Source organism: Tachysurus vachellii, chromosome 17 (genome assembly GCF_030014155.1).
Source record: "Tachysurus vachellii isolate PV-2020 chromosome 17, HZAU_Pvac_v1, whole genome shotgun sequence".
In the NCBI taxonomy this organism is placed as follows: Eukaryota; Metazoa; Chordata; class Actinopteri; order Siluriformes; family Bagridae; genus Tachysurus; species Tachysurus vachellii.
Window position 1 is genome coordinate 6,425,370 of NC_083476.1, and position 72,089 is coordinate 6,497,458.

Sequence of the window (72,089 nt, forward strand, 5' to 3'; positions counted from 1 at the left end):
TGAACAAATGACCAAGGAGGATAATAGTAGCTTTTGTATGATTTATCCTTTTAGTTCCCTTTATATTGAGTCACTCAGTTAACAGCTAAATATAAACACACCTTTAACATAAAATTACAATTATTGTGCACAGATTTCTTGAATAGTTAAATGCTTGTTGTTTTTTTTTTGCATGAGTGACTCAAAGCTTATGATCTGCTGCAAATCTCTTCAAAATCCATTAAATAAAAATCAACTCTGATTCTAAATATTAACAGGGTTATAATATATCTAAACCGACTTGACCAATCAGGGCACTGTGCAAAAATCTCTATTTAATGCACTAAGATCAAGTGATGATTTTAAAAGAAAATATTTTTAAACCTCTTTAGTTTGTTAAGATGCACAGCATGGTCCAAGGGTCCAATACTAATACAATGAATACAATCCTAGAGCACTCATATATATGAATCCATGAGCTCTCTCTCTCTCTCTCTCTCTCTCTCTCTCTCTCTCTCTCTCTCTATATATATATATATATATATATATATATATATATATATATATATATATATGTATATATACACATCTTATGTCTTATATACAGTATATATCTAGTATGTGCTATATTAAACACTATTTATTCTGTTTAAGCTTTGTATAACCTCCACCTTTACTGTCTTTACTCTTCCTGCAATGCAGACTTTTGTTCATTAGGTGTCACTGTAGGCTTTGTTTAATAATTTCAAGAAAAACAGAACAAAGAAGCGCAGAAGCCAGGCATTGAGTGTTCAAGCCTATTCTTGGTCAAGGTTAATGTTAATGTTGTTGTTGATTATGTTGATGTTGTTGTTGGTCGCAACTACGGATCCTCTGGTCCACATATTACAGTAGATTTGACGCAGGTTTTACTCCGGATGCCCTTCTTGTTGTAACCCTCCCATTTTATCTTGAGAGTTGTTCTTCATCAAGGCTAATATGATGCCTTAATGTGTAAAGTGAAACACTGCAACACTAGAATAAGAGATGTAGAATAAGAAGGAAGAAGGAGAAGCATAGCTATTTTTTATTTATTTTTTATTTTAGGTTAGGGTTAAAGGGAGATGTAGACAGAATATCGGTGAAAGAAACACACAAAGATTTCCATCTGTAATAATCTTCGGTTTTGAGGCTTTGCGATGCGATGTATTGATGAAAGCAGTGTTAGTATTAATTTGTCATTAATGGCATCCTGTTAACTCAGGACATATCTGGATCTTTGGTGTTTTCTTGTTTCAAGATATTTTAGATTTTATTTTTAATATAGAGATTTGAATATTCTGAGTACAACAAGAAACACACACACACACAGAGTGTAGAAACTCGAGTGAAAGCTACTTTAAGCTCTCGAATTTCTGGTATTTTGTTCTGTAAAAGTGGGCGGGAACTATGATTGACATTAGGTGTATTTGGTGATGCACACTGCTAAAAGGCCATGTCAGTGAGGATTTCTAAAATGTCAGGTTTCTCTTTTCCCTTGTGAAGTTCCGTCACATTTCAGTTGGCTTTTGAATAGAAGAGGCGGGTTGGCAATTTTAGGGAACAATACTATTGGGGGATGGAGATGGGAGGGAGGGTGAATTAATGAGTAAAATGGTTGAAAATGACTACTTTCTCTAATTACAAGGACAAAAATGTGTTACTACATGGAGTTAGATAAAAAAAAATGATATATTCATTCATTCATTCATCTTCTACCTCTTATCCGAAAAAATGATATATATTATATAAAATTTTATATAATTTTATATTTTCAACTATGAGGTACCCTTACCTGCTACCATTAGTACCCCAGTTCTGGAATGGCTTCGGAAGGCACGCAACTTTACCAAGCTCTTGAGTACTTGAAAACTCATCAGAGTCAAGCAGGGGGAAGAGTTGAAAACTGCCTTCCACACCTCCAGGGGGCACTATTAATATTTGATAATGCAGTATGGCCTGACTAACGTGCTGACGGTATTCCACACTTTTGTATATGAAATCTTGAACTGGTGTTATAGTGTACACAGAAGATATTGCGATATATTCTACGACATCTAAGGAGAACTCGATCCAAGAACGCACTGTGCTGACCCGCTTGCTACAACATCAACTTGTGGTTAAGGGGAAAAAGTGTGAATTTCACAGAAAAACTTTCACCTTTCCTGACTATGTCTTCGGTGGCTAAGGGGTCGAAATGGAGGCGAGAAAGATACGGGCAGTCACTGAGAAGGTCCACTCCTTCCACTATTAAGAACTTACAGTGGTTTCTGGGTTTAATTAACTTTTAACAAAGCTTCATCAGGAACTACAGCTCTCTGGCTGCCCCCTTGACTTCACTATTATGTGGGAAACCAAAAAAAATCGACATGGACTGAATCGGCTCAAGAGGCCTTTGTGAACCTGAAAAAAATGTACCAGCGCACCCATTTTAAGACACCAAGACCCTACATTACCCTTCGTGTTGGAGGCAGATGAATCCAGTTGTGGGATTTTAGGAGGCTTTAAAATACTATAGTTACATATAATAAATATGAAAGGCTCTGTTAACAAGCAGCATGTTTCTGACAATCTCTTCTAACAACTTTATGAAATATATTTGAAATATTATAATTCTAATTAGAAATGAAAGGACACGATTGAAATGACAATGATGTACTATTTCATCTAAGCATAAGCTCCTAGAGACTCGAATTCACAACTGAGGTTTGCAAAAAAAAAAAAAAAAACTCTGCCTGGGATGTTTGTGTTCAGTTTGATTAATTAAAAGCAGTTGTAAATTAAATAAGCTCATTAAAAACACATGCAAGTTCTTTATTCAGGTCTATAATCACAGCCCAGCTGTTGTTTCTCACGCCATGCTTTCACACTCAAAACTTGACATTTTTTCCTTTTTAACATATCATATATGCTCTAGATAACAGCCTCTGAACATTTAACAGAGACTCAATGCCACAATCCTGGCTATTTGAATTGCTTTTTTTCTTCCAACAAATAATAAAACCCCAGATAGTTTATTCACCGAAGGCTGTTTCCTTATTAAAAATAACATTTTGGCACCTTTAATAGGCCCTTGTTGACTTACCCCTTGTCATTACCACTCCCTCTGCAGGTCAGAGAATGTAACAAGTGCTGCAAGATCGTCACGAATTCGAGCATCACACAAATTAACTGTGAATTGGCTGCAAACCAGGATCTAATAAACTTCTTTAACACTGAGATGGTTTGAACACAAAGATTACTGTCCAACATAATCATCTCCAGTGATAATAATGACCACGTAGTGACTGAGTTTAGGGGGTGGTACCTCTGTACCAGCACATCAAGCTCCTAGCACTGTCGGGGGTTAGACATCCACGGCTTATAGACAGCGAATAGCACAGACCACGTGTATCCATTTAACTCTGTCACAACCAGGAGGAGGAAGACAGACCCAGATACAGGATAGCTTCAAATAAATATGGTTTAATAAATAATAAACAGAAAACAGGAACACAGACAAAAACTAAACAGGACAAAGGACGAGGGTACACTGACGATACACTGATGTTACACTGACACCAAAAGTCACTTAAATACATCTTTACTCCTTGTCGTCCACAAACGTCTTCACATTTCACAACATTTCTTCTTCTTAGCACCTCGTATATTCATTTTTGCCCTCAAATAATAATCTTTTTGCAGAGGAGAAAGTTTGTGAAAGCAAAATTCGTGTAAATGAACAAATGGTTGCATCCAAATTAAAACAAGTTTGTGTAGTCAGGGTGCAATAACACTGTGTATGTTATCATGTAACATGTGTATCTGTATTTAGAATTAAAGCCACAATGGGTGTGGCCTATATATATTTTTTAATTTAGGAACCACATTGAACACTGAAATTATCTGCTTAAATGTCACAAGATTCTGGATTCATCATGCTCGCAGGTTGTTCATGCGCCCGTCCGAGATTTTCTTTAGCGTCGATATCTCAAGAACGTGTGACTGAAAGTTTGTAGGATTTATAGAAATTTGGTCTATTACCTCTAGCGTTGACAGTCCCTCAACCTGAGCTCCATCATTCGACTTTTTCTTTCTTATTCTGTTCTTTTTCTCACAATATACTAATCAGGAGGCAAATTTAGACCACAGTGATGCTGACTCATTACTAACGACACTGTAAATGCGTCGCATGACACCTAATAAACCGAGAAAAAAGCTCTAAAATCCAAGGTTTCTTCACGTCATGCTGTTACCTCGGAACAGAATTTAACACAAGCAACGTGAAGCCATTAAATTAATTCTTTTGGTTGTGGCAATGTGACGATGTGAGGAAAGTTTTTCTGAAACACATTATAGCCCTGATACTTACTGAAAAAGATTTGGTCAGCACACTATATCCGAACATCACAGCTGACCGACTTCAATTTGCAGCAACTGAACAATGCACTCATTCCTGAAAGGTACAACGTTCAGGTACGTCACATCCAGCATCTCATCCTTCTACACGTCAATTCCTGCTGCTCTGAATGCTACAGAAGGAAAGAAACTAACACCACAATGTATTTTAACAACTCTAAGGAAATGTTTGTTTTATAGGTATAATTAGATCATTATTCCAATGCGTACTGTTTTGTTATTTATTTTAACTGCATGTTTTTTTATTGCTGAAATATCCATGTAAAGTAATAACCTTAGACTGCAAAAAGAGGTATTTAGAAACTAAGATAAACATAATGAAGTAAAAGTCTTTTAATATTTAAAATTCAGAATAACATTAAAAAAGATGTCAGCGTCAATAACTAAGTAATTAATATTTCAATTAAATAATCGATTTTTGAATTTAATAAAAAGCTCTGAACACATAATTAGCATTAAATTTAGCATTGAGGGTCCAAAAATCTAAATGAAACCAAAACAAACCAAACCAGAAACAACATAACTGCATTTACGATGACATTACAATGTCAATGTGTTTGCTCTCTCTCTCTCTCTCTCTCTCTCTCTCTCTCTCTCTCTCTCTCTCTCTCTCTCTCGCGCGCTCTCTCTCTCAAATTCAAATTCAAATTATTATTTTTTTTATATAGCACTTTTAACAATTCCCATTGTCTCAAAGCAGCTTTATAGAAGTATGGAAACAGAAGAGCGAGAGAAAAAAGAAATAAATATATATTAATGATAAGAAGTAAAAATAATGATACAAATAAATAAATGAATATATACAATTAAAGTTTCAAATTAATTTAAAAAAGATTAACTTAAAATTTATGATACTAGATATCTATCCCTATCCCTAATGAGCAAGCCGGAGGCGACGGCGGCGAGGAAAAACTCCCTGAGACTATACGAAGAAGAAACCTTGAGAGGCTCAGAAGGGAACCCATCCTCATTTGGGCGACACTCTACAGTAAATAATGTAAATGTAAATAATGTCCTTGGAGAACACCAGCGGAGAACACTGTCTAACATAGCGCTGCAAAAAAGAGCTTCAACTAGGTTGAGATCCTGTGACTGTGAATGCAATAGCATATGATTTACACCAATTTCAATCTCATTAAACCATGTAGCTTGTCCTTGTGCCCTGTTGCTCTGAGCAGATCATTCTGGATAAGACCACTCTCATCAATGTTTCCTAAAAGGATTAAGATGAGCTGTCAGAATAACTTTATACTGATTTACAATGCCCCTTTGCTCTAAGGGCACAAGTGCACAAAAAAATCATTATCACAGCGCAAGAATAAAATGTTTCCCATAGTACAACATCAATATTAAGCCAAAAGAGATCTGTTTAAAGCTGAGATGTGAAATCCATTAAAGGGCAAAACTTTAGTGCGCATGTAATAGTGTTCACCTAAGCAGGTTTTATTTATTGCATCATTGTTGGAAATGGCCTTCGACTTGTCCACTTTATGCTTGATGAAGCTGAAAAAGAGTCAAACAGCGCGTTTTATGAGCGCCTCAAGGCTCAAAGGGAATTTTTTGGCAGAGATGAGAGGAAACTTAATGCCGGCCTTGGTGTATTGGGCCACATCGGGCGTTTTTCATGTTTTATTTACTGGGAAATTCTCTAAATGTATGAACATACTCGTTTGATATAAGGAATGCTTCAAATCCTCTTTTACACATTGCAAATATTAGCAAAAAAACGTGTTTATAGAATTTTTATTTCCTTTGATGATACATATATATATATATATATATATATATATATATGTAATGAAAAAAAAAAGCATCTCAATTAGCACAGAAATAAAGTCATGATACTGGAATACATGAATTGATAACATTAATACAATAAAAGGAAAACGTTTGTAATTAATAAAACACATGGAAATGAGGATGGAATTCTTCATGCTAGGAAGATAACGATGATATATTAAAAACAAAGATGAATAAAAGTCACACCGATGCAGTGTGACATCGGTGACAAGATTATTCAACATATTTCAACACTGATGAAATAACAAGTAACCATCAACTCAGAATTTAGACTTCAGGTTATCTAGCCATCCATTTTCTGTAGCGCTTTTCCCACACAGGTTCATGGTTTCTTGGCGTCTCTACCTGGGGACTCAGGGCACAGGGCACGAAGCACCCTGGAGGAGATGCCACCCAATCGCAGAGCACAATCACACACACACACACACTCACTCAGACAATTTAGAAACGCCAATCAGCCTACAGCACATCGTTTGACTGGGAGAGAAATCTGGAGTAGCCAGATGAAACCCCAGAAGCATGGGGAGAACATCCAAACATCTCCATTGCAAGTGAAGATGGAGGTTGCCTTTAGTCATATGCTTTAGTCAATGGGACATTCTATGCATATACTACGTATACTCTGCTTCTCTAATACTTATAAAAGCCTTGTGCAATATGGTATAAAGTCATTATCTTCTTCTGAACATAGCTTGAAATCTTGATTATATCAACACAGAAATACGTATATGAATAACTATAATGTACATAAAAAACGAACGCAAATGAATTTTGATATGCATTTAGTGCTGTTCAGGAACAGCTGTGTCTTGATTAATATGTCAGAAGTTTGGATCTTGTGGTTTGTGGGTTTAGTGCAGGATTTAGTCATGTCTAGACCTGTCTGGTTATACATTAAAAGCAGCAAGTAAGAGAGGACAAACATTCTGGGATTTAGGACTTAATGGCAATCAGACGGCGGTACAAAGGCAGTCAAATATTATGTGCCAAAGAAAACATCGGACTTATACTGTCTGAGATTTAGAATGGAGAGTAAAGATAATATCAGCTCTTAATGTCATAAGGAACATGAAAAAGTACTGTCTTGGATTTGGAATGGAGAGTAGAGGTAATATCAGCTCTTAATGTCATAAGGAACATGAAAAAGTCTGGGATTTGGACTGTAAGAAATGACTTAAACAACAATAGAAACTGTAAGGGATATTTTACACAATGGCATTTTACCCAGACACTTTGCATGACTTCAGCCTTACTTTCTCTTTGTGGGCTTCTGCTTCTTCCCTCTCTTGGGCTTCTCCCTCCAAATGGTATCCCACCATCAGCTGATACACCAAAACGCCCACTAGGGCACCGATAAATGGTGCGAAGATTGGAACAAAGAACCAGTAATCATTCACTCTGCAACAGAAGAAAGAAAGTAGAAAGTAGATCCAATTAGTCTAGTTCTAGTTGGATAAACCTAGCGCAACAAACTACAGGGAGAGAAATGTATTGTTTGATTCAGCATCATTGTGTTTCTAATCAATGAATGACTGCTGTGTGTGGTGAATGAGTCAGAAAAATGTGAACAGAAATTATGGAGTGGTATGAATGTGTAAAAGTCAGACAATGATATAAAAGCATAATGCATCTATATATTTTTATATACCACATAAAACCTTACATACACTTAAATCATTTAATGCTTCATTTAATCCCCCAAAAAACTGTAGCTTAGCCCTAATTAGGAATCCATATCATCAGGATAATTCATTCAAGTATTCATTCATTCATTCATTCATTCATTCATTCATTCATTCATTTTCTACCGCTTATCCGAACTACCTCGGGTCACAGGGGGCCTGTGCTTATCTCAGGTGTCATCGGGAATCAAGGCAGGATACACCCTGGACGGAGTGCCAACCCATCGCAGGGCACACACACACACACTCTCATTCACTCACGCAATCACACACTACGGACAATTTTCCAGAGATGCCAATCAACCTACCATTTGGACCGGGGGAGGAAACCGGAGTACCCGGAGGAAACCTCCAAGGCACGGGGAGAACATGCAAACTTCACACACACAAGGAGGAGGCAGGAATCGAACCCCCAACCCTGGAGGTGTGAGGCGAACGTGCTAACCACTAAGCCACCGTGCCCCCCGGAAAAAGTATTAACATGTAAATTTTAAAATGTCACCATGTCTTCTTGCCTTCACCCGCTATCTGATTATAATATGCAAATACAAAAGGTGTCTCCATAGTAAGAAAATCTGATCCTATACAGAACGTCTGAATTGAAATTTAGACACCAGTGAGGTCCAATGAGGAAAACTTGTTGACAGAACAGAGTGATATAATGTCAATTATTTAGATTCCTTTGCTGACATTTACTGCATAGGTAGACACCCTTATCCAGAACAACTTATATTAATCTCATTTCTTAATCAGTCTAGGTTTAATGGCCTTATTCAAGCCCCAAGCAGCAGAGGCATCACTGGGATTTGAACTTGTGACCAAGCGAAAGACAACCAACTTAAGCACCACTGCCCCTAACTATACAACATCAGTACTCAGCTCTAAGATTTCATCTCATACTCTCAGTGTGAATCATCATACTATTACTGATTTACTTAACAGTAGGCCAACCTGTCATGTCCTGAGCACATGAAATGTATAGATGGACAATGTATGAATTGTTTATCATGAATCCCTTAACAATTACATTTTTGAGTGCAGTGGTATTTTGTTATATTTTATAAGGCACTATATATAAAGATGTAAAATATCTTCTCTACTTAATAAAATAGTATGTATTAATATAGTTAAGTACTGACGTGAAGACTTCACTGCCCCAGCCTGCAATTGATGTAAAGATTCGAGGTCCGAGGTCTCTGGCTGGGTTTACGGCATAACCCGAGTTAAATCCCATAGAAAGGCCAATAACCAAAACCACGAAGCCTACAGTGAAGGCTTCTAGCCCGCGTGGGATTGGGTTGTTATACGGGTCCACGATTGCAAGTATACACACGATCAGTGCTGCTGTGCCAATCACCTGCACAAAAAGAATCAAATAGAAATTCATGGCAAATTAAGTCTTTTAAGACCACTATTATCCACTCTATATTTTCTCAGCTCATGCCTTATATTCTCATAATACTATACTGTATCAAATTTATTAAGTTGGTGTCATCATTAAGTCATTATTTCTGTGAAATATTTAAATTTAAGCTGAGATTTCTGGAAAATTTAATGTAGGAAATGTTCTTGTCTTACTTGATCAAAGAAGCCGTTGACCAGGCTAAGATGATTGGATGGATACGTGGCAAATATTCCAGCTGTAGCATTTTCACCCAACACAATCAGACTGCCTTTCCGATACTCCCAAAGTGCATCTGCCATCACACAAAGTGAACAGAGTAAGAAATTGTAGTAAGTGTATAGTCTCTAGCCTAAAGAAGAGCTACTAACTGATAACAACTGGATATATACTGAAAGGTGAAAAAGGACAACTTGTATAGTCCATAGAGAAGGTATAGGTACATAGATACAAGCTATTGTAATTAACTATACAAATTCTGTTCTCTTCACCAAATGTTTTCCCACTAAAACTCATACTTACCAAAATACATGCCAAATATGATTGCAGCTCCAAGAAAGGCACCTATAGTCTGAAATATGAAGAATACAGGGAACTTCCTCCATGGTTCCCTACCAAGGATGCAAAGGGCAAAGGTCACAGCTGGGTTCAGGTGTCCACCTGTAGAACATCAATAATAAATAAATAAAATATTTCATAAAATGTAAAAATATAAAAATTACAGTTAATCTTGCTAGCTAATTAGCAAAGTTATTGCCACCCTTCGTGAAAACAAGCAACAGCTATCAAGCAACAAATTTATATATATATATGCTGTATACACATACACACATGCAATCAAACATTCGTTCAAACCCTGCAATCTAGATGTATTTAGAGTAGAGTATCTCACCTGAAACCTGGCCACACACCAAAATCCCAAGCGTTGCAGCGAAACCAAATGCGAAATTCACCGTCAGGAACATTCCATGCGATCCTTCACTCAGGACTAGCTGAGCAACAGCACCACAGCCAAACATCTGGATCAAGGGGGAAAATAATGTTATTTCAATATATCTCAGTATCTTTAAACATACGTATCTTGTTCTAGTCTCTCCATGGACAGATTTTTTAAAGAACTTCTTGTTCTACTTCAGAACATCCAGCATACCAGAAACTGATTTTTACTTTGAAGTCTTTTATCTTTTATTGGTGATCCATTTTAAGAAAATGTATTTCAAAAGTTATCAAGAAAATCTAACTTATTATTCTATGTTGGAGGAAATGAATGAAACTGTTCAAATAATATGAGGTTTAAGTAGTTTTTTCAAGACAGAACAAATTCAGATCAAAACTATTTTTCTTGATCTGAATCTGAATCTGATTTTTTTTTGAAGCTGTACTCACATTTTTTAAAACTCTTCACACATTAGCAAGACAGCTGTCGGTGTGGATTCAACTGTGGATCAGTTTTCAGAGCTTTGACAAAAAAAAATTATTAAATAAAAGGCATGGAAAGGCATTGAATAAAAGGCATGGATGCTTCACACCTCTAGAGTTCGATCCTGAGCTTGGGTTACAGTTTGCACGGAGGTCTGTGTTCACACGGGTTTTAACTTGGTTTCCTCCCATCTCTCAATGTGTGTGAATGTGTTCAAGGTATATTCACCCAAATGCTTTGTATGTACATAGTAATAACTATTCTAGTAAAGATAAATGAGAAGCATTTGCACTGAAAAGACATGGATTGACACAATTTTATGTATCAAAAATATACTATATATTATATTAATTATATTAATATAATATATATTATTTTATATATATTAATCAAAAATATACTATATATTATATTAATTATGAAATTTTTTAATAAATTTGAATTTATTTAATTATATATATATATATATATATATATATATATATATATATATATATATATATATATATATATATGTATATCATTATTTTTACATTTTCAGTAAAGAATAGCTCAGTAGATCTTTTTACTTCATTGATCTTTTTTATTTTTGATTCACTTACTGAAAAAAGCAACTGAAAAAAATCCACATCTTTTATGCTACATCATTTGTGTTACTTTTTTTTTTTTTTCATTGCTTTGTGAATTGCTATTAAGGTGATTTTCTACCGCAACAGCATCATGTGGATACGGTGTAATTATTTCCGATTTGCTCATCATGATATAAAGTTGAATTGATAAATTGTTAAATCAACACAAAATCTGCTTTGAAATCAGTTCATAATGTTGTTTACTCGCATTCACTATTTTGAATTACAGACATTCCTCAGGTAGAAACACCAAAGAAAAATATAGCAAAAATTCCTGCAAGGCTTAGTGGACATTTTTTATTTTTTTTTTTTACAGTCGAAGAATGTGAAGTGAAGCTATAAATACCGTGTCTAGATAAGGGATAGTGTGTCTGTGTGTGTGTGCAGGTGCGTGTGTGTGTGTGCATACCTGCTCTATCCCCTAAAAGGCTGCAAACCCCAGCTAAGTTGTGCAATACAGAGTCCACCCTTAACAGACCGAAAACAACTTGGGCTGCGAAAGGATTTAGGAATATATCACTGTCTCAGTTACCACCTGAACTAGATTAAGATCTTTCATCCCAGGAATTAATAAAATATATAAGCATATAGCCAGGAAACAGACAAAACATGTTTAGTTTGACGTACTACTAAAACAATTTCATTCTGCATACTTTCCTTCAAGCTGTAACATTCCTGTAGATATTTTATACTAGTCTCTTTTCAAAACACGGGCTGTCAGTGCTTCATTACATAGTAATAAATTTTCTTGTATGTGTGTCATGGCGAGAAGAAGAAAGAGATGCAATCAACTGCAAGTACTTTTCCCCAACTGACATACACATCACCGAACCTTGCATTTTTTATTATGCATTTTTGTATTATTAATGTTTGAGTTACAGCCAAAAACCTGTCATTAGGTACATGAGCATGAACTGTCTTTACATCACATGTTACTCGATCCTTTTTTACTAAACTAATATGTTCATTTTGTCTTAAACATTCGGCGGTGAAAAACACAACAGGAGATTCAATAAAAAATAAAAAAAAAAGGTTCAGATTTTAGTTGATTTAAATCTACAGTTGTTAAAACTGCTTGTTATAATAGAAAGAAATGTCTCAACTGAGAAATATAATGATTTAAATAAATAGGTCTATCAGCTATATCCCTGTGGGAGCTGTCTTATTATATTTCAGTCATTCTCTAATTCAATTTAATTGCAACGGTTTTCTGTTTCCTCAGGGCATTTTGAAATCTTTTTTACTTGATCTCTAAAGGACTCTTAAAGGAAGTTATAAGGAAATACTCGATGGTCCTTTTTTTTTCTTCAGTGGGTGTCACACCCAGGATTTTATCTAGGCCGAGTTCAAATTTAGAACTAGCATCCAATCAAGACTTTTTTTTAGCTTTAGCAGAAGGCAAAAAACAAACAAACAAATAAACAAAACAAGGGAATTAGTGTAATTAAGTAAATAATGCAGACCTCATATAGTCAAAGTCTTGTCTTTGATGGATGAAACCCAAATTATCATCAATGATAAAAACGTAAAATAAAAACATGTCTATTTCTCACCACCAGGATGAGGGTGCCCAGGCATTCCGCAAGAGCCTGGCGTATCAGTAGGTTTCGGATGTGGAACGTTTGCATCATTTTGTCCGTGAAAACCTTTTGCCATCCCATGATGCCTCGGACACTGTGGGATTCAGAACGTCAGATAAAGAAGAAGATGATAAACAGAGCACAGTAGCTTTGTCAGTTTGTATGGGAGGCATATGCATCCACCTCTTTTAAACAGAGAACACACACACACACACACACACACACACACACACACACACATATGCACATACCTCTGAGCACTCCCTTTCTACCATATCTGCCTCCACCCATATCTCTTGCACACCATTTGTTTTCTTCCCATTGTGTGGATATGTTTGTGTGTGTGTGTGTGTGAGAGAGAGAGAGAGAGAGAGAGAGAGAAAGACATCAAGCTCTGCATAAGTACTACTATATTACTTTTATTTGATGTATTAATTTTGTCGTTTGTTCACCATTATATATATATATATATATATATATATATATATATATATATATATATATATATATATACACATATGATGTTGTTTTAATTTTTCACTCTTTTATTTTCTTTTCCTCATCTTGGGAAGAGTCCTAAGGGTTATGGTTAGTTGTTCTCATTTTAAGAAATACAGAGCGCATACACGCCCCAAGGTTGCTCTGTCTATATTGGTGCTGGAATGATATGCAGTGCAGGTATGGTACATATGGACATAAAATATTTTTAGCGCAGTTGGGCCGCCTTAAATACTTTTTCCAACAAATAATAGCCAATAAATTCTTTACCCATGGGATGTCATGGGTAACCATTCAAATTATTTTATCTTACACTAACAAGTGTTTCTTAAGAAGATCTGTTTTCCTCATCATACAATGTCCCGGAAATAGTGACATAGTGATCTGTTGTCTTTACAGACAAGACTGTCTTTTAGTCTTTAAAATCTTTACAGATATATAAAGACCTCCCTGTTTACCACATAGGACAAATGAATAACATCATCAGAAGTCATTCTGTGCTTCATTTATACATGAATACACTCCATAACACACACATTTTATTAGGAACACTTGAACCCCAGGCAATCATATGGACGTGGCACGATGCTTCAGTTATGTTTACATCAGAAATTAGGATCTCATTGGCCTTTTTGTTGATGGTCAGAAGACAATGGCTAGACTGGTTCACGCTAACAGGAAGGCTGTGGTAATTTAAATAACCACTCTAACGCTTTACAAGTTTGGTGAGAAGAGAAGCTTAAAGCTTGGGACATACTGGGTTTCACTCCTGTCAGGAAGAATATGACACAAGACATTGTATATGCTTCATACTATTTATAATTTGGCTCTAATTGTAACAGGCACCGTTCAGAAGGGCAAGATAACTAGTCCTGTTAAAACAGGAGAATGAAAGACTCCTGCGCTTCACAGAGTTCCCCAGCAATGTATAAAAGGAGCAGGAGCAGTTTTGCTCATATACCCAGAATCTCCCAAAATCCATTGAGAAGCGATAGTCAATTGCCCATGCAGTTGCAATACAAAATCTTATTTTTGTTTAAATAATCACAACAAAATTAGATCAAATTAAATAAATATTTAAATCACTGCCAGATAATTACGAAAAACAAATGCAGAATATACAAATGTGCAACAACTTTTGGGTGCCACATAACCTTTTATCAACATTACTCACTGTGACTATTTAAATACCTGGCTTTGCATTTCTTGGCAACCTTCCAGAGATATATCAAGGCACCAAGTATTTATCACAGCTAAGAGTGACATCTGATCATCTGGACTGTGATCATAAACCTTCCACCTTCATAAAGAAAGGAAAAGGAAAGGAAATTTCTCTATGGGGTTGAGGAAAGAAAGGCGATAGAAATAGAGACGATTTGGATGTGGGTCTACTCAGAACGGGATTGGTGAAATGAAAAATTGCCCCATCCAATTACAAAGGTTATGAGATTTTGCCTCTTGTCCTTTTCCACTCACCTGCACAAGTCTTTTTAAACAAATCATGAAGGAACATGATAAGGCACTCTGTATGCACCAAGGGATTTATGCAGCAATATCCTTTCAGCAGATGGCAGCTCAAAGGTTATTATTGGAACCCCCACTGTTTCTTTGGTACAATTAGGTTTCTTCAATATCTGTATGTTTTTGCCAGACTGACTCTTGCCTCTTCCACATGTGGGGTCATTCAGAGGCTGAGAGCTCCTAGACTCTCTCTAAAATAAACCCCAAACACTAGTACGCTATTTTATATCAAAAGCAGTATTCTTCAAATCTGTACCATGAAAGATTCTTATATGAAGACGACTGACTAGTTTGGTGTGCTTGCTATCTATCTATCTATCTATCTATCTATCTATCTATCTATCTATCTATCTATCTATCTATCTATCTATCTATCTATCTATCTATCTATCGACCTACCTATCGATCTATTAATTACAATTCACCAGAGAAATTTACAAGTGCTTTATAGTCTTTGTTAAAATTTCACACCATGGTCTCATTTTTTAATTTAATTTAATTTAATTTATGTTATTTATTTATGTTATTTATTTGTTATTTATTATTTTCTAGTTAAATTTCATTTCATGATCAAATTTATAAAAACAGACCAAAATCAGAACCCCAGTAACCAAAGAAACTGGTGTAATTAATGTAGGCAGACTATTTTATGTTTTAGGAAATTTTCCTTAGTTTGAATTTTAACTATTGTTTTTTTCATTGTTTAGTAGTGTAAACAGTTTGTTGTAAGTTCATATAAAATAAGAAAAAGTACCATATAAAACTACATACAAATTCTAACCATAAGAAATAATGACTTTTTATATATTCTTTAAAAACTTTATTTAACCAAAAAATAAGAGAGCCAAATAATTTCTCTAGATGAAACTGACCTCTACAACAACAATAGAATAAAGATTTGTAGGTATGTTTGTAACTCATGAAAGCATTTGAAATGTATAATTTTAATAACCAGAGAATTCATTTAAATTTCCCCTAAATCTTTGTGTCTCATTGCCCCCATTTCTAATGCACACCTATAGCTTGGGGAAATAACCTGAGATATTTGTGTATATTGATCATCACTGACAGGACAAGGACAACGTATATGTTTCGGTTTAAAGTTTAAAGTTCAAAGTTAATGTTTTAGAGGCATATTGCTTTTATATCTACAAGTATGCCTTTGGGGGAAGAGGATAGCTCCCTGCCCCACTTTTATTTTCCTCTGGTCTTTCCACCTCTACTCAATAGCTCCAGTCACACAGGGGATATTCGGAGCAGATTAAAGTTCTCAAAACCCTAGAGAAACGGGATGACCAAGAAATTTTAGCATTGACAATAAAAGCCCAGAGAAAACAGCATCTTGTTCCTGCTAGTAATATGATCATAGTTTAATATGTGGGCTTAAAAGGTGGTGCTGAATCAAATACACACACATCATACTGTATACCTGGTAATCCTATAACTGGAGAATGTAGAGAAATCAAGGCAATAATGTTGACAAAATAATAAACACAGATAACAAAAGTGAAGTAAAGAAGATGAACAGATTAATCAATATAATAACAGATAGGCTGATGGAAAGAAATAAGTTATTATAGAATTGAAGAATACAGTGAAATTTAGGTATGGAATTCTGGAGTTTGGGGATCGAGTCAAGCCTCGACTCTGTGGGTTTCAAGGATTTCCAAGGATCAGTCCAGAGGCATGCATTGTAGGCCCAATGGCATCTCTAAATTCTCTGTAGTGTGTATATGTGTGTGTGTGTGTGTGTGTGTGTGATTGCAGAAAAAAGTATTGAAAACTGGCTGAGACCCATTACTGTGATATATAAATTAAAAAAGAGATCAGTGCATAGAAATAATAAACTTGATTGCCCTTAATCCAAGCTAGCTTCTAAGAGCATAACAAAAAAAAAGACAAGTGAAACAAAATGACAGTTATTGCTTAATACCTAATCCTAAACACTTCTTATAATATTTAAGATAAAAATACCTATATATATATATATATATATATATATATATATATATATATATATATATATATATACTGTATATATATCAAGTTTTTAAATTTCAATATTCACATTCCTCTGAATTTTTAGTCATGCTATTTTAACAAGTTTTCAACTGTTCATGCTTTTTTACATTACTGTTTTACATTAATTAAACATTCAACATAAATTAGTTCATGATTCCTTAATCTTTTAGCAGCCCAGTTCCCTTTTTAAGATCAAATCTTAATATAATATTCTTATACATGAAAAAATTGTTATGAAACCCTTTACAGAGCAGAAAATGTCATAAGGAAAGCTTTTTTACTTACATTTCATTGACAACTCTGAGAACATATCATAATCCATAAAGTGATGATATATAGTACATGATGATTGATAAATAGTTCCTACATTGTTTGCACACTTCCCAAAATTCCAATTTAACCACAAAGGATGATTGATAGGTTCATTAAAATGAGTACTCTGTGACTAGGGTTAGGAAAAAGGTGGTATTTTAAAAGGATATCTCAAATAACAGAGCAGTACATGGATTAAAATATTTATTTAACCCATTGACCACAACGACGGGTCTTAAATATCGTATTGATCATTTATTGTATATCGTATTCTTCTGACGTGCAGAAGTGTTGTGTTATTTGAGATGGTATTAGACTTGATATGTTGGTTGTCAGAGATAATAAAAGCCTCTGTGACACTTTAATAACTCTGGATAAATGCAGTTCATTTAGATATTTGCTCACGACTACACAACTGAGTCAGAGTTTCCTTTTGGACTGATATACAGTAATAGATGATTCAAATGATCTCAAAAAACTCTCTCACTGTTTCGCTCTCTCTCACTGTCTCTCTCAAACACACACACACACACACACACAGACACACACACACACACACACACACACACACTGCAGTAACATAATTGATTCATTTATTGATTTAAACCTTGGAAACACATTGAGGCTAGGCGCTTGCTAAGCAGTTAAAAAAAGTGTAGTTCCTCGAGTTTTCAATCTCATTCCATTCCAAAATGCACCTCAAAGCCACAACCACAGGTGATCAAATTGTGACTGGTCTCATGTTTCAAACACATCTGACAGGACTTTAGATAATGTGATGACCTTAACACCTTGAAGTTATTGTTTAAAAACTATAATTGTTTTGCTATAAAAGCACGTCAGAAAATGTCTTAAACCATGTTGTGCCCCCTCAGGAAGGGGGCAAACACTTTTTCACACCACTGTATGTTCTTATAGTCATTATTTCATTGAATATTTTATAACTACTAACTAACTAACTAACCAACTAACTAACTAACTAACTACTATTTTGTAGAAAGGGAACAGTTTCAGTAACTGCATCAGGTTGTTACCAACCATTGTCCTGAAAACTATATAAAATTGTTCATAGAATTCTCAGGCAGACGCGTACCTTTTTCCTCGGTTATTTTATAAAAAGACTTTTCAATGTTCTTACCCGGTAGCCTCAGATATATCTCTGTATTCTTCTGGTTCACGTCTGGGAGCAGAGCAGGAGATCATATTGCTGTCTACAGTGATTTATTCAAAGGCCCTTTTTATTGAACAGACTCTTTTGAAATATTTCAAGACTTCTGTATATCTGCCTATGACTGGATTTCAAGAAGAGCAAAAACGGGAAGAGTTTTTTTTTTCTTTTGCTCCTGCTCCATAAACAGATGTACTGCAATAGAATTCACAGCAAAAGAAAAACTATTCTTATCTGTCGTCTACTGAGGCAACAGGAGCTTTTTGTCTGTTTATTATAGGACTTGAGGCATCACTTATGCTGTTTAAGAAGTTAAGGAAAAGTTTGACAGACTGACACTGGCGATGATTGAAATGACTGGCAATGAAAGCAAAAAGTGAAAAATGTAAAATAAGGTAATAGATGATTCCTATTGTGTATATAGTAAATATATAAGAATATGTAACTGTCTTGATCTAATTAAAAAATTCAGGAAAGCCTCTAGGCAAAGGCTAACAGAATATATATAGCTAGTGAAGACTTTCAACTGGCATTATTATTTATTTAGTTAATTAATGCTATTGCTGAACCTACTACATCAAATGTCCCTTCATTTGTTTAAAACATATAACTAACTACTTAATATCTCCATATTTAACATATTCATCTATAAAGGGAATGCTTTCTTTATTGTACTACCTGGTGTTAGTGCACTTAACATTAACACGCCTTGTTTTATTATGCAAAAAGGATTTTAGTCAGGTAAAGCCAAGATAACTGAATATCCAAACACATACGATTAGTTTGACATATTTAGCAAAACTAATATAAGAAGTGACATTCAGGACCAAATCCACAATGTTTGTTAGGTTTTGTTATTATCCTTTTTTATTTTATTTTTTATTTCACCTTTTACTCTCTTTAGTAAATACTGTACCTGGCAATAATGATCCCATCTGTCAGCATTAGCAGTATAACAAATCTATCCTCCTTCTCTTGCCGTGAAGTAATATTCCACAATTTCATAAATAAAACATGAGCATTTTTTAATATCATTGCCAGTTTTCAGATGACTCAAGATTCATGATGTAGAAAATTCACAATGTAGCTGAGTCATTGTCTAACGTGGTGGGAAAAACAGTCAGTGAAAATAGAGTGTGAAAATAAACACTAACTAAAACAGTCAGTGAAAATAAACACTAACACACAAACCAACAGAATCAGGAATGCATCTCTTTGCTTCGTACATGCACAAAGAGAGATGTTACTTAGACCTTTACTGGTCATTCTTGAGACCAGGCTAGGAAACGGTTTGCATCAATATTAACTAGTTTAGCCATACTATTTGGCACACGTGTTATATTTTAGTCAGATACTGTAGCTAGCTCCGTAAAATTTCTTTTCTAGATGGCTACTTGCTTCTTCCTAGGCCAAATAAAACCATTCTAAAAATATATCTTAGAGTGCCTCCACATGTTTAGGTCACAAGGTTACGAAGGAAGCACCTGCCTACTCTTGTGTGAATGTTGTACTTAATATGTGACCTTCAGTAAATTCTTTTCTGGAACAACTTTAAGAATTCACTTAAGGTGACATGTGCTGATGGTGTATTTTCTTATACTATTTGCAGAAAATTTGCAACTAGCTAGAAACAAATGCTTAAAAATGAGAAAAAAGACAAACAAGAACAGTACAATTTCAAGATTGAAATGAGAATTAATGTCTTGAAATATCTTTATGATTATTATATTTTTCTTTTTTGTCTTGTTATAGGAAATGTTGGCTATTCAATATTAGATATTATTTTAACTTGCTATAATTTTTTCCAGTGCATTCCAAGTATTTTCGACATGTTTTTTTGTGAAAGTGTTGGGAAGCTGAGTGCCACACAAGCATACGTCATGTATTAATCCTTCTAGGGTTACATGAAATCAAAAGCAGGATAATTATTATTATATCTTTTTACCTTAATAGCTATCATCTATTTTAATAGTGATTTTATCAACTGTTACATCTTTTTTTTTTAGGGGCGAACACATTAGAATTCTCTGTGGTTTATTTTATTAAATGTCTCTACACATTCTAAACATACAAGCATTAAACTATTTTTTAAATGATTTATGGATTTTTTTTTTATTGATTATGTTTTGTTTTCTCTCTCACCACAAAAAAATTCAAAACCGTTCTTGTTTACTATTAAACAAATAATGTATAACTAGACTTTCAGTCTGATCTCTAGGTGGCAGCAGAGTGTTGTGTCAATACCCTAAAAATTGTACTGTAGGGGCAAATTGTATATTATACTCTAAACTGTTATAGATCATAGTATCCAAATGATCATAGAGTATTACAGTGTGTTTACCACTATGTCAAATGTTATGAATAAATATATACTTTGCATACTACATGAAGCAAACCAAACCAAACCAAACCAAGCCAAGCGAAGCCAAGCCAAGCCAAGCCAAGCCAAACAAAACTAAACAACCAAACAAAGCCAATACTGGCCAAAACAAAACAAAACAAAACAAAACAACCAAATAAAGCCAATCCAAGCCACAAAACACACAAACAAACAAAACAACCAAACAAAGCTAAGCCACAACAAAAAAAAAAACAAACAAAATAACGAAACGAAGCCAAGCCAAACTGGTCACAGCAAAACACAACTAAATAAAGCCAAGCCAAACCAAACCAAACCAAACCAAACCAAACCAAACCAAACCAAACCAAACCAAAACAAAACAAAACAAAACAAAACAAAACAAAACAAAACAAAACAAAACAAAACAAAACAAACGCACCCTAACCAAGCCAAACCAAGCTGCACTAACCACACCAACCAAGCCAAACCAAAGAATTTACTTTAAATGGTGGAGGACTAATTCTAATTTAAAGATGAATGCACTTTTATTTGTTTTGATCAGAATGAATTAAGGGCTAACTACTACCAAAGTTGAAACTGCAGTGTGTTTACAGGCAAAATAAGTGTTCAAGCCTAAAGAGGACATGCTATCTCTTTGGATAAACTTCAGAAGCAAGAATCCATTGATGACTCATCCCTAGAGCAAAGTGCAATTTTAATCTCCATAAAGTCATCATCTATAATTCCATTTATTTAAATTTCTCTGTACCAATTACTAACATTATCTTCTGAGTTACCAGTGATTAAAACCAATGTTGCTATCTTGTTCCCACAAGATGCTGTGGCAAAAATCATCTCCTTTGTAAAACCAAGACTTTTACGTACATACTCATACTGATAAAATGCTCTTTTACTTATTTTTATTATGTGATATTATATAAGACAAATCTAAAGCATGATATCAAACTAATGAAAACAACAACAACACGGAATAGAAAAATATTACAATGTCAAAATTTCAAGAAGAAGCATTACAGTATCTTAAGTATGTAAATAAGTAAAGACCTGTAAGATACTAATAATCTGATAAATCATCTTATAAAGTTTAAATTGATTGTATTTTTATTAAAGTGTATAATGACTAAATGAGCGTACAGAGCAATATCATAGATGTAAAGAATGTGCTGTGAATAGTGCAAAACACCCCACAATCATTTACTGTATTCATTCATTCATTCATTCATTCATTCATTTTCTACCGCTTATCCGAACCCCAAAAACAACTAGATGAAATGTTCCTTGATAGTCCTGACTGATTAATTATTATAAAGGTTACTCAATTTGGTATTGTTAATACAAAAACAAATCTTGTAATTGTATTTAGTTGGAGAAAAAATGACATCCATTTAGCCCTAGCAATATCCTTTTACCAGTACTGCTATTAAGTAGCTTCTCAATCCAATTATCCTCAACAAGCATGGCTGCAGCTCATGCACTTGCCAAGGCTGACTACAACTGAATATGCAAAATGTTAAATAGAAATGAAGCTAGAAAAAAGAAGCACAGATTGACATAAAGTCATAGAAGTGTCTGTACAGAATGTACTCTAAATACCCTCAAAAGAAAAGTGTAATGCTGAAACTACATCACTAGAACTGAAATATCTATAGACTCAGGAAATAGTGAACGTGCTTGTTGTCGTCACCATCTTCCAAAACCTATTTAGCGTCTCAGCAAAATCACACTCCAATTAAACACAACACTGTAGTGTCAGAGACTGCTAACCAGTTACAGCTCATCTACACACCAGTTCGACGTGCTAGTAACAATTTACTAATGGCTAATGTTCTCCACCACACTTCCCATAACAGCAAAATCCAGATAAATTGATTGATTAAATCTCTAACAGTAATGAGAAGAAAATATTCGGTCACAGTAGTATACTGTAATTATGCACTAGAAGCATAACAACCTCCTATGAACTAACCTGTCTACTTATCATCCACTTCACGATGATGATGACAATCAACCAACAATAATTTGCATTAAGTCCTGCTTTCTCAATGCAATAGAAGAGCTAAACCTTAACAACCTGATCAGTTTGATCTTCCCATTAAGAATTGAAACACCACAACAGAAAAGATTTGAGCAGTCCATAGCAACAGGCTCTTACCTTGAAATGGTTGGATAGGTCTTATGGCTGTTTAGAGATTATAGAAGATTCTCTTGCAAATGAGCCAATAGTTTCCTGCAGTATAAACAGTGTTTTGGCTTCAACGACCTGGAAAAGTGCACCTTGGAATCTGTCGGATTCCTCCGTAAAATTGAAGCAGCATCATGAGACGTTTCATTGACAAAGACAGAAGGTCACTGTCCATGGTGTAAACTTAAGTAAAGCAAGGAAAGTCAAGTTTATTTACACAGAAAAATGCTTAAAATGACTAAAATAGTATTAAATTATAGAACATAATTATTGTAATGATCCTCTTTGGAAATGGATTGCCGTTGTGTACCATGTTATACATTCTTTTATTCTGAGGAAACCATTTGTTTCAGCTACTGTGTTTCCACTATACATCACTATACAACGTAACATAATCATTGAATGTTCAGAGTTCAGCAAAAACAAAGTCACTCGGGTGGTGAAGTATCCAGACCCGACACAACATATAACAGAGCTACTGGTTTTGCCCCAGACATCTAAATGTCTATCAAGAAGATCATCCACAAAAACCAGTAAAGGTATATGTGATGCTAGATGAATAAAGCAATGAGATGTAAAATTGGCTAGATCCACGTACCTTGATATTTTTGGCATACATAGTGATCCCTTCACAATCCCGACATACATTAGGGTTACACCAACAACGGAAATGAGAGACCATTTTGTAGCTTTCATGGAATGATCTTTGTCAACATGCATCCATAACCAGTTCTGCCATTTAAGGACAACCAATAGTGCTGATGTTTGAATTAACTTTAGGTTTCACTATTCATGCAAACCCTTGGAGTCCCAACTACGTTCTTGTACAGCAGTGATTCAGCAGATGTTTCACATCTCTAGCTCTTCAGCTAGAGAATCGCATGACTAGCTCCATTTCCTGCGGTTTAACGACCACCAGATTGTTGATTACCACATACAGATCCAGGATGTTGGCAATCATCTCTCATTAGCTTTGGCAATTTATGGCCGGAAGTGGACAGCTGTGAAGGGAGAAAGTGTTTTTTTGCTGCTCAAGCAAGACCATTTGTTGAATGACATTTCTGTGGTGATGGTTGCCTTAAGTATATTTCCACTGTAACAGAAGACACTGAAGTGGCAATTTATAGCTGGAAGTGGACAGCTTTGGAGGGAGAGAGTGTTTTCACTGCTCAAACAAGACAGTTGATGATATGATGACGGTAACCTTAAGCATTTTTCTATTGTAAAAAAAGCCATAAGACTACCATACTCAGTCTAATCTTATACTAACAAAAGTTGTATCAAAACAACTGGGGCTGCAAGATCTTCATTTTGGACAGTACAAAAAATTCAGAATTTTACTTGTTGCTCCATTTTTTCAAAAACTCAGTAGGCATGTTCAATTCCATTAATGTGCTCAGATGTTCCTTTACTATCAGACGAACAGCAAAACAGAGGATCCAACTGTGAAACAGACTCTGTGGGAGCCATCAAAGACCTTTAAATCACAGCCAAGGGCTGCATGAAACTTGAGAGCTAGCTCACAGATCAAGGGAGCATTTGAATGTTCAACCACCCACATTGCTCTCATCTAGGTGGCATCTAGGAATGAATGTTTGTGTTTGCATGCCAAACATTTTCTTCTTCTGTTACCACTTTATCCTGAACCGGGTCATTGGCGACAGGAACCTATGACAGGAACCTTGGGCATGAAGTGAGAACACACCCTTCATGGGATCTCAATCTATTGCAGGGCACCTGGCACACACATGTTCACACAACCACACACACATGTGGGCACATATTATCCAGTCCTCCTTCATGCATGCTTGTTGAGAGGTTAGAAAAAAACAGAGAACCTGGACGAAACCCATAAGGACACAGGGACAACAGAACACACATCCAGAAACTTGAGCTCACTATTCAACTGGATATCCTGGAGCTGTAACACCACAATGGCAAACTATTCCTGAGTACATTCCTACCCAGTGGAATATTTAATTCCAGACCACGCACCCCATATCTCATTCCATTCCACTCCTAGAAACTTCTATATTTCTGACTAAATAAAGCTTGTTTATGTGCCTATTGTAACACCAGTCAGCAATGCATTACAATAATGTTGGAGAAACCTTTGTAGATGCTGTAAACAACATTATTTTTCTTGAATTAGCAAAGTTTTAGATATGAAGTGCCTCACTAAGGTCTTTCGCTGCTGCATACTGCAAAAAAAACTGAGATTGAGAGTTACTACATAATCATTAAACTTCCTTCAATATTCTTTGTAAGAACTCCATTATCTCTGTTCTTTATGCATCCCTTAACATTAAGTTGGAGTCCTTCAGCTGGTATTTTATAGTGTTTATATCTGGAAACCAAGGCAAGTTGAAAAATATGCATTGCATCTGTGTGACAGATGCTTGGGTGGTGTAGACTGCAAGATAATTATAACTTAGCAATTGAAAATGTCTCGATCATGGGCACATTATGTCATAATATAAAAAAAACTGTATAAAACAAATATAAGAATATCTACTGTGCTTTCACACAAGTTTACTTATTTTCAGCTTAACTAATTCTATTGGCAAATAATTGTTCTTATTTATTGAAATAAATGCTTGAAATCAGAAACATAACTCAGCAATATAATAAAAGTAAAATTGGAATTAGAAATATGTAGCTATAGAATAATTGCAATATTATAATAGGAAATATTAGATGTAAGATGAATTTGATGACATTTAAGATCATTTTATTTTGCGTGATCTTTCCAGTATATTAGGTTTATATTAGTAATTTATATTAGTTATATTAGTTTATATTAGTAAGTTTTCTCATTCATCCCTTTCAATCTGAGTATTAGCCTATTTACATTAGATTTAATAATGTTCCATGTTTTTGATGGCAAATGAACACAGTTATAGTATAGTGGGTTCTGATAGAGTAATATTAATAGAATGCAGACTCACATGGTGTATTTACGTATTTAAAAAAATGAGATTAGCCTTTAGTTTAAATAAATGATCAACATATTAGCTAAAGGTTTATTTGAGATGCAAGCTGAGCGTATCATTTGAAATACACACACTAGTTTCTCCTTATATATTATAGAATGCGATAAATAATTAACTGCCATCTAGATACTATAGGCCAGGTTAAGCTAACGTAGCTCTTTTATAGAGAGAAATTCACACTATTTGGCAGAACCTGATGTGCAAATGTGAAGTGTGTGAATGAAATGAAAAATATTTGTAATATTGTAATATTTGTAATGTTTGTAATGTAATATTTGTTTTTCAACAGGAATAAAGTAAAATTAAATATTCATTCTTGACACTGATCAAATGTACTGTATAATGGAAAAACGTCCACTTTGACTTGAACAGAAAATAAGTGTGCATGTAATGAGCTAATCACTAAATCTCAACATCTGTACAATAGATTGTGTAATTCATTTGAAAATGAAATCCATTTTTGTCATAAGACAAGTGCACAGTCACAGAAACTATGTAGAAATCACAATTTAACTGGCTCGGTTAAGATTATTAGTATGGAACAATATGTTTTCTCTCTGTATAAAATCTTGTATTAAATTTGAATTGCAATGAAAACGTATGAATAAAGTAGCAATACAGTGTGTTCTAAGGCGTCACTTGATAGATGTTATATTTTAAATGTTCATACATGTATATTTTTTGTTTGTGTGTTTAAACAAAGCATAATATATTATAGCATAAATATAACTATAGCATAACTATATTTTTAATAACATACAGTGGACATAAAAAGTCTACACTCTCCTCTTAAAAAGATGCTAAATCTTATCAGAACTTTTTTTCTGTATGGTAAATAATTTGGAACGTGAGAGCGTTTTTTCACAATATTTTGTTTTTTGACATCACAAAAAACCTGCCATTTTAATTGGTGTGTGTAGATGTTTTATAACATCGTAGCTGGATGTCTCTTTTTTATATATACAACTAATTCACATCTTAAAAACACAATTTATGGGACATTAACAAAATGAAAAGCTGGATGGACAGCTTTGAGTTTATACTGTTATTTTTCTAGCACTCTCTCTTTTTATACAAACAGACTAATGAGCTTATAGACCCTTGAATAATGATTATCGTTACTCTGTGGTTTTTGATCGTATAAGATAAAGAGTGAATGAATGATGACTGAAACGTGAAATAAGAACATAAGAAAGAAACAGTTAATACTTCCGTCATTCTCTCTATCAATCTGTGTTTTTTGTCACCATCGGTCCAGCAGCTGTTTCCACGGCTACCAGAGAACTGCAAGGAAAGTACAAAATAAAATGAAAAAAGAAAAAGAAAATCAGCACTCATTCCCAGGCTCCATTACACATGTGTATTTGTATGTACTTTTTCCCCTAGGATAATGTACAATTATCTACAATATAAAATATAACATTTCTTAATATAACACGAGCACACAAACGCAATACTTGTATAATAACAAAATGACAATCTCAGCAGTAGACCTGATGATCTCAGCAGAGAGGAAATACAGCTCCCAGGGTGAGCAGCACATTTGAACTTTATTATTTGTACCTGCACTTGTGGCACAGTAGATAAAAAGCAATGTAAAACTTTCAAAAATGCTCAAGGAGAACAAAGACATAGAAATTGACAACAGATACTATTGATGTTTCCCTGCTACAAACTGACATGATGGGTGTTTTTTTTTAGTGCACAAGAACCTAATGTCAGATTTCCAAATGTTGGTTAAATAATTTCAAATTTCAGTAAATTAAGATGATTATTCATGCATTATAGACAGAACATGAACTTTCCAAAGTTAGTGATTTCCATAAACAAAGTGATACAAGAACCCAAGACAAATACAGGCAAAAGTAATTAAATCAGGAACTTTTGCCTGTATTTGTCTTTTTGGGGGGATTTGAGTGACCTAGATTTTACTATAATTATTCTTTTAATATCTAAAAAACCAAAGCAGCAAACGAAAATTTTTGCAGCACAAACCAGCACACACGGAGCACAAACGAACGAGACTATTTTGTTGACGTTTTGCGTTGGGTGGAGGACCAACTTCATGCTGGTCAAATACCATGGTCCACATATTGGATATGGTGCAGGTTTTACACCAGATGCCCTTCCTGACACAACCCTCGCCTTATATACAGGCTTGGGGCCGGCAGTAAGAGCCCAAACTGCAGCAATGAGATCACGGGAACTTCCACCAAGTTCACTAGTTTTATAATAGAAAAATATACTGTATGTAAATATAAATGAAAATGATAGAAATAAATAAATATTAACTTTACGGTTATTATTCCGAATTGTTCAGAATCGTCCATTGTTGACTGCGCTACATTAATCTCAGTTGGCGGTTTTGGTTTGCAGTATAAAATAATTCAAGTATAGCTATAGCACCATAAGGCTAATACACTGTACACTGTATATTAAGCCTCATAGTGCTATAGCTACACTTTAAAATTATTTTATACTGCAAACACAAACCACCAATGGAGATTCTTTGATGGTAGGGTGTGCACTCTATAATCTTATTTTAAAGCGATTAAGTTCAACACAATTTGTTATTTAAGGCTTCTTGCACATTTTGAACTCTTATATTTGGGTCATTTATATCTCAAACAGACAAAAGGTTTAATTAATGTGGCTTTGCTTTGAATGTAAAGGCTTAATTCTTAAAGCTAAATTGGTACATAGTGATGCTAAGCAGAGATTTGTTATTGACTCTGAGTTTATGTGTGGGCTTTTAATCTAAGATTAGGTAGGTGGTCTAGATGCTTGAATCTTCCCTCACACATCTTTTTGACTGCTACCTGAACACAGAGGCTGCCCTGGTCGATACAAGGCATTGAGATTAACATCCTGATTTAATTAACCTGGATATTTTCAAACAAATCAATAGACAGGAAAGGGTATTAACAGTAAAATAAACAAAGCTCATAGTGATTAGCAGCTGATATTGATTTGCTTTAAGAAGCACAGCTGCAAAGAGCCCCATCGCTTATCCATGGAGGATTTGTGGGTATTAATGTAATGTGCTTGCTTGTTTACCAAGTAAAGAGTGAAATACAAAAAGTGGAAAAAATTTAAAGAGGATATTAATGACACGCATGAGATATTAAATATCTCCACAAGCCTAATTTCTGAAGTGTGGGATTGTCTGTTCCCTTTCAGGTGTTATACTGATTTGTGACACTCTTGAAGAAAACAAAGCTATTTGATATAAAGGACTGCGCTTATTGAAATTTAATCTACAAAAGTATGTACTGAACTCATCCAAGAGTTCATGAGCAAGTTTTATTTCATCAATAGCTTCATGGTGTCCAGTGTTAACCGTGAAGGTTTAGCATAGCTTCTGTTTTTTTTTTTTTTTTTTAACCAACCAAGCACAAGACACATGACACAAGACAATGTAATACTTAATTGAGGACCAACTGTTTTGGGAATAAAATTGGTTTAACAAATTTGTTGCATTGTGCTTAAATAAGAAATGATTGTTTTATTGTCCATTACAGAAGATTTCAAAACGGCATAATTATATTTCTGAAAATGAACTAGCTTAGGAAAAAAGGTTCACTGTGGATTTTTTTTTTTTTTTATACAAAATATATAATAATAGGAAGGCTGAGATAAAATGTTGTTTATCGTCAGTCTTTCCGATAATGACACATTGTTAGCTATCTCTCTCTCTCTCCATCTCTCTCTGTCTCTCTCTCTCTCTCTCTCTCTCTCACTCACACACACACACACACACACACACACACACATGCTTGGAACGTAATGTACTGAAAACAATTAACAATACTATACAATTTTTTAAAAGTAGAAATATAAATTTTTATATTTTTTAAGCCATGCTCAGGACAGCATGCTTGTGACGTTTGTGAATCCTTAGTACCAAAGCTCAGTATAAAAAGCTCAGTATAACTATTATATATATATATATATATATATATATATATATATATATATATATATATATATATTTTTTTTTTTTTTTTTAATGCTACAGCATACAATGACATTCTGTACAATTATGTGCTTCCAACTTTGTGGCAACAATCCGAGATACAACCACAAACATAGTGAATGATGTTTAGGTGTAAACAAACTTTTGAACCAGGAAGTAAATCTAGTGTGAACAATGCCACAGACAGAGTCACTAAGAACACAATTTCCTCCCATTCTGATGTTTGATGTGAACATTACCTAAAAGCTCTTAACCTGCATCTGCATGATTTTGTGTACTGCTCTGCTTCCACATGATTGACTGATTGGATAATTGCATGAATGAGCAGGTGTAGAAGTGTTCAACTCTGTGTTAGCCGACTGTTGTTAGTAGCTAACCCTGTTATTTAAAACAGTTCTCTCCATGAATCATAAACTGGGATAATTATTCCAATATTCAAGCATTTTCTGGAATCTTACTTTTTGCTTCCTGACAAACTAATTGGACTTTTTTTTTTTAAGTTTTATACCACCGATTTCCAGAGTTCAGCTCACTCAATTTTATTGCAGTTTAGAATAGAAGTTCCTCTCTAAGTGTGTGAGTGTGAGTGAGTATGTAAGGCAGGTGGAAGGATTTTGGAGTGAATGAATTAGGACAGAACCAGTGAATCACTGTCAGCTTTGTGCTGACCTCCCCTGGTGCCTGCTGTGAAAAAAGTGTCAGCAGATTCATTCTTCCTTGACTCACACTATCTGTTCCCATCTTTCAACCCAGTACAAAAGAACGTGATAAGGACTGCACAGAAAATAAAATGAGCAGAATGTTCCCATAGAAACCCAATTGGAACTGTGTTCTAATTGCTCCCAATTATTTTGAGCGCGAGGATGGAAATATATTAGTGCACCAACATATTTTTTTTTTTTTTAAAGATTCAAATTTATTATGTGAATATGTCTGGACAAGTGCATTAGATTCACATGGGAAAAAAAGGTTTGATATGAAGCAAGCCTCTTTTTTCCTATTCCCATTAAAAAAAGAAATATGTGGGGCATAAAGGACATATATGTTTTACAATCTAAAGCTTTGCAGGTGATCAGAAAGACAATGATGATTAGTAACTTTATGGCAAAAATAGTAGATAGAGTTGTTATTGCACGCTTCAATGTGAAATGAAATAGTCTAACTTTAATTCGACACAGATGCTAATTAGTGTTAAACAGTGCTGGTAGCTTAGAGGAGAATTGGACTGGGGTGCTAATGTTACATCATACTAATGAAACCTCAACTAACAGGAACTGTATTCGTTGAAGTTCCTGTTAGATTCATTTCATTTCAATTCCAGGTTGTAACACTACAAAATAGGAAAAAAGTTGGATGGAGATAAATACTTATTCAATGCACGGTATTTATTATTTAAAAATGAGAGAAGCCCTTTGTGAAAACATGAAATAAATTGTAAATAATTCAATTTAATTCAAATGCATTTGTATTGTGCATTTAACAACGGATATTGTCTCAAAGCAGCTTTACAGAACATATGAAACATAATAGAAAGATATAATATTATACAAAGATTAATAAAATACAAAAGTTCAAGTTTCATATCAGACTTATATTTAAATGTGTTTGTATTTATCCACAATGAACAAGCCTGAGGTGACTGAGGCAACTGTGGCGAGGAAAAACTCCCTTAGATGGAAGAGGAAGAAACCTTGAAAGGAACCAGACTCAAAAGGGAACCTCATCCTCATTTGGGTGACACTGTAGGGTGTGATTATAAATATATAGTCTGACAATTGTGTATTGATTAGGAGGAAGTTGTCCTCAAAAACCACATGTACAGTAGTTGGCATCTTCTCTTAGAAAGTCCGAATCCAACTGGAGCTGGTACATCTTTAGATGCCTCAGGATCTTCACAGGGTTGGCCTCATCTCAATGAAGGTCCAAAATCTTCATGATAATCCTGAATATCCTGTTCACACATCGTTGACCTTAATTTTTCAAATTGTTATGAGATTATCAATTGATTTTAAATGGTAAAATGTGGTAGTAATGAACAGTGTCAGTTATAACTCAGTTGTTACAGGCATCATATATTATAGTCTCTAATAGGTCGAACTATGCTGTATATTTATATGTAGATTTATTTACAGGTCAAATTGTGTTTGTATGATTCAGTGTGTGTTCCTCCCATTTCTAAAGTTCCTAGCCACAAAATTGATTTTGTTTTTCTTAAGTAAAAGCTAAGCAAATCCTATAAGTAGCTGCTTGTATTACATTTCATACATTAATATTGAGAGAATCACTCTCTTCTCTTCAAGTGTTCAAGTGCAAAGATAATTGTGCTTTTTACATGCACTGGATCACACAGTCTTGTCAGTGTGTTTCAGAGTACTTGACCCTTGTTAAACAACACCATTGGCACACATACTCGGAATTAAGTACACACACATGCACACGCACCATACACACACTATATTTCATATGATGACTTGCCTTTACCTTACACACATTATGCAGAAAAGCGACTAGACTTCACCACATTATCACAGATATCATGTTAGACACTAGCACATGTAGAATAATGATTTTTTTTTTTTTTTAAATTGTGGTTGCTTGGAAAAGGGACACTTTTTGTTCCTCACAGATAATGGTCCATCTGGCTTCATTACACAGTTCATTCAACAACTGTGCTATGACCTTGCTTAACACGACATGTACGAAAGTGTAGAAAGATATGCTGGTGCACTCATCATATTTCTGAGAAACTAAGAAGAAACAGGCTTCATTTATTAAATGCATGGAGCTTGAGCAGTATGTGGTGAATATTGATAAATCCTAAACATGCTATAGTGGTTTGAACGTGAGAAACCAGACACATTTATGTAAAATACTGTTACTTCAGACAATATGAGACATGTGAAAGAATCTAAGGAAATTTACTGACAATGGGGTAGAGAAAATTTATCGCAGGAAGTAAACAAAACAATATACAATTTCCTGTTTTTACATGTTTAATCATAATAAGAAGAAGAATGATATATTGTACTTTGAGAGAAAATAAGACAGGCTGTTAATGATGTGTCAGCTGTGGTTAGAACTGAGGTGGTTTATGATTTGATTAGAAAGTAATGTCTGGAATTTCCGCCCACAATATTGACATAAGTATGACAGAAGACTGGTTGTGTACCACTTTCCTGTCAGTGTATAATTTAAAAAATGTTATCCAACCACAGAAAAGGTTGCATTACCAACACCTATCATTAATACACAGGTTTTGCTACTGCGTATATATTTTGTAGTTTATCGCTGGTACTTGTGTTAGCTAGCTTGGTTAGTTTTGCTAGTTTATCTTTGTTTAGGGTCTTAATGCTTCTGACAACAGCCTGGTTGTTTTGATTACTTTACTTTTTCTGCAATGCATAACAAAACTACAATCAACATTCCTGCTGAATTGAATCAGGATATCTGTTATAAATGCTTCAGAGCCCATTTCTGTCATGGCTGGCTGATTGTGCTGTGCATTTCATTACTTCAGTATGAACAACTGCCTGGCAATCCTGCAAACTGCCTGTTTGTTGCCTGTGCAACAGGCTTCGCAGGTTTAAAGCACAAAATATGTCTCTTTCACACTGTTGATATCAATATCCTGTTTTGCTAACCTATTTCTCTTGAAAAGTCAATATGCCAGTGCTGTGTGTTCATAAAGCTTGACAAACCTGTGCTATTGTATAGAGTTAATTAATTAAAAATGTTTGTTGGGTTGTTGATCAGAAGGTCAAGGTTCAAACCTCAGCACTGCCAAGCTGCCACTGTTAGGCAATTGATCAAGTCCCTTAACCCTCCCTGCTCCAATGCGGTGTTTCGTAGCTGCCCCTGCGGTCCTACCCCAACCTCCACAGTGGGGATATATGAAGAAAAGAATTCCACTGTGCTGTAATGTATATACGGTGAAATAATGGCTTCTTTATTTATGTCCCAATCTTATTTATTCATTCTTTTTATTTCATTCATACATTGCCAGAAAAAGAAATGTCTGAGAGACTGTTGCTAGCATTGAAGGTAATACTGCAACACAGAGAGTGAGAAACTCTATGGCCTAGTATTGTTTCTTGCATTTACAAGTCAGACAGATGCTGACAGATGTTGTTGGCATATGCTGTTGTTACGTTATCTTTCAGCAATGTCTCCTTTTTGCTCTCCTTGCAGGAACACAAAAAATATGTGTGTATGTGTTGTATTGTGGGCTAAATTAGCCATGACAGCCTTTGCACTATGATGAACAGTGAGTTTAGAACAATATGCTTAAAATGTATGATAGGCAAGTAAGTAAGTCTGTGTGTACGCAAGCTAGTGATTCTGTGATTTTCTGTTTTTTTTTTTGGACTTCTTATCCTGTCTTTCTCTGATATTCCTGCGTTGAACTCTGTTTTTGACTGTGATCATTTTTCCTAATGTCTTTCCTATTGTTCCTAATTTCCTAATCCCAATGCTTTTTTCCTTTCTCTTTTTGATACTTTTGCTTATTCCCTATGCTTATTCCCTATTCTGTTGTCTACTGCAGGGAATGTAACGTACATCATGCTGTTCCTTTAGAAAAGTTTTATATATAGTGTTTCTAATTTTCCATTTTTTAGCACAGATTGTGCTTGTTTTGGACTGAAAAAAAGAATATAATTTCAGGCCATTTCCGTACTGCTGTACCATGAGGCTTTCAAGCTGTAGCTTTAATTCACACAGAGAAGTAGATGAATAAATGATGAGGAAAATGAGCTATTTCATGAGGTTGCTGTCATTACAGTTTGTCATTAAAAAATCATGTATCATAAATAACACTAATGTACACTCAGAGTGAGCTACAGTATGTTTAATATATGAAAACAATGGAGCAAATATACATGTCTATTTTATTGAAAATATTTGGAGTGGCACTCTTCTTCTTCTTCTTCTTCTTTTTCTTCTTCTTCTTCTTCTTCTCCAGAATTAAAGGGTAGATAAAAGGGTAAATAAAAGGCAGGCATATTCAGAAATTTAGTTAAACCTTAAAAATACTGTCTTAAATGTTGTTTTTTTCTTGAAAGTTCATCTATTAGATTTGTCTTGATATTTGGACACATCTATAGAGAATAAAATAGGTTTAGATTAAAACAGGTGTGTCGGTGGTAGGATAAATGTGTTTTTGGTGGATCAATTGCATGTGGTAGAAATATAATGAGAAGCATTTAAAATGCAGCATACCTTCAAGGCTTCATCATTTTCTCCATCAGACTCACATGTCTTTTTGGAGAAAGCAGTTTTATGAATTCCAAATGAGCTCTGCTAACAAGAAGAAACTTTAATGCACAGATTATTGCCACAATTTGCTGGAAGTGTGATTACAAATTTAGTGGTAATGTCATTACCCTGATTTATTTTTTAAATTCTGCCCATTTTTCTTTTGTGTAGACAGATCTAGCATTGATCTTACATTCTTAAACTTTCTACAGTAGCTAGAAGTTATGACTTATACTGTAGCTAGCATTGAGTGCTTCATCGAGTCCCATTGTTTCTCAAGAAGCTAGCATCTAAATGCATTAGACCTTCGGCTCTGTTAAAGTGAATTTTATTGCAGCCTTGCACAACAAACCCAATAGTAACCTATTAGGGGCAATATATTCATAGAAATGTTCAAAAAAACCCATAAAACTTAATATCAAATCCATTTCTACTCTCTGAGATGCCTCAAGTGTTAAGCCTCTAAAACTTGAAGGTGTTACCACTACAATTCTGAACCTTGAAGTGACCATATAATACATTTGTTTAAAAATGTCTGATGAGTCGATTTCTATTCTGTTGGCATATCGGATCACCAATGTTTGGTAAAAAGGTTTAATTACACTACTCCTTTAACAGAAAATGAACTGCTTCTCTAAGTTCCTGAGGTTTGATACAGTAGTCAGAAATTCTCAACAAAGATTACTGTAACGTAGATTGCCGTAAGAACACATTACTTCCAATTATTATGACATTATAATAACATTTACTATATAAGTAATATAATCTGATCTTCACATTGCTTTTGGGAAATGTCCTAGAGCACTTATAGGTGTTTGTTAGCCTTTCTGCTCGGACAGACTTCCCATCAAACGCTCATGCATTTTCAATCCACTCCAAAAATGTCTCAGTTACGTTTCCTTATGAGCTAACGGTGAGAGAAAGAGCAACAGAACACCTTGGTTTTGATGAATTTACTGCAGTTTCCTGAGAGATATTAACTGTATGTTTAATGTTTAATAATTCATGAAGTAATCCTAGTTGGAAAGCTACCAAAATCCCTCATCGACTGATAAACAATCCTCCTCTTATTCAAGCTGGGAGAAACTCTCATTTACTAATTACATTCACCTGTTGCTGATCACCTCCTTTTAGCTATAAACATCCCTCAGGTTGTAATTGTTTGCTACATTATGCTATACATAATTAGAATATGTGGGAATCTGCTCACTGTAACACTATAGACACTGCATAGTATCAGACAAAGGCGTGCTAGTACAGTTTCTTTTTTACTAATCAAATTTACTACTAGTTTTTTTTTTTTTGCAGATTTGGGATAAAATGTGTCTTGTGAAGGTACAGCTATCATTAAAAGTCATTAAATATGCATCTTTACTGGAAGTAGTTTAAACGAAGTATAGTGTATGTGCGGTTTCACCAATCCAAGTAGTTTTCAAGCAAAAAAAAGCCAAAATGCAGAGAGATGGGAAAGAAATGGTTGAGGTTGATGAGAGGGAAAAAATTGTGAAATAATTGTGTAATAATAATAATAATAATAATAATAATAATAATAATAATAATAATAAATTAAAAAATAATATTACAGATTTTATCTTTCCTTGACTGTTTATTTGATGTCAGTTTCTTCTAAGTATTGTTTAATTACAGCATGATTTATTTTTGACCTCCCACTCATGGAAAAAAGGAGAATGTGTGAAGGAGAATGAGCAAGAGAGAGAGAGAGAGAGAGAGAGAGAGAGAGAGAGAGAGAGAGAGAGAGAGAGAGAGAGAGAGAGAGAGACTGTGGGTTCATGTTACATTAAAAACTTCTTATCTCATGCTATGTGACACGATAGTCGATAGGAAAAGGCATTTATGGTTATTTAATCTCTGCCTCGACTCGCCATCTCTCAAATCTGCATCATTTGATCTGCTCTCTGTACATCTCCTCTTCATCTCTCTCCGTCTATCTCCATTTACCCCTCCTTTTTTTTGCACAGTACTCCTTTTCTCATTGACTCTTTTCTTAGTATCTGTAATTTAATTTTTTTTGTTCTCTCGGTCTCTCTTCAGATCTCCTATTACTTGTTACTACATATTAAAGCTTCCGTTTCACTCTTTTATCTAACGGATAGCTTTTATGTATCGAGTTGGTATTCAGTATTAAAGCAATCATATACTCTTGTTTATTACATACTATTACATATACTTGGGGAAGTCATGGCTTAATGGTTAGAGAGTTTGACTCCTAACCCTAAGGTTGTGGTGCCCTCACGACTGAGGTGCCCTTGAGCAAGGCACCGAACCCCCCCAACTGCTCCCCGGGTGTGTGTTCACAGTGTGTGTGTTTACTGCTGTGTGTGTGCACTTTGGATGGGTTAAATACAGAGAACGAATTCTGAGTATTGTCACCATGGGTTACTTCACATACTTATGGCTCATACTGTACTGGCATTCAAAAAACAAAATACATACTGTATGAGCTGCTTCTGTTAGAACAGAGACTAGGGGTAGGTGCAGGTAAGCAGGCTGGCTAAACCAAAATCAGTGTGACAAACATTACAAAGTTAAGGGATCAGATCAGCACACAGGATATCCAATGTTATTCAAAACAGTAATCCCAAATGTGAGCAAATGCCAAGATCAAAATCAGAGAACAATGAGCACCACAAACGGTTTGGTATTTACACAACTTAAAGAACAGAAATTACTCGGCAGTGAGGCTGTAATAATACATGTGGTAGCCTAGTGGTGTTGGGCTACCAACTGGAAGGTTGTGAGTTTGATCCCAGGTCCACCAAGCTGCCACTGTTGGGCCCCTGAGCAAGGCCCTTAACCCTCAATTGCTCAGCTGTATAAAAATGAGATAATGTAAGTCGCTCTGGATAAGGGCATCTACCAAATGCTGTAAATGTAAATATAATAAAAAGAAGTTTATAAAGTTGCACAGTGTGTAATTAACATCAGGTGTTTCATTAGTCCAGTGCAGTGTGAAAAGTGGAGTCCATGATTGTATACTGTGTTCCAGTATATGTCTCTAGAGGCATCTAGAGATGTACCAGCTCCAGCTGGATTCCGCTTCATGAAGTATTCGGACATTCTAAAAGGAGATGCCAACTACCTGTGGTCTTTGAGGACAAGAACCTCCCATTTAATACACAATTGCAAGACTGTATATTTATAATCACACCCTTCAGTGTCGCCCAAATGAGGAAGAGGTTCCCTTTTCAGTTGGTTCCTCTCAAGGTTTCTTCCTCTTCCTTCTAAAAGAGTTTTTACTTGCTACAGTTGCTTTCAGTTACCTCAGGCTTGTTCATTAGGGATAAATACAAACACAAGTCTAATATAAATCTTGAATTTTTGTATTATTTTAATCTTCAAGTAACATTATTTTTTGTATTATGTTTCTTATGTTCTATAAAGCTGCTTTGAGGCAATTTCCATTGTTTAAAGTGCTATACAAATAAATTTGAAATGAACTGAACTGTATCGAATTATATTGCTTGTATTCCCAGCTAACTCCATGCAGGGTGTATGCTGCCTTGATGCCCGATGACGCCTGAGATAGATACCCCGTGACCCGAGGTAGTTCAGATAAGCGGTAGAAAATGAATGAATGAATAAATGTATTCCCAGCTATGTTTTTGGGAAAACTGAGTTTGTGTTGTGGTTCAACTTAACAGCTTTAATATATTGGCCAAGCAATGGTTTTAATTGCCTTTCTACATTGAGTAAAAATTATTGTTTTTTTATTTTTAGTAAATTAATAACTTGGTTATTTTTAATGGCCAGTGTGGTTGCATGCTGGTAGCATTGCTGCATCCCAGCTCCAAGTTCTCTAGTGCACATGTTCACCCCCTTGACTATAAAAGCTTGACTTCCTCTAGGATCTCTAGCTTCCATCTAAGGTATATTCCCACTTTGTGCTCAATGATCCTGAAATCTGTCAAGACCCTGATCAGGATAAAGTGGTTACTTGAATGAACAAATTGGTTAATTCAAATGAGCGTGAAATGATTATCGATATCAAAATAAGGGGAAATGGTATTTCTACTCCGGGTTTTAAATGCTATAAATGGGTAAGGGCACTTCTTAAAGAAGTTATATCAAGGAAGTATTATTGAAGTATATTTCATTAAACCACTGCTTCAATGTTGTATGGCAAATACCAAATTGTTAGAAGATTCTATATTGTATTGCATTTACTCAGGTTATTTTCATCCAAGGTTGGATGAAATCCAAATCCAATGCACTGACACATGGGAAGAAAGGAAAAGAGTGACATATTCCATAAAGGAGTGTCATCTCTGCAGGTGAAGGTTATGATGGACAATATGGCTATAGACAGATGCATGATTTCAGAGAGAGTACGTTGTCATTGGCATGTCATTAAAACCATATGGGGCATTTGCCTTAATCTTCAACTTTTTTATTGTTTTGTCACAATTTAAAATTATCTGTATTTCTTTGGGCTATTATTCTTTTAAAAAGCAAGCCCCTATCTAATGTGATTACCCTCCACAGTAAAACCCACATGGCCCTGTCTCTGCAGTGTCTCTGCAAAAATGGCACAAATTGGATTGTGATGGACTTCTGCTCCCTTTGGATTCATCACAATATGACATTACTTTTATCCAGCAATGATAAATTCAACATCTTCAATTACCTGTCCTGGTCATATTTCTTTTTGTAGTAACCTGCCAAAGCCTGGCAGGAAATTTGAGCAGCTGGTATTCCCCACTGTGCCGGTGGATTTGTGGTTGACCAAAAGGCTAAGCATGGGTCCACCTAGCATTATGCTAATAGATGGGTAATAATAGATAATGGTTTAGCACTCGGTGGGCTTTTGGCTGGGCTTGTTATTCTTTTAGGAAATAAGGCAGTGAACTGATAAGTGTTTTTTTTAATCCCTTTGCACTTGGAATTCAGTAAAAGGTCTCACTAGACACTGGAGGTTAAATGGACAGTCTACAAAACTCTGCATGCTGTGACCATGTGGCTTTCTATTCCAGACACATTCAAACTTCCCTATGAAACTTACTTCCAGTCCCCCACCAACCACCAAAACCTAAACCAAAATTTGTCAACACTCAAACTAATTTGACAGTGTATTACGTAGGATTTGTTTAAAAATAAATAAGTAAATACAATTTGAAAATGTCATCTTATTTGAATAATTTGAAACTATTTTTGAACTATATGATAAATAATACAAAGTCATGCCCTCAATGCGTTTTCCAGTTTTCACAGAACCCCGAGGCAATTTGAGTGCTGGTTCGGATCCAGAGTCTAATTTAGAACCAGTTCTTTCTTTTTCGACAGCCAAAGCACCGGCTCTGAACCAGGAAAAGTGGTTCTTAAGTAGCAGCAAAACGTTGCTGGTCTAGACTTAAGAATCGCTTGCGTCAGGGGCTGTGGGCGGGGCTACTGTTAGATAATGTACCTTAAGTATACCAATGTTTAAGACACTTTTACTTTACCTCAATATGATCTGTTATCAGCACACACGATAGTAGGTAGCTACATGCTAATGCTAACTTTTTTCTGTGTTAATGATAAAATAATAATAATAATAATAATAATAATAATAATAATAATAATAATAATACATTTTATTTAAAGGCGCCTTTCTGAACACTCAAGGGCACCCTACAAAAAACAACAAAGACAATCAGAATTGAATAGCTACATTGCGATACAAATTAGACCAGCAGTACAAATTATGATGTAGGATAAGCTAAACTAAACTGATGAATTTTAAGCGATTTATGAGATTTAAATAATGTAAGAGAATCAATATTATGGAGCTCAGATGGAAGTGAGTTCCAGAGCTGAGGTGCAGAGTAACTGAAAGCTCTATTCCCCATAGTTACAAGACGGACAGAGGGAACAATGAAATGAGTGGAAGAAGAAGATCTAAGAGTACGAGTTGGTTTTGGAGTATGAAGAAGATCAAGAAGATATTTAGGTGCAAGATTGTGGATAGCTTTAAATGTTAGAAGAAGAATTTTATACTTAATACGAAGCTGTTCCAGAACAGGTGTAATATGATGGATAGAGGAAGTACGAGTAATAATGCGGGCAGAAGAATTTTGAACAAGTTGCAGCTTATGCAGGGTTTTGTGAGGAAGCCCAATAAGAAGGGAATTACAATAGTCAAGCCGGGAGGTTACTAGACTGAACAAGAGTGGTGGTTGATTGAGTCGTGAGAAAGGAGCGAAGCCTATTGATATTTCGAAGGTGAAAGTATGCAGCCCGAGTAACATTATTTACATGAGAGGTAAAAGAAAGGGTACTATCAAAGATGACACCAAGACTCTTAACCTGAGATGAGGGAGCTATGAGAGATTCATCAATGGAAATAAGAAAATTTGTTAAGCACAGATTTTGTGCCTATAATGAGAAATTCTGTTTTATTACTATTTAGTTTAAGAAAGTTTGCTGAAAACCATGATTTTATGTCAATGAGACAATCATTGAGCACAAGAGCAGATGGAGGGAGTTTGGAATGTGGTTTTGTGGAAAGGTAGAGCTGGGTGTCATCAGCATAGCAATGAAACTTAACCTGATGCTTATGAAAAATATGTCCAAGGGGTAAAAGGTAAGTAATAAATAGCAAAGGGCCCAGGACAGAGCCCTGGGGTACACCAGAGGTAACGGAAACTGTCGAAGAGGTGAATGATTTTAGTTGAACGAACTGTGTGCGATCAGAGAGATATGACTGAAACCATTTCAAAGGTGTGTTGGTGGTGCCAATAGTGGAAAGCCTGTCTAAAAGAATATTGTGGGAAATTGTATCAAAAGCTGCACTCAGATCAAGGAGTAGGAGGATGGATAGTAAGCCAGAATCAGCTGCTATAAGCAACGTTATGTACTAATGTAATATGTATGTAATAATGTTATGTACTTTCTCGATTACAACCTCCATTTATACAGATTACATGGAGCTGCAGGTAGACGTTGGATTCGCCGCATTTGGATGCCAATGTAGGTTCACAAAGCCATGAGTATTAACAGTAAAGCAACATCCGCCATTGTTGATGTTGTGTTTGTGTTTGTCGCTGCTGCGTTAATGTTGCTGTGTAACGTGACACGTATACAGTGACGTCAGACTTGGCTCTGTGATGGCTCTGGAACCGATGGAAAGGCAAACCCGGTTCTTAGAAGGTTCGCCAGTGGAACCAGCTTTGAACCAGCACCAGTGCTATCTCTGAACCAGCACCCGGTTCTTTCCGGTGGAAAAGGGGTATAATTAACATAGTCAGGTGGGAACAGAATCCAGACCCAATTGCAGGGATTAAAGGCAGATAGAGGTTTTATTTGTAAAATAACTAAACAAACAGACAGTAAAAGACACAGGAGAACATGAGGGATAAAACTAAGGCAACAAAAATCCAGACACTTAAAAGAGAACAAAAATAAAACAGAAAACATGATGCAGAAAACAGGAGACAAAAAAAAAACTTCTGTAGAGCTGATCAAATGCACATTATTATCTAGTGCTAGTTAACATTATAAACAGCAGATACGCTAATTCCTCTCCACTTGCTTCCCTTTTTCTACCCATACCGAGGCATCCAAAGATTTTACCAGCACCGGTTGTGTTCCGCTAACTAAATGCTAACTACATTCACAACAATCTCCTAATCAATACACAATTGTCTTACACAATTGTAAGAAAGGACATTATTCATAATAACATTCTCTGTTGTTTATAACAATTTATAATCACACCCTTCAGTTTTCAGAGATTCCCTTTCGAGTTTGGTTCCTCTCAAGGTTTCTTCCTTTTCCATCTAAGGGAGTTTTTTCTTGCTACAGTCACCTCAGGCACCTCAGGCTTGTTCACTGAGGATAAATACAAACACATTTAAATATAAGTATAACATTAATGTTTAACTTTTCTATAACAATAATCTTTGTATAATATAAATTTTTGTACTATATTTCTTATGTTATTATTCCTAAAGTCTTCCATTGTTAAAGGTGCTATACAAATAAAATTGAATTGAACTGAACCATTGGTCGGTCACTGTGATGCTGGGCCTCTACCTAAGATACATTAAAAACTTAAACAAATGTACATAAACATGGAGTTACTAATTACTAGTGAGTGGAAATCTTGCGATCCCATATAGATCATCGCTCGGCCCTTCTGGTCAGCTATGGACGTCACTCGGACCACCTGCCTCGTCGTGTGCCTCGGTCACCCAATCTGCCTCACTGCGTGATCCTGAGCATGTATCTCTCTTAACACTTACTGTTTATTAAAGCAGTAGGATCACATGTAGAGTCGGAAACACAAAATAATTCATGCTACACTTTTTTTTTTAACCTGCATTTTCATGTTATGAAATTGACCATTGAAGAGAAAGGGACAGATGATCCACACCAGTTTTTAACTGGCAGGGAAAGCAGGGTGTCTTTGTGGAAAATACAGACCCAAGTGCAGAGATAACATAAAACGGGGTTTATTTAGGGAAAAATTAACAAAGGGCTAGAAACACTAGGGAACTGGAAACAGATAACACAAGAACACAGAAACAGGAACACAGGAACACAAACACAAAGACTCAGCAAAAAACAGACACAAAACAACCGGTATAAATAGGGCTGACAATCATTAAAACACAAGACACAAGTGTGCAGAGGCGGGAATGGATAAGGAAAGGGAAGGGCAAACACACGTGATACAAAATAACAAAAAAAGGCACATGGCACAAAAATCTGACAGTACCCATCTTTCAAGGCACAGCTCCCGATGCGCCAACGCAGAACCATGCCCCAATGTCCAAAAGGGCAATGATCCCAGCTAGAATCAGGGAGGAGCGAGGAACATGGTGAAGCAGGTGATGGGAGTGAGGCACATGGCAAGGCAGGTGGGTGGAGCAAAGTCCACAGCTGAGCAAAAGGGCAGAACGACGTCCACAGCCTAGCAGAAGGGCCGAACGATGTTCACAGCCGAGCAGAAGGGCCGAACGATGTTAACAGCCGAGCAGAAGGGCCGAACGATGTTCACAGCGGAGCAGAAATCCCGAGCGACATCCACAACAGAGCAGAAGTCCCGAGCGACATCCACAGACAAGCAGAAGGGCCGAGCGACGTCCACAGCAGAGTAGAAGGGCCGAACGATGTTCACAGCCGAGCAGAAATCCTGAGCGACATCCACAACCGAACAGAAGGCATGACAACCCCCAAAAAACCTCCATCACAGGAGCAAGAAAAGGTCCACAAAACAGAAAAGGCAAAAGATACAGGCCTACAATATCCCCGTGGGCAAAAAGACCCGCCACAGGAAAACAGGAATTAAAGCTGCGTGCTCCGCGGGAACAGTTGCGGAGCAAAGTCCACTGGAAAAAAAGGTCAAAAAAAATAATCCAGGGTAGATGCTCCATGATTGAAAAAATGCCAGGCTTGAGGTTATCCCACTGGGTCTGAGTTTTGGCTGAGTCCTTCTGTCAGGGAAAGCGGGATGTCTTCGTGGATAAAATACAGACCCAATTGCAGGGATAACATAAAAGGGGGTTTATTTAGGGAAAATTAACAAAGAGGTAGAAACACTAGGAAACCCGAAACACAAAACACGGGAACACAGAAACAAACTCAGGTACCCAAGACAACCGCTATAAAATGACAATCATTTTGAATGAAACATAAAATGAAACACAAGGAACAGGTGTGCAGAGGCGGGAACAGATAAGGAAAGGGCTCGGCTAACACGCGTGATACAAAAACAAAAGCACATGGCACAGATAAACAAAGCCTGCCAGAATGTCCCCCTAGTGTTCAGGCAGGGAATAATCCCAGCCATACCTGACAGGAACAGCCATTGCAGTGCTTGAGTTGCTGGAGAAACAGGATTGTGCTATCAGTTTTATACAGATTCATTTTCTTTTCACATTCTTTTACAGTTGCTCTGTGGGAAAAATCAGGTTTATTTATTTTTTAACATTACAGTTCTTTTAAGGATGCAGCTGTTTGTAAGAATTTTACCAATTTTACTCATTGTGTCTCATTGTTTATCTCTCTTTTAGCATCACATACAGCTGCTTGCTGTTGCTTTCCTAACAGGAGGTACTAGCTTTTATGCATTACTGTGAACATTTTTTTTTCTTCTCCGTATAATACTATAGCCTTATGTTAAAAGATAATTTCGCATGGAATTTTTTTGCTGTAGCTGTTTTTTCCCTTTAATGGACATGTCAACATTTTTTTGTATCTTAAATGTATTTGCAGTAGTGCTTGTGCCAGTCTATGAATCATTCGATCAGTACGTGATTACCACACTGTAATTATCATTTGTAATGATTTGCTTCAAAGTGTAGTGCCAAGTGTAAGATGTTATGACTAAAAGCATTGTTTCACAAATTCATTTAAACTAGTGGACTGTCCATCTGTCCAATAGTCGACATTATTTCTACAAAGCACTAGAGTATACTGACCTTTCCTTTGAAGTAAGAGAAGGCCACTTCTCTCTTAAATGAGACGTCACCTGTGGCCGAGACAAAGAAAATAATTGCCTAGAAATATTTATGCACAGATACAAAACACACACACACACACACAGCCTATTTTTCTTGTGATATATCTTTTTGAGAAAGTAGAATTATTACGAGAGGTAAAGATCTAACGCAACACAAAGTTACTGAAAGAAGAATAAACAGTTGTGCATTTATTCAGTAGCAAAAATGTTAGAGGGGACTACATACTGGGAAGCATCGGATTTATGTGAATAAATCTGAGTGCTACTAAGAAAGGCCATGCATATTGCCAAGGAATTTAAAATGTATGTATGAGGTTTGTGGTGACCAACGTTTTCTGTCTCCCACATCTAAACACCCCTACATGCTCATAAATTCTAAATGCCACAGCAAAGTTTATGTTGATTTAAATTTAAGGGAGTAAATCAGTGACCCTTGTAAGGTACATTTGAAATGGTATATTTGAAATGAGTCTCAGGCTAGTCTCATTGTGTAAAGTACATCTGCACCAGCAGTCTTTTTCACTTGGTGCAAGTGCAGCATTGTTGAGCAGAACAAAATGCTAGCATGGGCACTGTAACATTGCTGCCATTAGGAGATTGAAATTTGTTTGCATCATATTAATGTGACAGAAAAGCTTCCCTTAGTGTTTACCAACCTGGCTTAGTGATGAAATAAAAACTGTTTAAGCTCTTTATTGTCATGTGCACAAAATGTAATTGTACTTTCTAGTGCATAGTACAAAAAAGTTGCAATTTCATCATTAGGTTAGTTCAGTTATCACACTAAAGCAAGGCCCTGAATGTGGAAAGAACACATTTTGGAAAATGTGAACTAATTTGAACACATTTAATTCAATTCAGTTCAATTCAGTTTGATTCAATTCAATTTTATTTGTTAAGCGCTTTTAACAAAGGACATTGTCTCAAAGCAGCTTTACAGAACATAAGAAATATAGTACAAAAAGTTTATTATTACCATACAAAGATGAATATTAATGTTATGTTTGTATATATCCTGAATGAACAAGCCTAAGGTGACTGCGGCATCTTTGGTGAGGAAAAACTCCTTTAGATGGAAGAGGAAGAAACCTTGAGAGGAACCAGACTCAAAAGGGAACCTCATCCTCACTGGATGACACTGGAGGGTGTGATCATAAATTGTTATAAACACCAGAGAGTGTTATTATGAATAATGTCCTTTCTATAGTCATACAGTATAGAGTCAGACAATTGTGTATTGATTAGAAGGTTATTGTTCTCAAAGACCACATGGAGTTGGCATCTCCTCTCTGAATTCCTGAATTCTCATGAAGCGGAATCCAACTGGAGCTGGTACATCTATAGATGCCTCAGGATCCTCACAGGTTTGGCATCTCCCAGGTCCTTCAAGGTCCAAAATCCTCATGAAGTGGAACACAACTGGAGCTGGTACAATCCCTGGATGCATTGGGATGTGTAGAAAAAGAGAGGCAAGTGGAGAGGAATTAGCATAGCTGCTGTTTATAATATTAACCAGCACTAAATTATAATGTGCATTTGATCAGATTTACAGGAGCTCCCGGTTATGGGATGTATTATGTGTATGCCACATTGTTTAGCAAGCTAATAGACCACAGTTTTCAATCAAGTTAGTTCCTGTCGACACTGTCATGTGTGACTGTATATGTTTGTGTGTAAGTCCTACTTCATTTGGATGTTTATCGATTAAACGTACCAGACTTTAATTGATGACATTCTTTGAAAGGAAAAATTGTAAGCTAATGTGAAATTTTGAGAAAGACTAGAGATGGATCACTGTGAACACTGAGGTGAACAAGCTAGCACATATATTCCGTACATCAGCCTGATGTGCAAATTGCAATGACTTTGTGATGACCTCCTTAGCAAATTGGGAAGCTGTTAGCATTTTAAACCACCTATTACTATCAACCATCTTTAGAGTATAATGCATGTAATTTAAACCAATCAGTATTGTAAACAGCACCCCTCTTGCTGGGGATACAGTTTATCTCCATACTCTTGCCATATAATAAGTAGCTTCAGCTCAAATTCTCTTCATGCTGTTCTTCTCCACTGACACTTGACATAAACCTTTTCTGGGGATTGTATCGCTGGTAACATACAACGACTCCAACATAGATAAAGCTATAAAAATAAAATATTATGCAAATTATTTTGCAAGATTAAGCAAAAAAGATATCACGTCGTCCTTCAAATTGGAAATAAACAGAAGGTTCTTATAGATTCTGCACTATTTTAGGTCTCTGTTTAAATGTAGAAAAATGTGTGATATTGAGCAGCGTTAACTGCTTTGTACAGAAGGTCCAATTTTCCTCACGTCTAATCTCTTCTTTTGATCCATGTGTTCAAACGATGCTCTGATGGAGTTGATCTGAAATGGGTCACAAGGTTTTTGTGGAGTCTGTGGCAGCTCCAGTCTCACTAAGAAATTCATGTCTAAGATTCTACTTTTCACTTAATTTGTTGTTAATAAGATTTATTTTTTTTTAGAAAAAAACCAAATTAAAGCATCTTATTTAGAATTTACAGCTTGTCATTTGTTTATATTTCTTAACTGTTCATTTGTTCTCAAATGTCAAAACGCAGAACAAAATGCAGGTATGTTTATTTCATTAAAACTCATCTCATACTCATATACAAACTTTAATGTATACACGTTGACAAAATTGTTGGTACCCTTCCATTAAAGAAAGAAAAACCTTTATTAATATATTATAACCTTTATTAATATTATATAACCTTTGTCTCAGGTTTGAAAGGTTCTCCAGACTGCAGGTTTCAGCTCTTTCCACAGATGTTCAATAGGATTTAGATCAGGGCTCAAAGAAGGGCACTTCTGAATAGACCAACGTTTCGTTCTTAGCCATTCTTGGCTGTTTTTAGCTGTGTTCTTGGAGCTGTGTTCTTTTAGCTGTGTTCTGTGTTCCTGTTGAAGGACCATTATGGGGTTTTCTTTCTTTAATGGAAGAGTACTGACAATTTTGTCCACATGCCTATGTGAAATATTTGATGTAAAATATAAAACTATATTCTGTATATTGTCTTTTATATCAAATGTCTAAACACTAATATCAATCTAATGTCTAATATTAATTTTGAATTCTTTTCTTATAATAATCTTTGTATAACATTAAAGTTTTTGTATTATGTTTTTTATGTTCTATAAAGCTGCTTTGAGACAATGTCAATTGTTAAAAGTGTAATGCAAATAAATTTGAATTGAATATTTATAATATTTTGGCAACGAATTATCTATCCATCTACAACATATCACTGGATAATAATAGATTTTGCCGTACATGTATTGTAAAGATGGTCCAATCTGTTTTTTTTCCTTGCATGTTTTGATGATATCACCTTGTTGCTCTACTACACAATATTCATTATAATAACAGTTGATGGAAACACACATGCATACGCACAAGTCTTATATTCTCACATGTGCAGCGCTCTTTACCAGCACTGATTGCAATTATCTGTCTGAGTGATTTTATATTATTCGAGCCTCCTTCAGTCCCATTATATGGTTGTCATTTGCATGCTTTTTTTTTCATCCACTCGAAATAGATGTTAAATCATTTCTCCTACAACTCATCTCCGATCCGTTTTCATAATCAAAACTTTTCTCTGAAAGTGAAAGAAGAATGAAGCAGGCTGAAAATTGTCTCATAGCATGATTGTTTCTATTTTCTCATTTCCTTGGTTTTCTGCATGAGGAGCCTTTATCAGATAGCAAAAGAACAGATCATTTGTGAAGCTCTAGATTAGAATTTCTGCACCTGCAATCATTAATCTTTAGTAGTAAATCAGTTGGATTTTGTGTTAGAAGATGTTTCTCAAATATTTAACAAATTAGTTGAGTGAAAAGAAAATCATTCCTAAGACTATGGCATCAGAATAATTATTGCCCAGCATACAGTATGTGGTTGCTGGGAGGTTCCGGGATGTTGGGAAGAAAATAATAAAAAAGAATTCATGTCTTTTTAAATGGTCGCTTGATTTATCAATATAGATTGGAAAAAGATCATATCATTTGAGAGGTTTATATTGTAAATTTAATAATAAAGCAATTCACTATACATGTATCTTATATAAGCTGTTAAGTTTAAATAGATTAGTTATTACATTTACACCGATAGGTATAATGCAAAGTTTGTGAAACTGAATTATATTAATGACTTGAAAAGTGGCAACTACAATAAACCCAACTTATACTGTAAGTTCAACCAAACAAGACTAGAAATCTTCTTCAATCCGCAGTTGAGGAGTGCTGCATTGGCTGAGCTGCATTACAGGAAGATTTAACATTGTCAGGAGTTTTGTTGCCATCCTAATATTTAAATTAGTTGTGTTGTGGATGTGATTTAATCGATAATATGAAATAATGTTATTTATAAACTGGAATTTACCAACATATGCACATTACCAAAATTTACTTTTAAATCTGTCAGGGTTTACTTTAGTTTAAAAACATGTAGACAAAAGTCTTCTAAAAGCTTGATTATTGAGGCCCACTGTGTTTGTGACATTTCAAGCCTTTGTCATCTTGTGTTGTATATTACAACCATATTCTACCTTATATGTACTGTAGCAGGTTAATCATGTCTTCTTTATATCAGTTTGCTAATGTCTATTTGTTTTCTTCATACTTCTGAGTGTTTCTGATAGAGAAAGGAAAGAACCTTACCTGATAGAGAACAGTGTTTCTTGGAGCTAAAAGTGGAGCCATGAATGTGTCCCTAGGTCTGTATGGACTTTATGTTGAGATTTTTGTTTACAATGAAAAACAAATAGCATGCCAGCATCGCTGTCTTGCACAAAATCTCGTCCTACAAGAGTGTCACACCTGCAGCTGAATCCATCTTCCTGATTAAGACATGTCTTTAACATTCAAGGTAAAAAGCGTACTGTCAGAATGAAATATATAGCATCTGAACAATGTGTGAACATGATGATGAATTCATACCACACAAGGATTTCTCATGAAACAGATTCAAATAAATAACAAACATGATTATGTATATTATGTATATTAGATATGTATTTGGGACGACTCTCAATACCACCTATGTAATCTGGAGTTCTACACTTTGCCAACTTAAATTTGTTAATTCATTCAAACTTTTCAGTCAGAAAACAAGATTGATATTGCCATGTCTGTATTTGGGTGTGGGAAAAAATGGTGTCTTAGTGGTTTTCATGTTTAAATTGCACCTCTGGAGTAAGGAAGGGGGGGTTGTTAAATTCCCACCTCTGCCCTGTGCATGTGAAATTTTGCATGTTCTTCAAGAGGTTCCTCACGGTCCTCCAGTCCAAAGGCATGTGTTGTAGGCTGGCTAGCATCTCTAAATTCTGTACAGTGTGACTGTAAATGTGTATGATGATGATGACGATGATCTGTTAATGATATATAAATTACACATGCATGGTGTATATGTTTCATGAAGCAATTCCATAAACATGTAAACACAAACCCCATGAGTAGATGTTTTTTATTTCCTTTTTTTTTGTCCCTTTCTCTTGTCACATTAATGCAGTGTAGGTGTATTTGTACCGATTGACACACACACACACACACACACACACACACACACACACACACACACACACACACACACATGCATATATATATATATATATATATATATATACCTTTTTTTCTTTCTCCCTCTGTCCCAGCTTGCTTTCTTTCCGCATGTATTATGAGTTTGTGCTTAATGAATGTCTGAACTGGAACAATTTTACATGATACATGTGACGTCTGACGAAAGTAACAATCTTTTTTTTTTTAAATCTGTAAATGTGAAATAAAATGTGTTTTAGTTTCATGACTGCTGCTCTTTTCATGACATGACCATTCTGGCCTTTTTAAAAATATTCAAAGAAGCTGATGCAGATGCAGATACACAACCAGTGACATTTTCCTTTAGTGACATTTCAAATTTAAATTCTACCCTATAATTCCTGCTCCTTCCTATTAAGTCTATCTGTAAAGATAAAGACACACGAAAAATGTTTAAACAGGGGTTTGAAATGAAAGTTCCTGTATTTGTGTATTGTCTTGACAAACTAACTAAGGCTTGGTGATCTTTCAGTTTGAACAAGTCAATTAAAGTCATCGTTTCTAGAAGTTTCTCTAACTGGACAATTAATTCCTTGCACTGATGAGAGAGTGTTCAGTGGCTTTTAATATCCTGGTCACACTTTACAGTAAAAGAACCTGAATAATCTTGCACTAATACCTGAATTAATACTTAATTAAATACAAACTAATGATGAGTAAAGACATGTATTAATCATTAGTTCCATTTAATGAGGAACTAACCATAACTAAGACATGAGCCTTATGAATTCATGCATATATAGCGACCACCTTAAGTACATGTTAGTTAGATTAGATGAACTAAATCAAACTTGATCTATAAGAAATAATATGAATTAAACATACATCATTTCAAATAGTTTATAGCAGGGGTGTCAAACTCAAATTCACAGTGGGCCAAAATATAAAACTGAGATAAAGTCACGGGCCAAACTGAATATTTATTGAAAAATGAACTGCAACTGATATGTAATGTTCAACCTTTTTCATATGGAAACAAACTTTAGTTTTGCTTGAACACAGGATTTGGAACAACCAGAGCTTGATATTACAAACACATAAGAAATTAAATTTGATATAAAAGACACATCAGTGGTGTTCATTTCTTATTTAAATAAATAAATAAAATAAATTATGCCTCTCACTGTATCATTTTAAGTTCCTTTTTGAAGTGGATCTTTTTCAAAGGACCCAAAATTAATAATTTCATTCAATGAAAATCCAATTTTCGACTAGTGTCTTATGTTATATTCTTTCCAGAGATGGGGGACTCTAGTCATATGACTTGACTCGAGTCGGACTTAAGTCGCACATTTGAGACTTGAGACTTGCTTGACAAATATTAAAAAGGGACTCGACTTGACTTTGACTTGACATTCATGACTTGAGACTTGAGTCGGACTTGAGTTAAATGACTCGAAATAACTTGTTTTTTGTTTGTTTTTTTAAATCTGTTTTTGAACGCACACAAGAGAGTAATCTAACCACGTGACGCAGCAGACAGGCAGAGGGAGCGCGCGCACTAACTAATAAACCTTAACAGTCGTGACGAAACATGGAAGGCGCTACACCAAAAATAATTAAGTTCGGGTACCGGGATTTTGTGCAAGATGAGAAGAGAAGAACAGCAGAATGCGACCACATCGCTCACAATTGTACGGTGGCCGGGAAGTGCAAAACAAATTAACAAAACCCAAACCAAATTAACAAAACCCAAAACACATTAACAAAACCGAAAACACATTAACAAAACCCAAACCAAATTAACAAAACCCAAAACACATTAACAAAACCCAAACCAAATTAACAAAACCGAAAACACATTAACAATACCCAAACCAAATTAACAAAACCCAAACCAAATTAACAAAACCGAAAACACATTAACAAAACCCAGACCAAATTAACAAAACCCAAACCAAATTAACAAATCAGAAAACACATTAACAAATTCGAAAACACAACGACAAGTCAGACAACCCAGAAACGGTAGTGTATCGTTTTCTGAATGGAAACTTACCGATCATTGGACAAGACACCTGTCACTCAAGATATACAGGTATGGAATCTTATGTGTAATGTGTAAAGTTCTCCGTTTAAATAAAGTTCTCCGTTCAAGAAAATAACAGAATTAATCCACAGTAATCCATTCCATCCATCCATTCCAACTTTTCCCTGTGGCAGACTGTTGAACTTCATGTATACTTTGAGTGACAGGTGTCTTGTCTAATCACAAACTATACCAACCGCTTCCGGGTTGTCCGAAATGTCGTTGTGTTTTCTGATTTGTTAATTTGTTTTCTGATTTGTTAATTTGTTTTCTGATTTGTTAATTTGTTTTCTGATTTGTTAATGTGTTTCATGCACCGATTCAGACAACCCGGACGCGGTAGGTATAGTTTGTGAACGGAAACTTACCGATCATTGGACAAGACGACTGTCATTAAAGATATAAAGGTGAATGAAAGGTGTCTCGTCCGATGATGGTAAGTTTCCATTCACAAATTATACCAACCGCTTCCGGGTTGTCTGACTTGTTAATGTGTTTTCGGATTTGTTAATTTGGTTTGGGTTTTGTTAATGTGTTTTGGGTTTTGTTAATTTGGTTTGGGTTTTGTTAATGTGTTTTGGGTTTTGTTAATTTGGTTTGGGTTTTGTTAATGTGTTTTGGGTTTTGTTAATTTGGTTTTGGTTTTGTTAATTTGGTTTGGGTTTTGTTAATGTGTTTTGGGTTTTGTTAATTTGGTTTGGGTTTTGTTAATTTGTTTTGCACTTCCCGGCCACCGTACAATTGAGTGACAAAGTTCAATCAAACTAAATTTTTTGCAAGCGCAATGTAGTGTAAATGTTTGGTCACTGTTTATGTGGAAATGTCAGCTGTTTTACAATAGCACTTATAATTGGTCTTCAGTGTTAGGCTTTGTGTGAAAAGCGTATGGATCGTTTATGGGGATGCACATATATATATATATATATATATATATATATATATATATATATATATATATATATATATATATATATATATAAACATAAATATAAAAATAAAAAACTTCAGAGTTGCAAGCACAGCCATATTCTTGTCTCGCATGCACACTCACGCGCATGCACACACACACATTCAATTTAAAGAGACAGTTCACCCAAAAATAAAAAAAATCTTTCATAATTTTCATGCCATGTTTGAGGCATATTGCATTTTTGGGGCCGATCACCGATTACCGATCACAAAGATCATGATCTGCCGATTGCCGATCACAGAATGGCAGGGGAATGAGAATCTTTTCTAGCAGAGTTTGCACCATTTTTAGAAATGAAATTAACTCTAAATTAACTGTATTGAGAAAAAAAACTGTAGAAATAGGCTACAGTCAAGATCTTGAAGAACCACCAAGTGTTTATTTTCGAAAATGAGAACTTAAGGCTACTGTAGGCCATCTTTCCCAAATAAGGCAGAGTAACTTAAAATTATTCCAAAGAGGGGTCAGGCAGACCAACACACATCAGATCAGCTTAATGGGATGTAGCCTATTAATACACTGATTACATTTTATAATTGGCAGCAAAATGTAAAACTTGTTACACCAAAACTGGCTACTGCCACAAAGGACAAAACTATGGCAAGTGTTTTTTTTTTCTGTTATTATGATGAACGTCTGATGTAGTTGAGGAACCAACTACATCAGATCCAAAAAATAAAATAATGAAATCTACTGTAAGCCAATGCCATCCTTTCTAAATAACAAGGCAGAGAAACAAGGAGGCCAAGCAGATAGTTACCAACCAGATGAACTTGCGAAGGTATGAGGTTACATAGGCCCAGGCTACTTGTAAAATGTAAATAAAATGTAAATAAAATTTTTAATATATTAAAATTAAACAATTGGCCACAGAATGTTTCAAACCAAAACATGCTAACATACTAACACAGAGTACAAAATCCTTCAGGTCTCAATCATAAAAGGCATCACTCACACTCACATCACTACTAGTTTAAATGCATCACTCACAGTTGGCTGGTTGAGGGATGGGGATGTTGTTGGCTTCGGCTGGTTTAGTTTCTCATACTCGGCATATTCAATTGTATGGCGTATTCTAAGATGCCTACTCATGTTAGTGTATTAAAACGCCGTTGCTTGCTTCCACCTCGAGGGATTTCATCACGATATACATTGCAAACAGCTAACTTTACGTCTTTATGGGACACTTTGAAAAACTTCCAGACGGGAGAACTCATGTTGCCACTGGTAAGCTCCGCTCTGCTGTTGTTTACCTGTGCGCCGTGCATGCACGTGTGAAAAAGTCGCGCGAGTAATTTACGTCACGTGATCGGCTTTTTTGATCGGTGCTTTTGGGGTTCGCCGATCAAGCTATTTTTAGCCAATATCGGCCGATCATGATTGGTGGCCGATCAATCGGAGCATCACTAATTGAAACTTTTTATGCTTTTATGTTGGCCTTATTTCAGTTACATTTACATATTATTCTTTGTAGTTTTGATTTTTATTCATTTTTAGATTTTTATTGTATTTACAACTCACCTGTATGTGGACACCTTTTAAAGATAAATGCATATAATCATTTGGTGCAAATAAAACTCTCATAGTCCATAAATACTGTAGATTTAACTTTGTTTAATATATACATTTAGTTAAATCATCAAACATCTGTATGACTTGCCAGTGACTTGCTTGACTCAAGCTACGACTTGACTTGAATTGCTTGACATAAAGCAGTGACTTGACTTGACTTGACTCTCACAAAAAATGACTCGGACTTGCTTGAGACTTGAAGGTTAAGACTTGAGACTTACTTGAGACTTGCACATGTGTGACTTACTCCCACCTCTGATTCTTTCGTTACAGACACGTTAGCTCCGCACACATGACAAACAGGTCTGTCCTTTATATTTGTGAACAGATAATCTGCCTCCCACAATCTTGAAAGCTCCTATTGTCCATCTTTCGTTTGGCCATTTTTGTGGAGGGTGGAGTTAACTTGCCCGATGTGACTGTAGCATGGTTGTTAACGACTGTCAACAGAGAATGAGGGGCGCTTGCTCTTTGTGACTACGCGTCAATACAGTGGCAAGGCATTCTGGGATTTATAGTATTAGCGGAGCATGCTGCTAGCCAGCTGTAATGCACATTTGATATGATCTCGCGATCCAAATATAATTACTGAGTTTGACACCCCTGGTTTATAGAATGTGCAGTATGTAGCTGCGTACATTGACATCATTGGATGGTGCTGTATTTCATAATTTTCAGCAATCATTACACAATTTTCACTGAGCCATACCACTGGGGTATTAGAACGTGCTTTGGGTGGCCCAGGTCAGGGCTCTGCTCCTTTAACGTCTTTTACTCTGTCTTGTAGAGCATGTTTTATTTCATTTAACCTAATAATCATCACTAGCAATACACACACACACGATATTGTATCATGATTAACTGAAATTATAAATATTTTTTGTAAAATAATTGGTCTTTTGGATCGATTGTGAGTTTCTTACAGTAAATCAAATAAAAATACTGAAAGCGTTCCTATGGTGCACAAGTTGGGATCATTTATCTATTGCGTCGCAACACAGAGCTTGATTACTGATGTTGGACTAGAAGAGGAACTGTAGTTGAAAGATAAAGCAGAGTTACTGCTCAGCATGATGTTTTGCATTGTTGGTCAGAGAGGGAGACCAAAAAAAAACACGTACTTAGAAGGATGTAGGAAAATATGGTGTAACCTAGCTAACGACACTTCATATATATTGTAGCTAGCTAGCTAATTCATAGTAAGTTAGTAGTAACAATCAATAAACAATACAAATTAGCAAAATATAGTCATGTAACAATAGCCAAATGTTATTTTAACACTTTAATCATTATCAACATTATGTTTTAACCATCAATATAGCATTGCATCGTCTTCTCTTGATAGTATGATGGTTTTATCCGTTACAATTAGCAATGATTGACTGTAAAGGCTTGTGTAGTTTGATTTAATGAAACATCAATTTGAACATAGATGCTTGTGGATGATAGCTAGATGATGGACGGATGGATAAGTTCATAGCTAGATTAGCATTGCAGAAATAATAAAGCTAAAATAACAAAAAAGACTCATGTCATAGTTAAGGTTATCTCTTTGTTCATGATTAAATTAGCCTTAACAAGTTAATATTTTACAAATAATTTAAATATTAGTGCAGGATTATTGTTTTAAAGTTTGGCAGATTTACTTTTGGTACAAAATGAGAATGGTTGGTGTTGGTTGTAATGCAGTGGGAGACCTAGTTTAATAATCCAACCTTGCCTCCAGGTACAGCAACACTGCTCTCTACTAGGATTTTTTTTTTTAAATAAATTCTATAATAAATTCATTAAAAATGCTTTAGTGGAAAGGTAGTTTTAGTGAGAGGTTTACTAGCATGATATACAGTAAATGAGAAACTGTAGACAACTGCTAAGATTTTTTTATCCAGTTTTTTACCACAGTAGTAAAAAGTAACTGATATATTTATATGATATATTTATTTTAATCCATAATGTTTAGGGGTCCAAGCAGTAGTGATAAAATGATTTAAAGAATAAGATTTAATCATAAAAATCAACTTACTGTGAATGAAACTGTGTTATAGAACATATAAAGACTTGAACAGGTGGGGGGCACGGTGGCTTAGTGGTTAGCACGTTTGCCTCACACCTCCAGGGTTGGGGGTTCGAGTCCCGGCTCTGCCTTGTGTGTGTGGAGTTTGCATGTTCTCCCTGTGCCTCGGGGGTTTCCTCCGGGTACTCCGGTTTCCTCCCCGGTCCAAAGACATGCATGGTAGGTTGATTGGCATCTCTATAAAATTGTCTGTAGTGTGTGATTGCGTGAGTGAATGAGAGTGTGTGTGTGTGTGCCTGTGATGGGTTGGCACTCCATCCAGGGTGTATCCTGCCTTGATGCCCGATGACGCCTGAGGTAGTTCGGATAAGCGGTAGAAAATGAGTGAGTGAGTGCCTGAACAGGTGTGTTTTGTCAAGAACATAAACACAGCAGGGATCTTCTGAGGGATGTTTGAGCATGGGGCAATGACCTCATTAACAAAGCTACACAGTGTCAATGGTTTATTCATGTATTCACTGTGTTATTACCCAGTGTGTTGTTGCCACGCCATTTCCTTATGTGTTTTCCTGCTTTTGTCAGTCATAATTTTCTATATGTAACAATGTATGTACAGTAAGGCCGGAGGCCATGTTATCCAGGTCAATATGCCAGTTATGCTTTGTTTAGGATATTAAGGTTTCCATGTCACAGTTGTGATTTATCTTTGTTACTTTTCATGTATGTTTTTTTAGTCTTCGTGTGTTAAATAAAATTAATACATACACTGAATCCTGCAAATGAATCTAAACTGCTAAATGCTGGAGATCGACGCAATCACGCAGATCCGGGTTCGATCTTCGCATCCGGCAGCTTTCACAAATGTTACACTAAAGTGATCTTCAAACCTGAGACCAATGTCATAAATTTCAAATACAGAAATGTGAGTTTTCTCTGTCCCTAATCCATCCATTGGATTTCACAAGACAAGTAAAAACAATGAATTAATGTCTATTTTAATTATTTATTATTGTCACACCATCAAGACCCGCTGAAATATATAAATAGTATAACTACATATAGCCTCATATACCCTCTCAAATTGTAGAGTAGGCCTGCAGTGTTAAAACCTTTATACACAAAAACAGCCAGAAGTGCTGTTATTCTTAGCTATTAGACTAAAAAAAGATTAGGCCAAGCATCGCAAAAACAGAGAGGGGCAAACAGACACACACACACACACACACACACACACAGAGTGCTCTAGGTTCCATGTTATGGCCATTTAGCTGGGAAGAGCAAACTGTTTTTGTTGCTTTTTGGCAGGAGAAAGGGCAATTTGAGCCCTCTTATGGAAAATCATTCAACCTTAAGTGACAGTTGCGGTAGGGTTTGTATTAATTTGCAGCTTTGGGACAGTAGTTGTCCAGTTGGCTAAGATTTCATCATTTATTCTCTGCTTTTTTGTTTCCAACATTATTTATTTAATTACTCTGGATGGCCTGGAGTTGTGTTTTTTTTTTTTTTTCAAAATATCTGCTCAAATAGCAGTTTTCTAATGCACATATCTAATTACAGTTATTAGCTCCATCTTTTCAGCATCCTCCCCACCATTATAAACACTATAAAAAAAAATAATACAAAGATACAAAAACTGAATCCTTTTTTGTTCTAATTTAACCTCAATCTGTATGGGACATTTCCATGATAGTTGGTTTGTGGAAATTGGATTGTGCCTCAAAAGTCACAGCTTCTATTCATCATAATTATCCAGTGAAAATAGGAAGCCTGATGCAGTAATAACCTGAATATAATCACTGTAATACACTCACCATCCACTTTATTAGGAATACAGGGACTTTCAAGCTATTATTCATTCATTCATTCATTTTCTACCGCTTATCCGAACTACCTCGGGTCACGGGGAGCCTGTGCCTATCTCAGGCGTCATTGGGCATCAAGGCAGGATACACCCTGGACGGAGTGCCAACCCATCGCAGGGCACACACACACACACTCTCATTCACTCACGCAATCACACACTAGGGACAATTTTCCAGAGATGCCAATCAACCTACCATGCATGTCTTTGGACCGGGGGAGGAAACCGGAGTACCCGGAGGAAACCCCCAAGGCACGGGGAGAACATGCAAACTCCACACACACAAGGTGGAGGCGGGAATCGAACCCTGACCCTGGAGGTGTGAGGCGAACGTGCTAACCACTAAGCCACCGTGCCCCCTAAGTCAAAACAAAACAAAACAAAACAAAACAAATCAAATCAAATTTTATTTTCACATACACATACATACAGATAAATAGATAAAGGCAGATAAATAAAAAGTATAAACTATATAAAATATCTGAAAATATATGTGAAAAATATATGTATATACATAAATGCATTGTATTGGCAGTACAAAATAAAATGATTTTGTGATTGTCCTTAAAGTGTCCATGTGCAGTATGGTGTGGTATAAAGTGGCACTGTGCTGTGCAAGTCCAGAGTTAAAGTGACAGTCCAGAGTTAATGTGTCATTTTATGTTGTGCATAAAAAAGTGAAGATGGAGGGAGAGGTCCAGTACTAGATCCTGGATGTTTCCTGGTTTAAACTCCGAATGGCCTGCGGAAAGAAGCTTCTCCTCATTCTCTCCATGTTTGCTTTCAAGGAGTGGAAGCATTTCCCTGAACGCAACAAAGAAAAGAGTCCATAGTTGGTATGGCTGAGGTCCTTTACAATCTTTCTGGCCCTGGTCTCACACCGCGTGCTGTAGATGTCCTGCAGGTCAGGGAGCTCAGTGTGAATGGTACGTTCAGCTGACCGCACCACCCTCTGGAGGGCTCGCCTGTCCTGCATGGTGCTGTTCCCGAACCAGGAAGTGATGCTACCCATCAGGACGCTCTCAATAGTGCAGGTGTAGAAAGTCAGCAGCGCAATGCATTAAATCGTGCAGATATGAGTCAAAAATGGGGGAAATGTTCTTTGACTGTGGCATGACTGTTGCTGAGATCCACATATTTTCAAAACTGCTGGTTGACTGGAAGAGCAAAAGAATAAAAAACATTGGGTTAAATAAAGAAAAATGAGGTACAAAAACATCAAATAAGAGGGTAGTTATGGAGACAGAAATCCCTTGCTGATGAAAGAGGACATGGGAGAAAATACAGACTGGTTATGGCTGGCAGAAAGGTATAGTAACACAAATAAGCACTTTTTACACCTGTAGTGAGCTAAAAAGCATCACAAAACATACAACAGATTGAATGCATAGGCTTTAATAAAAGAAGGTCATATCAGGTTCCACTCCCGCCAGCCGAAACAGGAATACGAGTCTACTCGTGAAAAATTCTCATCTGAAGCCATGTTTTTCCTTTAACTCTTTAGTATCTGCCACTGTGTGTATACTCTCTCTCTCTATATATGTATATGTATGACTTAAAAATATTACTCATTGTTTTCTGGTTTCCACTTTAGAAAGAGTTGCTTAATAGGAAATGTATTTTTTTTTTTACTATTATTCCATTCAATAAAATATTTAAAAGGGTAATTTTGCACTTTTGACATTAGAGTTTATAAGGTGCCCTAATGATCTAATACCTCGTATCATGACAGAGAGAGAGGAAGAAGGAGAAAGAGAAACAGTGCAAGGTAAAAGGCAAGGCTGCAAGGGTCAGTCACTTCTGTGAAATTGAAAAGGGACCAGATTAGGTTATCCTGTGAATTCCCAGTGAGTGCAGCTGCTTAACTGAAAACATTCAATTTAGGCAACAGTGGAATCATAAAGGTTGCAATAAGGTAGGTATTAAAGTGCTAGTGGATATTGAATGTGAGGGCCAAGGTGTCTCAGAAGGCTTAGTAAAGAGGCGGGGGTGGAAAAGAGAGAGAGAGAGAGAGAGAGAGAGAGAGAGAGAGAGAGAGAGAAGAGAAGAGAAGATGGTTACGGAGAAAAAGCCACATTAACAGGACGCATTGTGTCAGTGACTGTAGAAGACATTGTTAGTAGAAAACAAGAACGAGAAATAAAATAGAGCAATTGAACAGGAAGGATAAGCTAATGTGCAGAGGAAATGTTCAATTAGCGCACCTCAGAGATCTGACCAGATCACAGTAACATATTCCCTGTGTTTGTGTATGTGTCTGGTAAATTCATTATTAATTGTAGTGGTTTTCATAGTTATTTTTATTATTAATTACTTCGAGATAGGGATAGATCGCTGTAGAGACAGTAATAAGCAAAGTAATAAACAGAAACTACCCAAAGCAAGGGAAACGTAGCTAAGAAACAATAAAAGTTTAAAATGGCTAAGCTAATTGTAGGTACTTCTAGGTAAATAATTAAAAACACAGAGTAAAATGAAAGAAATTATTCTGATTAAACCATTTAGATCTAATTAATGTATGAAATTGTTTAAACTGCTACAAACATTCAGAGTTTAGTAGAATCATCAAGAACCACCATACAGTAGAAAACTCATTAAGCCATCATATATTACAAATACATGAAATATTAAAAAACTAATATAGAATATACAGTATACAGTATATTTGTTTATATGTGAAATACTTTTCTTTAAGTATTGACTTGAGACCTGACCTATCCTTTATAGACCAATTCATGAATCATCTGAGCTTATTAGTAGTCTCACAGTTTAAAAGCTAAGATGATTGTCATATCAAAATGGTGCAAGATCTAGGAATAAATTTGGCAAAACTGTTGTAGACAATCTTATGACTGATAAAATGTCGTTGTCAACTGTTTTGACTAGTTGTATTCAATATACATGTTCATTTCCATGTTTATGCATCACCGATAGTGCAGCTCTGAGTATGCCAGGCGTAAGGACCTGATAACTGACAGAGGAAAATATGCAAGACATTAGCTGATGAAATGGGGAGCGAAAGATCACTCAGAGCCTTGGATATTGCATGAAGGTCTACAGATTTTTTTTCTGTATTTTTTTCCCCGTGTAGGATCCAAACCAGTGCTGCTATCAAAAGAGAAGTCACCTGTACTGAATATCCATTTGAAGCGATGGCACTTAAATGAAAGTCACCTACTGCTTTCTGGGTTACATGATAAATGTTGTCGCAGCAATTCTATTGAAGAATTAAAAACACGTCCAAACCTCTTCATTTAAAAATCTGTGAGCTTCTTACTGACAAACAAAAGCTTTCTCAAGCTTATAGTTTTATCTATTTAAGAATACGACAGACTTGAATTGAGACTAGGGCACAATTCCAGTTTGCATACAGAATGCAACTGCAAATGTCCACAGACCTTCCTGTACTCTCTTCTGCCAAATGATTCAATGAGTTCTTTGCTGAAGCCAACCCTGCTAAACCACAGTGCTTGACAGTAGCCCACAAAACAGTGAGACAATAAGAGTTTTTTTCTGACATGTTGGATGACAGGTATTATGTGGATATTCCATCTTTCTATAGTTACAGATAGTTATAGAGGTATAGACCATCTCGACAGAAACTTGGGCCATTAATAAGAGGGGCTTAGCTGACATTTACGGTTCTAAAAGTTGGTTCCCAAACTGAAAAAGCCTCGAAGTGAGGTGCCAGAGGATGAGGAGAGATTATTTAATAAAGGTGGAGCTGGATTAGACAGAGGACATGTCAATAAGTTGATCCTACTGCTTTAAGATTGACAGGATAAATGCGGTGGCAGACCGCTTATTGAAGATGTCCATTGCTCTTCATTTTGTCAGTTGTGAGCTACTTACAGACAAAAAAAATGATCAGGCTTATAGCGCTATCCATTTAAAAATATGCAAGAACACATTTCTTTAAGAGGAAACCACATCCTATCTGAATCTTCTTGCATGTCAAGCAGATCTCAGGTAAAAAAACTATGAACAAATTAGCATATAAGTATTTTTAAATGTACTGTATATGATATTAGACGTTTTCAGATGAAACTATGACTATAATATATTTATGTTTATTCTGTATAGTTCTTGTATGGGGTAATTTTTTATCCATTGTATCTACTGTATCCATTTTATTTTTATATCTTTTATCAGAAAGCCGGAAGATGACATTAAAATAGAGAGTAATCCCCTAAATGAGAGAAAGGAATCATGAATGAGGATCAAAAACAGAAACACACACACACATACACACACCTACATACACACACACACACACACACAAAGAAGGCAACACAGGGGCGCAACAAGTTTTTGCAATGAGACAAAGCCACAGGAGGGATATAAATAATCTATAACTAATCAAGGCCTAAACACAGGACCCGTGGATACACACACTGCACTGCACTGAGAAAACGAGGTGAAGACTGCAAGACTCCAAATAAGAAGCAAATGCACATGAAGCAAGTGGAGGGAAATCAAAAGGAAACTTGAGAACAATGCTTGTTGCACTTCGAGCTGTGTCACATGTCAGGGGGAATTTGTATTGTTGTGACTTGTGACTGCAAGCTAGAACAGTTAAACAACTTGGATTCAGTCTAAAAGTACAAGGACCTTGTGGTGCTTGGTTGTGTGTGTGTTTGTGAATGTGTGTGTGTGTGTGTGTGTGTGTGTAGAATGTACCCACCCCAATTTTAATATGAATGTTAACGCCAGCTCTCTCTTTTTCTCTACATGCGCCACAAACACAAAATGAAACACCTTGCCTTGTATTTTTAGGCTGAAGTCAAGATTTTCTTTGTCCTAACCTGCAAACTTTAAGAGTTACAAAGATATGAGCCACACTGTAGTTCCAATTTGGTATTCAACTAACACACACGCACACACACACACACACACAACCACACACACTTCCCTAATTAGTTTAAGCTTTTGTATGTGCTTTATTCCTCTGTTGCAAAGGAATTCTTCCTTTTTTAACGAGGTCCGGTGAACAGGGAGAACAGATGTCGTTTTTTTTTATTAGCTCGCTGTGCTCGTAAAGCCGAACGCAATTACGATTTTATCTTTATGCTATGATGAGCGTAATTATTGCACACTCAGTGAACACATGATAAAAAAATTTCCTGGCCACAATCAACAGCGCTCTGACATTTCTTTTCTCCTCGTGTTGCTCAGTGAAGCAATGTAGGCTATAAACAAATACATGAAGAACTTTCAGAAGCACAAACACAAAAGTGGCACTCAATGAACTAACATTACAGTTGGCTACAATCAGAGAAAGCATGGATTATATATATATATATATTATTTTTTCTCAGTAATTTTTATGGAAAGTAATGTCTCAGCATGAGTTATGCATACTTTGGATTTGTTTTAATGCCCTGAAAGGGATAGAGAACAGTGTGTTATGCTTGAGAGTTTCTATTAGCACAACAATGAGTCAATCAAAAATTTCCATCAGGATTTTTTAACCTTCAGGATTCAGTTATATAGATGTGCTTCATCTTTTAAACATGGGACACGGTCTGTGTGTTAGCCATGAAGTGAAGGAAGATAATGATTATAACATTCAGCTCAGTGGATGGCTCCAAACACACACACGTGCACACGCACGCACACACACACACACACACACACACACACACACACACACACACACACACACAGTCTCAGATTATTTTTGTAATTTAGAGCTATTATGTGTGTAACAGAAACACAGCCCTGAAGAATCAGTGTGTGTGTGTGTGTGTGTTATCAGTATTCATCACGATAATAATCTACTTATACTTGTTCAACCTCTACATCACCCAAGAGAAGTGCTAAAGACTGTTTGTAATCCCACAAGCGCAGTATTTTTTCCTGATAATAAAAGCGAATCAATAGCCTCCTTCAAACCACCACGATCCTGACTACACAGTTACTCCTAATGAATGGATAAATGAATGAACACTTAAGGCATCGCTTAGAGATAAAAACTACATCTACACTAATCCGGATTTATTTTCATCTAAAAACCCTCCATGTCCACATTACCATTTTCAATCGTTTACAAAAAGTTCCTCATCTGAAGAGCCTTACGTCCCTGTACTGTGCACGTGTAAAACATAGGACGCTTCAATGTACATAATTTCTGCCTGGCGTTTATTTACTTATAATTACTTATTGCTTCTTTATTTACAAGAAAAGCAATCTGGAGTATGTGCAAACTGATATTAAGCTTTAACAAAGCTGTCAAAACTGAGAGTAAACAAAACACATACCTTACAGAGCCGAATGCCATCTTGCCCACCATCTTGTCTGAAATGGTCACGTGACTGGTCATCACACGAAGCGTCACGAAAGCCTCCATTTTCGCAGGCCACACTGTGTTTTTAAAAAGCTCCGGATTCGCTTATAAAAACTTCGTCTCAGTGTGTAGGAATGATGTTTTCCTGTGAGCTTCATATCTGATTGCTCACTTACAGAAGGTAAAAAATATTCTTAGTCTTATTCTTAATGACAAATTATCAAAGATAAACTACAAGTCTACATGGTTTCCAAGTGAACACATACAGTATGAACTGAATATGCAATTTAGCTAATAATGTGTAGCAAACATCATGATTTAATTGAATGATATGTATATATCAAGTAAATTGCCAAGTTTGGGCCCTTGAGAAAGGCTCTTAACCCTTTCTGCTCCAGGGAAACAGTATCATGTCTGACCTTGTGCCCTGTTCACGACTTCCTAACAAGCCTGAGATGTGAACACAGACTTTTACTGTGCTTTGTGAACGTATATGTGAAAGGCTAATAAATAATTTGATTAGGACTGAGCTAAAGAAGTGCAGTAAAGTCATTCTTGGATTTTATGTTCCGAACATAAAAAATATTTACTCATTTGTCGTTAGATCAACGTATTGTGAACTGCTTTGCGAGTAGCTTTGAGGATTGCTGTGTCTCTGTCATTGAATGATTAGCACTTATTCTTTGTCCTGATGTCTCATTAAGATGTATGATCCCCTGTTCCCCTGTCACAAGAAATAGGGAACTGGGGACCTGCTCAATCAGTGATGATACATCTCTTCCTGGCACCCCTATGGTTTATCTGCCATAATTACTCCCTGTCACGGGTGAACGCTTTGCCTTTGTCCTCTAATTGCATTAATTGAGAATGAACTGGTGGCAGATGATGGATGGAACAGGAAATGACAAGTTCTTTGGTTATAATGGGACAACGTGAGCTTGGCAGATGAAGAGTTAGTTGTTTTACAATGTCTGAAAACTAGCCAGTCACGGAGGGGATTTGACCTTCAAAGGTCAAATAGACTTAAAAATGAATGCTGGTCAATTGCAAGTACACATTATTGTCATTTATAAACAATGGAATGTCTATTTTCACATTTGAACAATTCATCTATTTTGAAACAAAATAATCTGTGTGTAATGTATTATTTACATTTAATTGGTTTTATAATTAAATTTCATTAGACTAAAATAAATAAATAAATAAACAAATAAACAAATAAACAAATACATATTATTTAAAAGCAACTAATTTGAACAATTAATATATATTTTTAATTGTTTTAATTTTTTTAAAACAAAATAATCTGTAATGAATGTATTTATTAAATGTTAATTTCATTAGCATAAATAAATATTTATTATTATTATTAATAATGTATTTATTTTGTAGAATTTATTCATCAATTATTACATCAGCACCAGCTGAGTATTAGTACTTGATAATGTGAACATTTGTACAATATTCGCAGCTCAAAAACGATAATAATCTTATACAAAACATTACACAGCATACTTGAAAACGTGAAAATAGAACAATTTGTAACGCACATCTTGTTTGTCTTTCTTTCTGTTTTTTCTTTGCTGTCCTGCTTTCTCCTTTCTCTTTCTTTGGTATTCCGCATACTTCTCCTCAAAACCTTATAAAAGTGCACTCAAGTGCACTCACCTGAAGTTCATTTCTTTTTTGACACCGAGCACGCCATCTTCCCAATACACACATTCAGGCTGCCAGTATCAATCTCTCACTCTTGCTCTCTCACTCTATTGTTTTGTTCCTTGTTTAATGTACCTTTCAGAGCAGTGCACTTCAATGTATGCCTGTGAAATTAGTGTGATTTGTATGTGTAAATAAATAAGAATAGATTTTAACTGAATGTGAAGAAAAATGTTTGATTTAATAATTCCATGTCTATTTCTGCCAAAACATAAAAAAGGATATTGCAATAATTATATGCACTGATACATGAAACTAATAGAAACTTAATAATGCATTGTAAATCCACATGGTTTGTTTTAGGCTGAAATTGACAATGATACTGAAATTTTCTCTCTTAATTGGATCATGATTAACATATATAGAAAGGCGGAAGATCTCTCTCTCTCTCTCTCTCTCTCTCTCTCTCTCTCTCTCTCTCTCTCACACACACACACACACACACACACACACACACACACACACACACACACACACACACACACACACACATACACACACATACACACACACAAACAATGTAATTGCAACATTTTCATTAAAGCACATGATCTGTCCTTAATTATGGGCAATAATGATTTAATCAATCATTTCATACAGTGCAATAATACACACCCAAATGAACAAGGCCGTGTTTGGGCTGCAAACAAATGAAGATGTGCACCAAAGAGGTGATGCACCATTTAGTCTTCACCCAATTACAGATCATCTGTCTTTATCACGCTTTATTTTTCTCTCATTAATGTGATGAGCAAAGCTATTACGAGGTTCTTGTTTTCCTCCCAAGAGTCACTGATCCAGAACCTGGTGGCATGTGATGAATGAAGGATAATGACATACACGATCAAAAGAAAACAGAAAAAAAACATAAATAAATATTGTTTACTATAAAAGACTTTTTTTGGATTAGACATATTGAGATTGATCTAATATGTCTATATTTCACACTAAAAAAAGGTAAACATTTGAAACTTCTATGGAAGCTTACACATATAAATGATTTCAAATTAACTTCAGCAGTTCAGTCCCATATGAAAGTGTGTTTGAGTTTGAGATAATAATTAATTAGACCAACCTAAATTCGCTGGATATCACAATTCCAGAGATGTAGCCAATGATTTATGCATTAAAAAGCTTGTTATTTAAATTGATGCTTTATGATAAGAGTTACTATTGTATATTCTGGATATTGGAGTATAATGGGGGGCACGGTGGCTTAGTGGTTAGCACGTTTGCCTCACACCTCCAGGGTTGGGGGGTTCGATTCCCGCCTCCGCCTTGTGTGTGGAGTTTGCATGTTCTCCCCGTGCCTCGGGGGTTTCCTCCGGGTACTCCGGTTTCTTCCCCGGTCCAAAGACATGCATGGTAGGTTGATTGGCATCTCTGGAAAAATTGTCCGTTGTGTGTGATTGCGTGAGTGAATGAGAGTGTGTGTGTGCCCTGCGATGGGTTGGCACTCCGTCCAGGGTGTATCCTGCCTTGATGCCCGATGACGCCTGAGATAGGCATAGGCTCCCCGTGACCCGAGGTAGTTGGGATAAGCGGTAGAAAATGAGTGAGTGAGTGAGAGAGTATAATAGAAGCTGGTATGATTCAAGTCTATTACAATCCGCTCACGCCTCGGATGTATTGTTAATAAAATCAGCCGGATTTTTTTTTTTTGTGAGATAATAGCATTGTGTACACAAACAATTATTCATCAGATTCAGTTTCACCCATGAACTCCTTACTCTAAGTTACTCCACCCCAAAGCAATCAATAAGCTACTGTATGAAAAGTAAACGCAACTACAATCCAAGCCTTAAATATAAATACTCTAAATATATGTAAATATGTCAGTATAAACCAAGCATATTTAAGTATTAGTTTGTTAAGTATATCTAAGAGTACATAAAAAGTAGAATGAATGTATATGCTCTTATTTTTTAGTTTCAAATTCTGGTTTATACTAATAGCACACAAAACAACATCCTTTTTGTAAGGTTATGCAATCTCACCTGTCATGCTTTACAACGTTATCTTCAAGATTTGACTCGTATAGCTTCATTAAATTGCTGATTTAATAGCTAACAATTAACATGCAATTAGTGTAGGCCATGAGGTCATATGGTGTCACTAATTGGTTATTAATACAAAAGCACATAAAGCAAATTTGCACTCATTTTCATTTAAATATCTGCTTTAATGAGGCTGTATGGTAATAAGGGTAATTACATCATGTCTGCTTCTTTTGAAGTTAACTTATTGAAGCACACATGTTTGTACTTTAGCCTGGACATAGGGGTATGCTTTTAAATCTACCATAAACCCTCAGCATGGAAATCAATGATTTACATAAATACTGCGTTGCTGCACAAATGAATGATACAGTATAACTGTAGAAAGAATGCTGTCTCACACGATTTAAAAGTTATTTTTAGAAATTATTTTGAAGTTTCAAAGAGATCATGTCTGGCTTAGCAACATTGCATTTCATGTGTTATATTATAAAAATATTATATTTTACATTAACATGAATTGACATGTAGGGGGTTTTGTTCAGAGAAGAGTGGCAACAACTTTAGGCATAAAAGATGTCTGCCTATACGGTGACATATAGGAAAGAGGCATAAGGAAAAAAGAGAACGACCAAGAAAGGAGCTTTCAGAAAACAATAGCTCATTTTTTCCTTCTTGACAGTCCAGAGGCAAGGGCAGGCAGCAGACAAAAAGGCTAAACTGATTGTTTGCTACCTTACTTGAGATGCCACCTAGGTTCCATCATATTGAGAGTGTAATAGATCTCATAAAATTTGTTGTAGCAATTGAATTAACATAATTTTGGATCATACCAAATGCATAGAACATTTGATCTGAAAGTGAGACTGCTAAATATTAGATACCTTACATCTAAAGCACTTATTGTAAGTGTAACTACAAGTGATCTGGGAATTAATATGCTTTGTTCAATACAGGCTTGGCTTACACCAGTACTCGGTACTCAGCTTTAAGTACTCAGCTTTAAATGTGTCTAACCAGAGCCGATCTTGACCTCCCTGGGGCCCTAAGCAAAATTCTGCTAAGGGGCCCTCCTACCTGACCCGTAAACCATTTGCCACACATTCACACTTGCACTGGCAGCACTGCACAGCTAATTTAGCTAGTCAGATAGAGACTAGAGACAGAAATACATCGACTTACTGTAACTTTACTGTTTTTGCTCTTGCTGACATCAAACTTGAAGAGAACATAAGTTTACCTGATTGCTGTTCTCACATTTCACTCTCATTTCGTTTATTTTTTCTCTTTTCATGGCCAGATGGATAGCTCCACTTCATATTGTCATCTACACAGTAAACATTAACACGCGCTGTAAAATGAGGCAGGGGAGGCGGGGCCTTGTGTAATTTGTGGGGCCCTACGCAACTTGCGTAGTGAGCGTATAGGGCCGATCGGCTCTGTGTCTATCCCTTCTGGATAAAGCTGTATAATACATCATCTTTGTCTAATTGGTTAAGGAGTAGGCACCATTCTATTTACAGTATTATAATACTCTAAGTGTAAGAAGCTCCTTGCCAGACCACCAAAGGGCGGGCTGGTGGTCTTTCCTTATCATATACTTTGTTGTGTTAATGTGGGCGGTGCTACCTGTCTCATATTTCCCCCCATTGCACCTGTTTCTCTAATTAGACGCCTTATATATGACTGGTCCATTGTCATGGTGTTCGTTAGTCAATATCTGTGTTAATTGTCATGTTTATAGTGTTTATGTTATTGCCATGCCAAGCTATGTCTAGGTTTCATGTTTTTATTAGTCTTGTGTTCTGTTTAAATAAAAAGTATTCACACTGGAATCCCTGCGTTTGGGTTTAATTGCTACAGTGAACTGATGACTCTGACGCTCCGAAACAGGAACAGGAAATCCTCTGGTGGTCTGGCAAGGAGCTATCTAAGCTCCTTTCACTAAGCTAGACATCTTCCTATTTTTTCTTAAGGGCTACATGGGCGTTCTAAACTCAAGGGCCAATCATTCATTTTGCCAGGAATTCAGCCATTACTGTCAATTGTTAAGTGGCAGAAAATAAATGAAATAAAATAAAATAAGATGAATATAAATGTGTTCCTCAATTTTAAGGTATAAAAATGCACTCAAATGTTGACCATGTCATCCATTCATCATTCACAGTATTCTTTGAATATTTGAATGCTGTGACTTTGTTCTTCAGGTTAAAAATGGTTTGCCCTGTTCTTTGCCTCAAAACATATTTAATACATTCACCTAATGCTTTGCAATGGATCATGCAGTGCTTCCACAGAAATTGAGGAGCTATTTATGGGCCTTTCATTTATTATAAAATGTGC

At 35.8% G+C, this 72,089-nt stretch overlaps 1 protein-coding gene across 1 annotated transcript; it reads right to left on the minus strand.

Moving 5' to 3' along the window:
* Positions 1-6,323: 6,323 nt before the first annotated feature.
* aqp3b (aquaporin 3b) lies at positions 6,324-23,632 on the minus strand. Its single transcript, XM_060890649.1, has 8 exons — positions 23,572-23,632; positions 22,944-23,018; positions 12,882-13,002; positions 10,172-10,298; positions 9,802-9,939; positions 9,456-9,574; positions 9,017-9,234; positions 6,324-7,593 (listed from the first exon to the last, which is right to left on the minus strand). Exons 3-8 carry the CDS (start codon positions 12,987-12,989, stop codon positions 7,416-7,418), a joined length of 888 nt encoding a protein of 295 aa, XP_060746632.1. The 5' UTR covers positions 12,990-13,002; positions 22,944-23,018; positions 23,572-23,632; the 3' UTR covers positions 6,324-7,415.
* Between the last annotated feature and the right edge of the window lie 48,457 nt (positions 23,633-72,089).

Coding starts and splice junctions, on each gene's coding strand:
- aqp3b (XM_060890649.1), bottom strand. CDS start 12,989: ATGGGATGGCAAAAGGTTTTCACGGACAAAATGATGCAAACGTTCCAC. Junction 9,940..10,171: donor GGTGTGTGGCCAGGTTTCAG/GTGAGATACTCT, acceptor GATGTTCTACAG/GTGGACACCTGAACCCAGCT. Junction 7,594..9,016: donor TGGGGCAGTGAAGTCTTCAC/GTCAGTACTTAA, acceptor CTTCTGTTGCAG/AGTGAATGATTACTGGTTCT.